This window comes from Nelumbo nucifera, chromosome 3, assembly GCF_055504915.1.
Source record: "Nelumbo nucifera cultivar China Antique chromosome 3, China Antique-T2T, whole genome shotgun sequence".
Taxonomy (NCBI): Eukaryota; Viridiplantae; Streptophyta; class Magnoliopsida; order Proteales; family Nelumbonaceae; genus Nelumbo; species Nelumbo nucifera.
The window spans coordinates 37,609,386-37,670,333 of NC_142651.1; the positions used below are offsets into that span (position 1 = coordinate 37,609,386).

Sequence of the window (60,948 nt, forward strand, 5' to 3'; positions counted from 1 at the left end):
CTGAGGGTCCAACAGAATTCACAAGTCACAAGTATATATATATATATATATATATATATGGATGAACTAACCAAGTTTATGCTGCGTGCACACATACAAGACTATATATGACAATGAAATTCAGCATACGATCACTGATATTTTCATTCTTGATTGGGTTACGTAAGCCATTGTACATGCTTTTTTTTCTAGCAGATCCCTGGCCTGAAACTTACAACCCCCCACCCCTCCCCCGCAATCAATCAAGGGGAAGATTTTACAACAATCCAACACAAATGGTTGGATTCCCCACCCACCCCACTCGCCTTGATTGGTTGAAGGCCTTTTGTATAGCAGTTAGTGATTCCTTTGTTGCGATCGGTCTGGTTCTTACAAATTTTTGGAATTTTATCAACTTCTTTAGACTATTTTCTTGTAGGAAGAATTTAGACAATTCTCAAATTTAGTCTATCACTGTGGCTTGGAGAGAGGGCGTCTAATACCTTCCTTCTCCCAATCCAATTAAATCTATGATCAATCTCTTAGTTGAATGGCTTTGTAAATCAAATTTTCAATACTAAAATGAAAATCCATTTTCTCTCTTAATTGGGTGGTGACTCCTTGTTTTTAAGCAGGTAATGGGCTTCCCAGAACTCACATTCATGGTGTGGATAAATCAGAAAAACTTTGGCTGTTGGTTGTTGGGGGCCAACAGCCTATGCTGTTGAGAACATTTTTGGGAATGCCACATTGCCAATAGAGTGGGGTAAAATAGTAATTACCCCTATTTCTTTTTAACCATAAAAAACGCAGACATGGGTGTGAATCGGTGAAAGTGTCCAACCTAAAAACGCTCACAACAGCCAAAATTAATTCAGATAAATCATTCCTTTGTCAAGAAAGGGATAAAATTACTTTTCAGCAAGAAAGTTTTTAGAAACAAAAGTCAAGACAACTATGCTTTAATAATGGAGATATAAAAAAAAAAAAAAGAAATCCGTGGTCTAGATCAAGGATACGGAAGGGGGATGAATTTTTTATCACAAGGACATTACTTCCATTTTTGTAAACTACTTTAAAAAATTATTCTCTAATTCTCAAATATTTGTATTTGATACTGCAGATATTTGTATGTGTACTTCTTCCAAACTGAGTTTAAGGAGAATATAGCCTTAATTAAGTTAAACAAGTTGTATTTAATATAGTCTAAAGGTTTCGAGTCCAGATGGCATGCCAACTTTGGTCTTTTAAGAATTTTAAGATTTGATGAGATCAAAAATCATTTAGTATGTTTAGTAGTTATTTATTTTTACATAGGCTAAATAAAATATTTATAGTTATTTATTTTTACATAGGCTAAATAAAACATTTATTTCCTTTATCCAAGGATAAAAGGTATGCCTGAACCACAATGTTGGACTATAGGCCCATTAGATCTCAATAGTATAATTTACAAGTCATATCCAAAGTACTTGCCTTCAGACTTCATGTGTATTTCTGGTAGTCAGGCTGCATTTATATTAAGGTGTCAAATGCTTGATAATGTCATTGTCATTTTTTGAAAGCGAAAAGAAGGTACATCAGGAGCAAATTTCTTCTGAAAACCATCCAAAAAATTAATTAAAAACAAAATTAAGAAGTATATTGAGGCCTTGAGGGTGATAAGCCTTGTTTTTCCTTGTTGACCCTTGAAATTGGACCATCTATTGGACATTCTTAAATGTATAGTTTTTTTTCTTTTTGTCAACTACCACCCACTTTATATTTGAGTCATGGTTTTCCTTTCGAATCCGTATCATTGTCATTATTGTTCTTCATATGAGTGTCTGCAACTCCCATATTTAATGTTTCACGAATAGCTAAAGAGATCTTATTTATACTCATTAGTTAATTCTAATCTTCATGGCATTCATGCTCCATTAATTTATTATGAGGACAAAAAATTTCTACCTTTTATCATCTTTAAATGATGTCTCCTCATCTTGGCAACTTCCATCATCTTAAACTTCACGTTCCTTCTTTGATTGCATATCGAAATTTCATCAAACACCACTCCTACCATGCTTCTGAGCCATATCTAGATAACATGTCCGGTTCAAAGTTGTTTCTTCTTCTGTAATATTGCAAACCCTTTCAGGCAAAGCATCGAATGCCTTTGCTCTAATATCATTTTTTATCCAAAAGTTCCTCTGAAGCTAACTACCAAGATTTCCCCTTCCACCACCATCTTCTCTATAAGCACCGCCACCACACCTGTTGCACGAACAACATCAAAGAATAATAATCAACAATAGCCAAAGTGGTATTAGGCTCCACAGCATCCTTCAACATGCTTACTTCCTCTTGAATTTCAATCTTTCCACCTATAGATCTATATATTCTCCAATCGAATAATTTGGGGAGCTTTCTTGATTAACACTTCAAAACCTTCCTAGAGAGTTGAGCAACTGAACGAAGGTAATTCTCATTATACAAATTAATTGACAATAGTGGAAAATTAATCCAGACAAGAAGAACTGAGGGCTCCCATCCTAATTCCATTGAAATCCATTTGAACAAACAAAATAGAAACTCCCTGGTCTTGAAAGATTCCCTCAACCAAACCTTGAGAAACTCGACTTCACTGGCAAACCTAATCAGAACATGCCGAGAGTCAATAGTCGTGAGTGACCACCATGCACACCCACTTCAACCTTGAAAGATCAAACAAGAAACTCTCTTATTTCCACCATAGGTGGTCTATCATGAACACATTTTTCAACTAATGCATACTAGAGAGGGGAAAAAGATATTTCGATCTCATCTTCAGTGAAAAGAATAGTCAGTTCTCCTCATTTCAAAGGAGATTCAAAAGTTAGATCAATTGTTGGAGGATCGAGAATCGAGGGAAAAAGAGAGGAAGAAGAAGATCCAAGCAAAACTAGGTTTAACTTCCCCTCAAGGATCCCCAGGGTCCTCCACGCCGACACTCATTTCATTCTAAGGCTAGCCTATGTTAAGCATATCGATAGTGATGTTATATGGTTTGATCATTCTCCTGAATGGTTACTTCATGTAGGTGGCCTCAACATTCTCCTTTACTCGGTGGAGAACTCTTAGCCCCTCTTATTTTTTTTTGTCTTTCTTCCTGAAGCCACCTCATCACTCCCTTCTAACTTCAGATACTTCAGCCTAATAGGAGTCTCCCTTTCTCCTCTTCTGACTTTTTCACTCTCATATCAACAACTAATTCAGCGTGATAGGAGTCTTGACAGACTAAGAGTCTTCCCACCTCTCATCGCTTCGGACTATGAAGTTCATCTTTTCCCAGTCCTTCTGGAGGAAGCAGTTGCCCAAAAAATAGCAACTTAATCTATCACGGTTCAAGTTCACATCTGCGCCCCACAAGGGGGCGCCCTACAGCACATCGCCCCCTTGTATCGGGAGATGTTCCCAATACAAGGTGGTGATGTGCTGTGGGGCACATTGTGGGGCGCCCCCTTGTGGGACACAAATGTGAACTCTCACGATTCACCATCGTGAAAGAATGATATGTTTGTCTTTACTCTCTCAAATTAGGAAGATATAACGTGTACAAGGAGATTACAATTCACGGTTGTGAAACGATAGGAAAGAAAGGCATCTGGGAAGGAACTTTTTTCCCATCATCCTTCACTTTCCATTGTCTCTCATTGTTTTGGATTTTAATCTCATTAGAGATTAAATCCAATGGGATTTAACTGATCAATTACATGGAAAACACACCAGCACACGTGTTTTGAAAAATATATTTTTCTCTTACTAAAACCAGTTTTTAATTTGTCCCACATTGGAAAATTACAAGACTTATTTTGGATTTTTAAATTACTAAACCCAATGAAGTGCTTTAGAGGCGCACTTTGCTCGCACCCGCGTGGCTCGCGAATGGTGGATTTGACTTTTGGTGTGAGGCTAACCGTTGATGTTTTTAACAGTCACAATTCGATCAGGTGTGATCAATAGGCACTATTCAAAATTAACAATCACTATTCAATGAGTCTTTTCTGAACCAACACCTTCCTCTACTCCATAACTCTTTAGAAATTATTTAAGGAGCATGAATCAAGCATTTGCACACACAAGTTTCAAAAATCACTTTTGTCTTTCTCAGTCCGATCTGCTATTGTCTCACAGAAGGTTTCTTTGGAGGTTCTTCAACTTTGCTGGTTGCAGATTCTCGCCCAAGACTTTGTTGTATCCTGGGAACAGATTTACCTGTAACCCAATAGCAAACTCAGTGTCTTCGAACGCGCCTCAGAGCTTTTCCTCCAACTTTCAGTGACCCTAATTCCCAACATGTTGATTACTTCTATCTCTCTTCCCTCACCGTTTCCTTTTCTTCCCATCTTCGCTCACCATTTTGGACGAAAAAACAGGACAGATTTATTCACCACGAAGCAGGGGCAGAGCTGGTTTACTCATTGTTTTGGAGGAAAAACAAACTTTTAGGTATGTTTTCGCACTCATTTACACTCTTTTTTTTATGCAAATATTGGCCAAAACATTATTTGGGTATATCTTACAACCAAGTTACTATGAAAAACGACCACCGTAGCTAAAAAAAGTTGTGCAGAAAACTTCATATTTCGTTTGTTTTTCATGAAAATATTGGCCAACACAGGCTTTGGGTATCTTTGAGTGCAAAAAAGTTGTGAAATTTGGGGTTTTTCATAAAAATACCAGTGTGTTTTGCTACTGTGATCGCCTTGTCAATCTATCACTATAGCTCAAAAAAGGGTGAGGAAGAAGATGTTGCATTGGGTTTGAACGATTCAAATCGCATTTGAATCCAAATCCATATTACATTACATATATTCAGTCTAACTAACCGGTCTGGGCCGTTTTTAGGCCCAAATAACTCAGGCCGGTCTAGGCCATTGAGTGTGAGATAATCTTAATTACCCATATAGTAATTAGTAATTAGTAATTAGTAATTATTGATCATTTCCGAAAGTTTTACCATTTCTAGAAACAGTAACAGATTGATAATATCTGAAAATATTAATAATTTATTATAATTACTATTAATAATAATTAATTAATATCATTCTAATCGTATCTGTTATTTCTTAATATTAATAAGTAATTATCATAAATTACAAGAAAAATACCAAAATAAACTGTAGTTTATGGTAATTAATAAATAATTATCATAAATTTATTAATAATAATAATAATTAATAATTTCATATTTTCTACAAACCATAAATTAATAGAAAAATAAATTAGCAGACATTACCTAAAATCTTCAAATTTATTAATAATTACCTAAAAAAAGTTAGTAATTATTAATTATTTCTGAAAACTTTACAAGTTCTGAAAATACTAATATTTTAATATGAAAATATTATTAATTTACTGTAACTATTGTGAAATAATAATTAATTAATATCATTTTAATAATATCTGATATTTCTTAATATTTATAAATAATTATCATAGCCAGTAATTTATGGAAATTAATAAATATTTATCATAAATTTATTAATAACCATAAATTAGTAGAAAATAATATAAACAAAATAAATTACCAATAATTATAAAAATATCATAAAATAGTATTAATTTCCATAAATTAGAACAAATTATCCTAAAATAGTAGAAATGTCTAAAAATATAAATTATACAATACATAATACCATAAGTTAGTAGATATTGTATCTTCATTCCAATAGTTAATACTTTTATTAAGTGCTCTTAGTAACTTAATTTATTTATGGATATTTTGGTGAGTTTTTGTAACATAAGTGCAATTATTCATTGCATTTTTCGTAAAATTTAAAGTATTTTTTGGAATTAGTGATTTAAATTTTTGGGAAATTAATAATTTAAAAATAAGTAGAAATTATTGTATAAAGAATGTAGCGGTATTTATTTAGGATTATTTTAAATTATTCTTGGTGATTTTTGTATTTAAAGTTTTTTATGTAGAATACCCAAAATTAGAAATAATATAACTGTTATTAATTGAATACCAATAATTGGTACTTTTATTAACAAAAATTAATTTAATATTGTTATTGTTGTAAATACTGTTTTCAATAAATACCACTAAGTAATAGTAAAAATTACAAAAAAAAAAACTTTAATAAATATTGGTAATTATTAATTTAATAATTAATATATAGAATTTATTTTTGGTAAATTGTAAATTATTTATGAATACTTTTAAATAAAATATCATAAAATTAGTATATATTAAGGACCTATGCGATGCGTGGGTTAGTGATGGTGTTTGTCTTCACAATGGGTTGGTAAATTGTAAATTATTTTCAATGCAGTGTATTATCCATTGTATTTATATTTTTAGTATTTTTTTTAGGGAAATTTCCCGATTACTTTAGGCGACACTTGGAGGGTATTTGTGCCTTTTTACATAACACTTAAATTGTGGCATTTTTAAAGTTTAAGTACTAGATTGTTACGTTTTAAAGTTTGGGTACTAAATTGGCACTCAACCTAAAGTACAGGGTACCTATGGGAACTTGGTTGCAGTTATATCAACTATCAACTATACATAACTTAGAAAGAAAAATGCGTGTGCATCACATGGATCCCCACCAGTAGATATTTATTTAGCAAAAAAAATATGGGCTTTTACCGTTCAATCCACCCCTAGCTGGAGGTAGGATTTCTAAGGCTGGACTGAAATCATGCCCATGGATTGATGTCAGATTCATGGGGGGCTACTAGTAGATTAGGAGGAGACTGCAAATCCAATTTATGAGGGGGACCAAAAATCCCAAAAAAAATATGCCCCCAAAAAATTAAAAAAATAAAAGAAAGACCGAATAAATCGATAGCAGTTGAAAATGGCATTGCATGTTTTAGCCCAAAGTTGCTCACGACACTGCCCACTTTTACTGTGTTTATATGCAAATATAGCTAAGAATTAGAGGCCTTCTATACATCTTTAGTCTCAGACTCTGTAAGTTGTTACCTTAGCTTCTATATATCTTTTACTGTGTTTACGCTTCTGTCTTTCTACATGCTCAATCACCTCCCTGTCTCAATCCTCATTTGCCCTTTTGTATATTCCGCCCTGCAGCCTGCAGGATTTGGTAACTAAACTACAAAAGCATAGCGCAGTATATCAACAAAGGATACTCGTAGATAATAACTAAGGATCGATACATAATGGGCCGATCGATCCAGCAATCTGGCCCACCTACTTAACTTGCCCATGTTTCAACTACCAAGGCACAACCATCTTATTTTTATTGCATCGAGTTGGAAATTCATCAACCAGTAACGAAGAAATAATTGTGTTGAATTTGGAAATGCCTAATATCTTTTCATTGGGCCCATTTCATTCTTCAAACAAGGGCTAAGTGACAACAACTTACTGGGGTCCATACTCAGTTTGCCATAACTGAAGACATAAGATTCTCCCTATTTCTGATACAGAGTGAATAGTTTCAAAGATCCCAACAAATGAGTAACACCAGCACCAACAAATTTGTTCACAATCGACCAATTATATGTATCTTTGAGTCCTAACCAGTGTTTAAATTAAAACAAAATCAGCTAGTCATTTTGATGAAGAGAGAAGATGCACGACGACAACTAGGTATGACTGTACACTGAATCAGAACCGGATGAGCTGAAGACAAAATCATATACATTAGGCTGGGCTTCCTATTTGTATTGAAAACTGATGTTTTCACTCGTGATAGATAAGCCCAAACCAGTGTGCATGATTTTGTCTTCAGCCAATCCAGTCTCCGCTGAATCTCTCCGGTAGTTCGGACCGGTAAGAAGAGGATCTTTCTACTGATAAAATGATATCATGCCAATTCATTCAGTTGTTAAAAGGTATAAGAAATTATTAATAATACTTAGTAAAGAAAGAAAGAAAGAAAGACATGATTCCATAAATGAAACCTATTCAGTCATTCACCTCACCTACCCCACCCTTAGAATTTTGATGAAATACCACTGAACTTGGGGGGCGTTCTATTTTTGGATTTTGAGGAGGAAAGTTGGTCAATGGTATTTGGTTCTCATTGATCAAGAATCCTATATTCTTTTCAGATTTATGTGAGGATTAGAGAAAGTTTATTTTACTGGATATCACTATCCATCTCCTAGGTGGGTAAATAACTTTCTCAGCTAGGAGAAAAGTTGTCAATACTTTAAAAGGACAAAAATGCCCTTTTTAATAATGAATTTTTATGATTAAAATGGTCATTGTCTTATTTACATGAAAAATAAAAGAACATGGATAAATGCACTTACCCAGATAAATACTTCCCAGAAAAAACTTACCCAATTAACTGCACTTACCCAAATAAATAACTTATCGAAAAGTAAACGTAGCCTTAATGAATTGCCATGATAATAGTGGGCCAGTGGAGGATCCTCTTGCTGGCCTGAACAGGATCCTGATCCGGACACCATTAAAAAAAAGTTGTTGAATCTACGGCGGAAAGTTTTTGTCCCTTTTAAAAATCTATTTGAAGAATTGTAATGCTTTGGGTTGGGTTCAGAAATGACGGATGAAGGATTGATGAGATGGATTTTATTTCGATGGTTCTTATGGGAGAGAAGACAAAGAGGAATCAGATCAGCATACCTTGCCGGTGATGAGACGACGACGGTCACCAATTATGTGAGATCAGATTAGCTCAACATGGGCTGTGAAATCAATGATAATGTACATGACGTACATTCACTTAATATCTCATCACTTAACATTTATGGCTGGCATTGTTTCACATCCATGGCCATCGGCTGATCTGAACTCCATTAATGCTTGTATAGTTTCAATCCTTGACAAACTAGCCCATCACCATGGTGAAGGCGCGATTTGATCCCAAAGGAAACACAAATAGTACAGTAATGGAACATCATGTGAACTGATTTTTTTAATTTTCATCACCGGCGTGCACTTGTTTCATTCGGCCTAGGGGTGTTAATTGGATTAGATTTGATTCAATCCGATTTAGTCTAATATGAATTCATTACAAACGGATCAGGTCCAATTCAATTCGATGAATACTCTAAACCATTTTGGATCAGTCCAATTTAATGTCTGAGCAGTTCAATCTGTTTAAATTGGTTTTAATTTAGATTGGTTCTAAGTATACCTGATCCCATTGGCACCTGTATTCTTATCTTTTATCAATGGACCAGTATTGGTTCAATCCAACCTAATCCAATATAAATTCATTACGGATGGGCCAGGTCAAATCAAATTTAATAAATATTTTAGACCATTAAGTCTGGACTGGTCTGATTTAATGTCTTATTGATCTATTCAATCCGTTCAAATTGATTTTGATAATGTTTTCAAAACCGGATCAGATCAGATGGTCGGACTGGAAAAACTGAGAACCGGGTCCATTTTAACCCATAACCACTTTTTGGCCAAAAACCGTTGATTTGGTCAGTAAACCGCTGACCTAAGAAGTCGAACCGTCAACCCAGATAACAGTTTTTGACCATTTTTTATTTTTTCTATTATTTTTTTTTTATCAGAATAGATCATCCATTCGATTCAAAAGGTCAGACTGTTCGACCCAAAACGATTCCCTATCCAATTCAGTTAAAAGAAAAAGAAAAAAAAACTTGAATTTTGATTTCAACGGGTTCCAACCCAAAACATTCGAGGCTTACAAGAAAGTGGTACAATTTGATTTTTTTGACCTCAAAATAAAGCAATCAGGCAATCGAATAGACTACTACATCTCCTGCAACCATGGTGGCAGGACTCCCTTGTGACCAATGAATAACGGATTTACCAGCCACAGCCACAACTATGGGGAAACAAGTCACAATGTTATGTTCTGAATTTAGTTCAATTGTTTGTGGGTTCATGCTTTTTAGAGGTCCCAAGGAAGTTCTGCCAATCGTAGACTCGCAGGAGACATGAGCTACACGCAACCAAGAAGAAGGGGGGGTCGACGGGACGTTTCATTTTCATTCATTTATTTATTTCTATCCAGAACGGAAATTAATAATTTATGTCTAAACTTCGGGGTAAATTAATGAAAGCAACTCCCACGGGTCGAACACGGCCAAAGGGCTGACTGTATGGCAGAATGGTTGACCTCAGAAATGCATTAGAGAGTTGGGATCTACTGTTTTTTTTCCCTTACATCCATTTATTCTCGTTGGAATTTGAAGTTGATGTATGCAAGTATATATGTAGAGCATAAACATGACTATATGAGGTTTAGAAATACAATATTTAAGATTTCGCGCTGTATACATATTTGTATTGCACTCTTACCAAACTAATCAGCCTTACGAGATGAACCCCAAGAGGTGTTTGATAAAATTGAAATCTAAAATTTATAAAGCTGTGTGAAGTTTTCAAAAGCAAAAATCTAATTTTTTTTTTCTTTTGCTTTCAAAGCCTCTATAATATATATTAAAATATAGGCATTTTAATTATTATGAACCATCTGAAAACTTTTAACATATCGGCACTTACAAAATCAAGCCTTTTTTCACTTCTTGAATATATGGTTTAAACATTAATACAAATAAAACTCAATCTCTGATAAGCAAGCTTTTCAAATTTCAGACCCTGATTCAGAGCAATCAACAAATGCTACCCAAGTAGTTCTTTTCAGCCACATAGCCATGAACTTAGCCATTTCAGACCTCTATTTTGGACAAGCGATTTCTCATATTTCGTTTACTCTGGATTTAGTTTAGGTGTTGAACCACAGCCAAGTGCTTAAGATTTTAGGTTAATAGAAGTGTCCAATTCTTGTGTGTAAATCACCACAACAGTGATCTTAGAGCTGATGCATGAACAAGAAAAGAAAAAAATAGAAGCCTGAGCCAAGGGAAGTAATTTTAACTTATAAGATCGTTCGTACTAGCTACAGACATGCTTAGAGTATTGGACATGGTAAAAGAGCCAAGGGATGGCAATTTTCACTGTCCCCCTTGGGTATCCAGCCTCCCATTGGAACCAATTGGGATACACAATCAGGGAAGAAGAGGATGGGGACAGGAATGGGAAGTGAAGTGTCCACCCCAACTGGACCCCAAATTAGGGATGTCAATAGACCGACCGGTTTTGAGTTGGACCCATCCAAACCAAAATCAATAGGGTGAATTGAACTGAGCAACAAGACATTTAGAATTAAACCAATTCAGAGTTAATAGTCCAAAGTATTTATTAGATTGGAGTAGACCTGGTCCGTCCGTAATGAATTTATATTGGATTGGGTTGGGTTGAACCAATATTTAGTCTATTGATATAAGATGAAAATTATAGGTGTCAATGGATCAGGTTTTGGTTGGAACCAATCTAAATTAAAACGAATTTTAAAAAATTAAAATGAATTTGAACAGATTGGACGGTCCAGACATTGAAATAGAGTAGTCTAAAATTACCCAAAATATTCATTGGATTGGATTAGACCTGGTCCATTTGTAATGCACTCACATTGAACTGGATCGGATTGGACCAAATCCAATTCAATTGACACCCCTACCTGGAATGCAATTATATACAATTTTTATAATAACATCACTATTTATATTAGACAAATTTCAATTTGTATGTTATCTTAGTGATTAATGATGATGATTAAGTAGTAAACCAATTTACTAAAAAAAGTGTTAAACCAATTTGGATTAGTGATTTTTTTTTATTTGAAGTAAATCTTTTTCTCCAAACAAGATTTAAGTAAAAAGAAAGCTCAGGATGCGAATCCCCAATGAAGAACCCATAACTGTCGGTAATTGGGGGTGGTGGAGGTTGATTTTTTCTTCATGGGAATCAGGGGTCAGGAATGGGAGTATGGTCCATGTCCCCCTGCCCCATGCAAAAAAAATTGCAATGGAATGCCATCAAATTTACTATTTTGCACTCAGCCCTGTTTTACCGAAAGCACATTATTGATCATTTAAGAGTTCAACCGATCTAACTGAACCAAAGGCTGTTCATTTATTGCCAACTCCCTCCAGTTTTTCTCTTTTCTGAGGACTGTTTGGGTCTGAAACTGAAAAGTCTCCGCCAGAGAACACAATAGCTGAGTCGTTTCCAAGAGGTGGAGGAAGAAACATGGGGAATTGCTTTACCACGAAACTTGGGGAGCATCCTTCCTACCTAGATCAGCTGAGCTATGCCTATGGTCACACGGATCCGTACCAGACACGCAGCACCTTACAGGTTAAGGTGCGGATGACAAGGAAGGAGTTCAAAGATTTAATGGCTGAGGCGAATTTGATGAGCAAGGGCAATGCAGAGATTGGTAGACTCATCATGGAAGAATGCTTCAAAGGCAAGACTGATGTTCGTCTTGTTAGTATCGGCGAAGGCAATCGTGAGAACTGCCCTAGGAACCAAATGAATCTGGAGGCCATCGCTGAAGAATGAATTTCAGAGAAGATGTTCATGCCCACTCCCTATTCTTCTATTAAATGTTTTGATTATTTTTGATGTTATAAGAGACGACTAGTTTGGAAAGAGTGTAAATATAAATATGTAGAGTACAAATAGAAGGTTTAGAACTTGGTCTTGCACTGTATTATATTTGTATTTGCACTCTTTTCAAATTGTGTCACAAGGAAAAATATAACTATGTATAGAGATGGATGTGAACTTAGGATATGCCTTATAAGATTTTATGTCTTTTACAAAACAAAGTTAATTAACTAAGCTGTAGTCAAATAATTCATCTTCATCATCCATGCCTTATCCCAACTATATATGGGGTCGACCACATGAATCTTATTTCATCAATTAATTTAAATCATTTTTTCTATTATTATTTATGTCTTTTTTGGTCTATCCCTAACACTTCTAGTCAGTTCAACTTGTTACAAATCACTTCCAATTAACTGCTTTTGTTGATGATAATCACACTAAAACTACACTTGCAAACAGCAATGAAAGCTTGGATATTTTAAGTTATTACTCTGTAGATTAAACAAAACTAATCCAAGAAATGATATGGACAAATGCATGTTATATATTTTTTTGAGGTACATGATATGTAGATTTGAACCTTGAAAATAATATGATATCCAACTAATAGGCTTTTTCCCGTTAAAAAATAAAACACCTCTTTTTATAACAAGTTTTGATGGCTTAGTTTGTAACAATAAATGTAATTTGTAGTGAGATATGGATGTTGATTTGAATTATTGAATTTAACAAATGATAGATAACAGATTAATCCAAATGGTGTCACACATGTCTGCCGTTCACGGACCTTCCACATTATCTGTTTGTGCAAATTTGAATTTAAATTCCATCTTAACAAAGATGATTAAATTCCACTCTTATCCATATGCTTGTGTTCTTCAAGTTTCAAATAGGTTATTTTCAATTCATTTTGCTCATTGATTTGAATTCCAAATAAAGTAACATGTTCGAAACTTGAACGTAAGTAAATGGATGAGAGTGGAATTTGATCACTTTTATTAATACAATGAATTAAAAATAACCTGTTTGAAACTTGAAAATCAAACTGGTTATTTTCAATTTATTTTGTTTATTTCATCGAAAATAAAAATCATTTTGTTCACAACAATACAATATCAAAGTCTTTTAGTTCATTTTATTATTAAAATATAATATTTTATTCATATTAAATTTAATTTATAATGCTATTCAATATCCGTTTCGCAATGATTTGAATCGGTTGCAAATTCAATGGATGAGTTCAATTTGAATCCAAGTATAAATGATTCAAATTCGGATCTACCTATATACAATATGATCTGATTGGTTAGAAGCACTATCTAAAAGAAGACCAGTTAAGTAGCTAGAGATGTAAATCGGGTCAGATTCAGATAGTGGTATATCATAATCCAATCCAATAATGTAATTCCTATATTGAAAACTCTCACCCTTAGAAAGGATGGTCATTTGCATGCTTTTTCAGACTATCTGATATCCCCAGAGAGCTTCCAAGACTACAATATATAGATGACCGACTGCCCCTGCTACAACTGGGTAAGCTATTTCTGTAGCGCCATGAAGCCCAAAAAAAATGGTATCCTTAGTTGGCATGCATCAGGTCTGATTTGCTTGTTGTATTGAGCTTTTCCTTTGTATTGGACTCAGTTGAGATGGCAAGTGTGTGTTGTTGTCCTTTGGGTTTTAGGTAGGTTATGTTCCTCCCTGTATTTATTCTCTCTTCCTTTGAGTTCACATCTACTGACTACAATTTACGCTGGACACATGCTAACCACCCCTCTAATGTATTGCAAGTTGTTGCTGATGATGTGCAGCTGTAGGGTCCTGTGACCAGCAGATCCGGATGATCCCATATGATATTGTGTTCATTTGATGGGCTAGGACTCTGCGTAAAAAGATTGTAGACTCCTAATCATACATTCATACATATTCAAGAGAATATTTAGCATGCTTCAGCGCATAACTACTTGTTAATTGGGCTGTTCACGGGCTTCTGATATCCCCAATCTCACATCCTATCCTATTATCTGGAACTCGGATGGGCTGAATATTTTATTGGATCGGATTCGAATGGTGCTACTAGAATCCCATAAAAATTCGGATTGAATTTGGTTGTTCCCCAATCCAATCCGATAAAAATCCAACACCAAATATATTTGCATATTATCAATGTTATATATAAAATATATTATTATATATTCCATTGCTATGATTTAAGAGTGCACTAAAAATCTAGAAATACCCAAATTCATGTTTTTCAAACTTTTTCTTTAAAATATTGTAATATTGTAAACTGTTGAAGGGTATTTGGGTAAACATAAAAAATACCTTTCCCCATAACCATTAATGGTCGAAGCAGACCAACTCCCAACACCTAACCATAATTGTAACTCGCAACTTGTGGACCCTCCGAGTCCGATTCATGAGAAACGTAAACCTGCAAATGAAAAAGGGAATGAACATGTCACCTTATTGACTTAACGGGGATTTAACGGAACTGCTTTGTTAACGTGGTCTAACACTCTAACTAGTTGAACCGGCCGAGAGATTATATTGTGAAAAGCGAGTTAAGCATCATGGCGATGTGAATTATGAGACGGAACGGCGGGAAGGGAAATGACAGCGAGAAGAAAAAGAAGAAGAGCAGCTTACCAGCAGTGGCCGGTTGATTCGTAATGTCGGACGTCTGTTGTTGTGATGACCAGTAGTTTGGCACAGGATGCTACAGTTTGGATGAGAAACCATGGCTCTTGAGAAGAGTTGGAATGAGAGAGGGAAGTCCAAATGTTTACTGCATGGATTGTTGTTTTTTGTCTTTTCATGGCTAGAAACCAAAGGGTCCGCAGGATGCAAGTTCCCCTAATCAATCCTCTCTTAGTGCTTGATGAAACTATACCTGCAGGATGCAGGTAGTTTTACATGCAGACTGGGGTTTTTGTGCCATCTGTATGGGAGTTGACTTTTGGAGGAGTCGAGAATGGTGGAACATCCACGGAGAAAGTCAACGAATACATCTCGCAAGTCGCTACCTGAACCTCAATCAGGTCGGCAAGTCTTCAAGGGAGGTTGCTCCTCACACCAAGGTCCTTTGGACTGGTACTAACGAAGTACCATAGGTCGGTAAGTCCTCGAGGGAAGTCGCTCCTCACACAAAGGTCCCTTACACCGGTACTGACGAGGTACCACAGGTCAACCCTGGATGAGGTGATGCTAACCGCCCTGCTGAGGTGGTCGAGCTATGTATGAGGTGCCCTGGACTGATTCCGCAGTGTGTCTCCTTGACTCAGCAAGATACATGTCTATCCACGTGGCGTTGAGGTGTCAAGCGGCAAAGACGGATGCCATGTGTCGCTAGGTCAGTGTAGGGCCAAATAATCTAGGAAAGTTATTAATTCTATCCACACTAATCTAGACCACTTGGTTGACTTCGATCAAACCTGGTTTTACATTAATTAACAACAAATGGTTTATTTTTAATTAAAATAATGTAATTTACCATAATTAAATTAATTTATTATAATTACATTTACTTTGATTAATAGTAAATAATTTAGGCTTAAAAGTAAATAGTTTACATTAATTTATCGTTATTGTAAATAATTAATTTACTATACATTACTACTAATCAATAGCAATTTCAATAACTTTTTTTTGGAAATTATCATAAAATAATATAATTTGTTGTTATTTAATTTAATTGTTAGTTAATTAGTTATAGAAAATTATTAGAATTGTAGGGATAGATATTTTCCGTGTAAAACTAGGCCTTACCTTGTCCCACCCCGAACGGTGGCAAGTTTTCTCAAATCTTAATTGGGGATGGGGTGGGGACAAGGAAAATACTTTTGCCCCAAATTAGGGATGGAATTTGCATATAATTTTCCAAACCTTATGGTAAATTAGTAAAATATCCATAGATTTAATATTGATTTTTAAAATTTCTCTAAGTTTTCCTCATATTAGAATCTCATAATTTCATTTATAAAATACCCCCAAATTGCCATAATCCAATTCCTAAATACCCCCAAATTCATATAATCCTATTTGTAAAATATCCATAAATTAGATTTTTTATGTAGTTGCTTCAGGGTGGGGAAAGTTTGGAGATTCCCTATCCCTGACGGGGAATGGATGCCTCGCCTTGAATCCGCCCCACAACTGAGATCAGGACAGAAATGGAATAAAGTGTCTTGATTTACAGGAGCAAAAGGACAAGGAAGGGCACCCCATCCCATGTATCACACCGCTCCGCTTATATAAAATAATGTTACTCACATCACCCACTCTCTCCTTATTCCATTTCTCCTTTCCTACATTCTCCTCATCGTCTCTCCTTCCTCTCTTTTCCCTTTCCAGCCCTCTTCTTAGGCCAAGTAAGCATATTTCCCCCTCTTCCTCTCCATTATTCTATCCAATAAAACCCCGCCAATTCACAAACCTGATGGATTGGGAAATATTCCAAAATCAAAAGATTCACAATCATGAAGGATTAAAAAACTTTCCAAGTGATAACATACATAACATCTGTTACATTATAATAATTGTAACAAGAAAACAATTTAATTATTATAATTAGATAACCTTACTTGATATTAATTAATTTAAACTAAGTTTTAAAAAATATTTTTATAAATTAATCATTTTTATAATTAATATTATTACTGACTTGAGAATGTCAAATTAACTAAAATAAGCTTATACAAGACCTATATGGCACGAATTCCCACTAATAAACCTATAAATAAGTTGGGCTGACCTTAGGACCACTACGTCTGTTCCTCAGAACACAATATCCAGGGATGCAGGGTGGAGCTGACCTAATTTATTGTCCTCAAATCAGTGAATTTTTTGAAAGCCTCAAACTAGTAAATTGAGTTGCGTATCGAAAAGAACAACAAATTGAGTTGCGTTTGCGTATCAAAAATAGAATACCCCTGTCATAGTTAAGGTTTGTTTAGTGATTTGACCCGGTGGAAAACCGGAAAACGGAATCCCTAACCCATGCGATTCTTATTTTATCGCCCTTCGACCGGTTCGTTGAACAATCATATGAGATAAAGAGCGATCTTTTTATAAAACCAGCACAATTTTATACGGTAATGGCAAGGGACTTCATGTCCCTAGTAAAGCTTTACCAATCCGGGCACAGGGGGATTGGATGCTCACTCGTGATAGATAGTCCAATCCGATGTATATAATTTTGTTTTTAAGTTTTTTTTGCGGAGATTTTAGTTTTATTTTAAACTTTTTTTATTTGCTCAAATAGACATTAAAACCAGTTTGGAAGAGTATAAATATAATTTTGTAGAGTGTAAAAATCCTCTATTTGTATTTATATTCCTTCCAAACTGAGCCTTATGCTGTGTTTGGTTACAGTGAAATCTTATTTGCATTAGCATAAATGTATGAGAGTGCAAATGAAAAGAATGCATATTTTGATTTAGTTTTATTATACATTTTACTTTATTCTCTATCGGGTCTTATTTTACTTCATTTATATTATAATGAAACAAAATAAGGCAAAATATGAAGCAAAAATAAATCAAATTTTACACCCGAATCATTTACACTATTATAATTTTGCATCAATACAAATTTATTTGCACTGTAACCAAACACAGCCTTAGGGTCAAAATTATAGCAAGCTATATTTGTTTTAAGGTGTTCTATAAAGGATTAAAATTTGCCATCTCTCTCACCATTTTTGCACTTAATCATCAAAGGAGATGCATTGGATATAGTTCATCTTCTATTGGAATCGACCACTACTCCACCCTAGCACATGCCTTCTCATGTTACAGACTGCATGAGACCTCTCCTTTCTTTCAGCTTGATTTTAGTAAGCCATGTGCATCACACTGGAAATCAGGTGGTTAATCACGTTACCAATTGCTTGAGCTCGTCTGGGCTACATATCTACATGTTACAACGCATACTGCACTTTCATTCGCGTAGATGGTTTAAGTGACATACAAAAAAAGTAAAGACGGGAGTGTTGACTTCTGTTATTTTTTTTTATATTTTTTCAACCTAAAAAATAAAAGAAAAATTTTAAGTTTATTCATGGTTTTTGAACTGCTATTGTACCAGATGGTCAGACCATTTGGCTCAATAATCGTCCAAACAATTGGTTCCGTTTTACCTCAAACCTGGTTCTTGGTCATAAACTTTTGAGTCAGTCAACGACTCATCGACCCATTCAACGATTTTTTGCCATTTTTTATTTTAATTATTTTTTAAATTTTTATGTCAAAACGGGTCATTCATTTGAATCGGACCATCGACTCAAAAACCGGTGGCTAAAACGGACCAAACCGAATGGTCATACCGGAAAAACCATCCACTTTACCCTAGAATCGTTATTTTGCCAAAAATTGTTGATTTGGTCAGCAAACCACTGACCCAGGCATTCGAACTGTCCAACGGTTTTGACCTTTTTTTAATTTTTATATTTTTTTTAATTTTTTGTCAAAATGGACCATTCTTTCGATTCAAACAGTTGGACCATTCGACCTAGGAATTGGACCCCTAATCTGGTCCGGTCCGTTCTGACCACCGGTTTTCAAGTCGATGATCCAATTCAAACGAATGGCCCGTTTTGACATAAAAATTTATAAAAAAAAATAATTAAAATAAAAAATGGCCAAAAATTGTTGAACGGGTCGATGGTAGGGGTGGATTCGAGCCGAGACGAGCTGAATAGTACAAGGCTCGAGCTCGGCACACCAAGGTAGTACAAGGCTTGAGCTCGAGCCTTGATATTATTTGATATTAAAAAAATTAAGAATTATAATATATATTTTTTTTTCTATATTATATTATATTATATTATATTATATTATATTATATTATATTATATTATATTATATTATATTATATTATATTATATTATATTATATTATATTATATTATATTATATTATATTATATTATAGTATATTATATTATATTATATTATATTATATTATATTATATTATATTATATTATATTATATTATATTATATTATATTATATTATATTATATTATATTATATTATATTATATTATATATATGTATATATATATATATATATATATTCGAGCTCGACTCACGAGCCTCACGAGTCGAGCTCTATTAGCCTCAAGCTTGGCTCGTTTATTAATCGAACCTATAAAATGGGATCGAACTCGACTCGAAGCTCGATTGAAACTGAGTCAAACCGAGCCCCAGTAGCTCATGAATAACTCGGCTTGTGGTCACCCTTAGTCGACGAGTCGTTGACCAATTCAAAGGTTTTTGGCCAGGAATCGGGTTTGAGGTAAAATAGAACCGGTTGTCTAGACGGTTCTCAAGACAAACGGTCTAACCGTCCGGCAATATCTCCGTACCTATGTACTTTATTTCATGGGAGATATCCCCATTGCAAGGCAATAAAGCTGTTCAAATAGGCCTTGCACTGACTAAAGTTGAGTTCCTAATAATAATGGCAAATGTAATAGTTTGGGTGGGGTTGGGTCCAGGTTATCTAATGGATAATCATCAACCTTTGAGGCCCCGTTAATTTTTCGGTAAGTTATTTATCGGAGTAAGTTTTTTTCAGGAAAGATTATCCGAGTAAGTGCATTTACACATGTTCTTTTATTTCCCATGTAAATAAGGCAAGGACCATTTTAGCTATAAAAATCCATTATTAAAAGGGGCATTTTTGTCCCATTCAAGACAACTCCCCCCCCCCATGTGAGAAAGTTATTTACCCACCTATGATCCATTATTAAAAGGGCATTTTTGTCCCATTCAAGTGTTGGCAACTTTCCCCCCATGTGGGAAAGTTATTTACCCACCTAGGATCCATTATTAAAAGGGGCACTTTTGTCCCATTCAAGTTATTTTCCTTGGTAAGTGATACCTAGGAAAATAAACTTTCCCTGATACCCACATAAATGAAACTGGATTCAGTCAGTGCAAAGTCCATTCGAATAGCCATCATAGCCTTGCATTGGGGAATATCTTCCCATGAAATAAAGCACAAAAGTACGAAGATATTCCCGAAGCAAGGCTGTAAAGGCTATTCAAACAGGCCTTGCACTGACTAAAGTCGATCTCCACATAAATCTTAAAAAAGAATATGGGTTTCTTGGTCAATGGGAATCAAAATCCCATTGACCAACTTCCCCCCTCTCAAAATCCAAAAAAAAAAAAAATGAACGCCCCTTAATATTTCAACTTCTCTTTCTTCCCTCAGTCTCAACTTCATCTTATCATTTGTTTTCCACTCACATGGTGACAATCATTGGGAGAGTCCTTCAACCTCCCAAATTGAAGCTCGGGAACAATGATCATAAAATAAATCTAAGGCCATGTTTGGGAGTGCTTAAAAATAAGTGATTATTCAAAATAAGTGCTTGTTTGGGCCATTAAGCACTTATTGGTATTTGGGAAATAAGCCCGAACTAAATGCTTTTTTTTAAATAAGGGCTTATTTTTTAAGCCCAAATTTCCACTTATTCAATTTTTTTCTTCCAAAATTATCCCTAGCTGAATTTTAAAATACCACAAAAAATTACCCCTAGTTGAATTTTATAAAAGTACTTTTATAAAGTGTTTTAGTAAAAGTGCTTTTATTAAAGTACTTTTACAAAAACTTTTATGAAAGCACTTTTATAAAAGTACTTTTATGAAGTGCTTTCATGAAAGTACTTTTAAAAAAGAACTTTTATGAAAACACTTTTATAAAAGCACTTTTATAAAAGTAATTTAATAAAAGTGCTTTCAAAGGGTATATTTTGAAAAATTAAAAGAAAATGAATGAAAAAATAGTCACAAATGCTTATTTGAGTGCTTATTAGAGAAAAAGACTACCAGACACGCAATATAAAATAAGTGCTTATTTTAAAATATAAACACTTAAAAAAGTTGGGTGCCAAGTACAAACAAGTGCTTATTCGAATAAGCACTTGTTTTTAAGCACTTATTTTTAACTTAAGCACTCCCAAATATGGCCTTATTCCATCCCACCATGACCAACCGTGGGCACTAATAAGTTTTTCTAATGCCCTCTAATTTACGTTTTTATATGCTTTTTTGTAATGTCTATTACTTTTTTTTTCATTTTCTCTATTTTATATAACTTTTAAAATATTTTGCAATTTCATTTTTTCTACAAATTCTGGTTTTCCTATATTTTTTGTAAATCTTTGTTATTTTTCTATATTTGTTCTTTGTTTCTTTCTTCTTTCTATATAAATAAAAATAATAGAATTACAAGAAAAAAACACAAAAAAATAACAAAATCATGATCACCTCGTGAGTTGAAAACAAAGCCATGTTCATTTATCATTAAATAAGAGGGGGAAAGTTGGTCAATGGGTATCTCTTTGCCATTGACCAACTTTATGGTGTTTTCTTTTTCTTTTCTTTTTTTTTGTTGGCAATAAGTACTAACCCTCACATAAAGTCATCTTCACTTACCTTGGTAAAACTTATCCATCTCATCTCCTATATGAATAAATAACTTTATCACCTAAGGCTCAGTTTGGAAGGAGTACAAGTGCAAACATGTAAAGTTCAAAACCTTATATTTTATATTAATTTATATGTATTTGCACTGTATATATTTGCATTTGTACTCTTACCAAACTGAGCATAAGGAAAAAGTTTATAAAACACAATTGGATAAGTTTGTCCATTTTAATGCTGGCTTTTTTTATGGGTAACAAAGCCATTATAATATTTACCTAGAAATTAAAATATATATATATGGATAAGTAAACTTACTTAAATAAGTATTTACCTAGGTAAGTGAATTTACCTGGTAAACATTTACCTAGGTAAGGGCAATTATCCAAGTAAATAACAAACTTGTAAACCAACGGGACCTCAAAAATGTTAAGACGAAGAGAAAGAAAAAGAAAGTGGTTAATGGTTACCCCATACCCAACCCACCTGATGCGACGCAATCTGGCTGCTCCTAACTGGAGACGACTTGGCTTCCAGAAGACGGCGGAACTGGCTAATCTGCACAGAGAGAATCAGAGAACTCGGGGGGTGCTTACCCAGCGAGGTTTCTCCAATGCTTAAGTCAGTAACGTGCGAGCTGAAGGTAATTTAGAAAGCAAGAGAGTTAGTAAGCAGTGATTGCACATACCTTTGCCCCCAAAGGGTTGGGGCCTTTATATACTGGAGTCCTCTCGGGTTTTTCGGAACGGTTCCGGGATTCTTGCCGTGATGAGGCCTGTTACCAAATTAACATGAGATAACGTTGCTAGCCGATAAGGCAAATTGCTGCCGTTCGAATCGGTCGGAGGATATAAGGCCAGCTGTTACGAGGCGTGATCCCATAAAACGAGGAATCTGGTGGCAAGACCTTCGGGGTTATCATGTGGAGGTCGGTCAATATTACCCGAACTAATGCCCCTTGGATCCGACCTGTTACAAACGCCGAGGTGCCTAGTAACCGAGGTGATCTTGATGCAATCGTGCCCCGAAGTGAACTTGTCTCGAAGTGGATTTGCTTCCGAGGTGGGCCTGCCCCGAGGTGGTTCGGTTATCCGAGCTCGGTCCGTCGTAGACTTGGGTACGTCGGGATGAGCTGTCGTCCTATCGTTTAAGTCGTGTCCACGTGTCATCCTATCACTAAGTCGGGCCAAATCACCCTACATCAATAGCCCCCCACTCCCCGGGCCAGGGGTCTTGACCTGGTGCGGGGAGTTCATGACGAGCCAAGTGGATTTGGTCCGAGGACTGGGCAGCTAGTCAGATGACTCACGGGTCGGACTTGTTCGGCCACCCGGCTCAACCAGGAAAGCACAGGTTGCGTCTGGCTTACGTGCGGACGTCACGCGAATTACAAACTCCACGGACGTCAAAAAACGCGCTAAACCGAATTTACCCTCGGGGGTCGCACAACCGGTTTTCTTAGGAGCAATTGGATTGCTTCGATCTCGACCGTTAATTCTCTGACATAGCGGCTATAAATAGGAGGGTCTGCGACTCATCTTTTCCGCCACAAATTTTGCAATTGAGCTCTCCCGAGGTCGCGTCGGAGTCTTCCAGCCCGGTTTTCTTTCTGTTTCCCACTTCGTTCTTTGTTTTCGGTGAGTCTCCCTTCCTTAGCTTTTTCCTGTTTTCCGATTATCTCAAGTTCTAGCGTAGATAGGCTTATAGATGGCGTTAGCAAGGTGGAGGACACCGTTGTTCCTGCTGGGGAAGTCAGCCTACAGCAGGGTACCTCCCCTCTTCAATCTTTAGAGGGAACCTCTGACCCCGAGGTTGAGCCATCTCGGCTTGGGGAGACCGAAGCCCAGGAAGAGGGTCCATCCTCCAGGTCGAGGGCCCCGACTTCTTCCCGAGGTCGGAACCCTGATGACTTCGGGCCTTCTAAACTATCTTCAGATAGGCTGATGTACTTGGTGTCCCGCTATCGTCTCCCTGATAGCTTAGTCTTTAGCCTACCACTAGGTCAGTACCCTTGGGCTCATGATCACAATGAGCATGCCGTTTCTGAGGAGCAGCTCGCGGCAAGGCTGCACTTTCCACTCCACCCTTTCCTGATAGAGGTAGTTAAGTTCTACAACATTACCATTGACCAACTTCATCCAAACTCTATTCAGAATATCCTTGGTACTATTTCTTTGTTCCACTCCTACGGCTGACCTCTAACCCTGGATGTCTTCTGCTCAATCTGCGCGATCAAGTGAAATTTGGCCTGCCTACGCAAGGACGTCAGATAGAACTATTATATCTCTCCCAGGCCCGGATTCAAAATCTTGCACGGCTGCCCGAACAAGGTTCCGGCCTGGAAAAGGCGATACTTCATCGCTCGTAACCCGGAAGGGTGGTCTTTCCCGACCCACTGGAGGGTGGCTACTCAAGACCCCGGGGTGTGCTTGAACGGAGAGACCGGGGCAGTGATCAATTCGTGGAGGGAACTCGGTCTTGAGATGAAAAACTTCTTGGCCGAGAACGCGCTGGTGTGAGCTGGTTTGAGCCCTCCTAGTAGGTTTCCTTTTGGATACTTGCTTAAAATACCCTTTAAGTTTTTTGACTGACTAACTATTTTCTGCAGTTACAATGCCAAAGGTCGACGCAGAGAGCCTCCTGGTGAGCTCTCGGAAGGGGAAGAAGCGGAAGGCTGCGAAGAGACTTCATCGGGAAGTTGAACCTTCGACGTCTGGAGCAACCGAGGCCCTGGCCTTGGAGCCAATCTCTACTGAGCCCCCTAGGGAGGAGGGCTGCGAGGAGGGAGCTCATCCTCAGGAACCAGAGGGCGCGTCAACTTCAAAGGGGCCTATTGCCGAGCCAGAGCACGCCCCTGCTAGCGAGGAAGAGTGCATTACGAACCACGTGCTCGCAGTGCGCAAGAGCCGGGACGCCGTCTATCCATACGAGGTTGCACGATGGGCTGACATGCCTCCAAACCGGCTCCTAGGACTAGCTTCCAGCCACTGCATGGTGGTAAGCACTCTGCCTTCGCCTTCGCTCTCTCTTTCTTTCTTTTCCTTTTGTACTTACCTCGATTTTCTTTTGATAGGTCAACTCCGCCCTTCATGCATTGGCTTGTCAGTCCGCAATCCACTCAAAGCAGGCTCGAGACGCCAAGGTGGAGGTATGAAAGCTCCACCGCAAGCTGGACTTAGCCCGGGGTGAGGTACTTCAGGGAAAAAATGGAGCTGAGTGCCAGAAACAGCTGATTCTGGACCAGGAGGGGAAGATCTCCTCATTGACCGAGGAGAATTCTAAGCACAAGGAGCGAATTTCTGCGATGGCCGCGAAGCAAGAGGAGCTGATCGCGACAATGACCGAGGAGAAGGCACGACTTCAATGAGAAGTCAAAAATCTCGAAGCAATGGTCCAAGAGCGTACTCAGATCTTCGAGACCGCCATCGAGGAGGCGCGGTCAGAAGAGAGGAATCAAGCCGTTGAACGCTTCAAGGAGTCCTCGGAGTTCCGCGCTCTTCAAGTCGAATACGGTTCAAGCTCCTACCGCTCTGGGTTCAAATTGTGCAGATATCTAGTCCGACAGAAGTTCCCTGATCTCGACCTCGGTACCATCACGATGGTGGGCTTAGCTCCAGGAGTGGCCAGAACGAGGAACCTGACTCGTCAAAGGAGGAGAGCGATGGTGAGGTCGAAGTAGTAGACCCCTCGGATGTGGCTGGCAGTCCTCCCGCTTGACAGTCTTTCCTTCTTTTTTGTTTCTTTTTGAATCATGGATGTACACCCCGAAGCCATTGAGCTCGGGTCGCAATGAGATCTTTTGTACTTACAATCACTTCATTAATGAAACATAGACTTTTTTTACTAATCCTTGCATAAAAATATTCTAAGTGTGAGTGTCCCCCGATCTGGGTAGCGAATGTATAGGTTACCCGAATTGCCGAGCTACCGAGCTACCGAGCTGGACAATAAGTAAGGATAACCAACTATAGAAATTTTCTAAGTGGAGATTACCCCAAAGTGTTTGCCCAGACAACTAGTAGGAGTAACTTCACGTAATGTACACCGAGGTGAGTGGCGTTACAAGGTATATACCCGACCTGTCCGCGCACAGGCTACACATTTAGATGTCGGTTGTCCCTAACGGGTCCAACCTATTGTTATATGCCAAAATGGGCTAGACATCGTAGGGCTTATACCCAAGCTATCTATGCCTTAGGCATTTAGAGGTATTTTGCCTATACCAAAGAGGCGACTAGGATTTATATGCCCATGCCGAAGAGGCGACTAGGTCTTGGGTGCCCATGCCGAGGAGGCGACTGGGACTTATAGAGTGACGAGTCTGTCAATTCGATACTTTAGCCCTTAGGCCTTGGGCACGACTTATTGTCCACCCTTCTTGATTCTGCCCATGCCGAAGGGGCGACAGGGGCTTATACAATGCCGAGGTCTTTTACCAGCTCGGCACTTTTAGTCCTTAGACTTCTAGGAGTGACTTATAGTCTTTTCTCCAGTTAGACGATCACAGATAGTACCGCCTTAGATTGCTGACGTTCTACGCCCGAGGCACCTATTTTCCTTCTAAGGTTTCGAGCTCGTATGTACCTTCCCCGAGCACCCGCTTTACAAGGTAGGGTCCTTCCCAATTCGGTCTGAGCTTACCAACACCGGGCTCAGGTACCATGACTACGAAGAACCAGGTCTCCAACACGAAAGTTCCGCCTCTTGACTCTGGCGTTATAGTACCGAGCCACTCTCTACTGGTAGGCCGCGGTCTGGATTATGCGAGGTCGCGTACCTCTTCAACTAGGTCGAGGTTGGTGCGTAGCTCGTCATCGTTTGCCTCTTTGTCGTATGCCTTCAAGCATAGCGTAGGCACCTCGATCTCGGCTGGGATCACTACCTTCGTGCCGTAGGTGAGGTTGAAGGGGGTTTCACCCGTGGTGGTCTTCATAGTGGTTCAATAAGCCCACAGTACACTGGGCAGCTCGTCTACCCATAGTCCTTTAGCTCGGGCTAGGCGTGCTTTCAGTCCACGGAGAATGGCCCTGTTCGTGACTTCCACTTGACCATTTGCTTGAGGGTGCGCCACCGAGGTGAAACTCTACTGTATTCCCATCTGGTTGCACCAGTTCTGAAACTTGATGTCCTCGAATTGTTTGTCGTTGTCAGAGATAAGCACTCGAGGTAGTCCGAAACGAGACACTATGCTCCTCCAAAAGAAGTTTTACACGCTACATGCTGTGATCTTCGCAAGAGGTTCGGCCTCCACCCACTTTTTGAAGTAGTCCACTACTACCACTAAGAATCTCCTCTGTCTTGTTGGGCGGCTTAGGTTGGGTTGAAATTGAACAATTGCCACCACTAGTTATGCACTTTTTCTTTTTTTTTAATTCATTAGAATAGAAGGAAAAAACTACAATGTATTTAGTCTATGGGCGTTTTTGAGAAATAAATAAATAATAATAAAACTGCACATGCGAAAGAAGGTAAAAAATGAAAATTACACATGCATATACGCAATAGGGTTGAATTTGATTGCAAGCGTTGACATCGAGGAGCCAACCAGCCCGCTGGTGCATATGAAACTATGAAATTGCGGAATTATGCTTAAGATAATATTTATTATTTATATATAATAAATATTAGTATAAATAAATTAATAGACTATACATACGTTGTAAAATGTGAAACATTGTTTGTTTCATATAATATATTTTTAACAGATAATAAATTAGATACGTATTATGGTGTGCCACATTTGTTTGAAAAAAAATATATTGTTGTGTTGGCAGCAGATCCCTCTTCCATTTTCGGTTGTCATCTACACTTTCCCTATATATGATTCAAAGCCACAGACAAAACATACAGAAAGATGATCTAAATTCCTCCCCCAAACAGAGGAAAGGACAAATAAGGATGATGATAATATTTTATGAATTCCATTTTTATTTTTAAAGTTTAAACTTTTTTTTCATGGAACTACACAACGAGAGACAATCCATCCCAACCCATAACCCTAAACCCTGGTGCAGGCAAAATTTGATTTCAAAACTCCATTACAACCACTTGGAAGCCTTACAACCAACGAGTTTGGCACTTTGCTTTAAAAGGTTCAAATTAAAAAGAGGAAGGGGGAAACAGGGGGAACAAATATTTTAGGAGTTGATATTTTGGCACCAATGAATACGGGATTCGAATTCCCCATTCCTAAGTACAAAGCCAGGTGCCCACATGTCGTCGATTGTCTCGGAGTCAGAGAGAGGAGCACCCTAAAGTCCTAATACGTATATAGAATATGGTTTAATAAATATAAAGCTTTCCCAAGAATGAGACAATTTATTTATTAAAAGCAAGTCAATCCCCAACTTGTCCAGTTGGTTCTTATGCTACTATAAATCTAAAAATCTAGAATACATACATACATACAGAGAGAAAAAGAGAGAGATGGATAGTTTGTTTACTGCGAATGGCAAGTTCAATCCAAATGAGACGAGAGGGAAGGTCATCAGTTGCAAGGGTAAGCCACTATTTCATACTTGGTCTTTCCTCTTCTTCTTCTTCTTCTTCTTCTTCTTCTTCTTCTTCTTCTTCGTATTCTTCAATTCTCCCTCTGTTCTCATATTGAAGGTGCTGTTGTATGGGGTCCGGGACAACCCTTCGTGATGGAAAAAGTGCAAGTGGATCCTCCACAGAAAATGGAGGTTCGAGTTAAGATCCTCTTCACATCAATCTGTCATACCGATCTGAGCGCTTGGAAAGGCGAGGTAGAATGTAGAAACTAATTAACCTCACATAACTACCATACTCACAATTTTAATTAATATAAATTCCTAACTCCACATTAATTTCTTCCTCTGTTCCTTTTAAAGAACGAAGCTCAACGAGCCTATCCTCGGATACTGGGTCACGAAGCGGCCGGGTAAATTCTCTATCTATCGCCGTTTCTGGCTTCTCGATCTTCAGCTTCGGATGGGTTGCCCTTGATTCACCACCACGTTTTACGTGTTGTAGGATCATCGAGAGCGTTGGCGAAGGAGTGGTGGACATGAAGGAAGGAGACCACGTTATTCCCATCTTTAACGGCGAGTGCGGCGACTGTGCCTACTGCAAGTCTGAGAAAACCAACCTCTGTCAGAGATTCCGTGTAAACCCAATGAAAGTCGCCATGGAAAATGACGGCAAGACAAGGTTTTGGACGCTCGACGGCCGGCCCATCTACCATTTCCTCAACACATCCACTTTCATCGAGTACACTGTTCTCGACTTGGCCTGTGTTGTGAAGATCGACCCACATGCTCATCTACGGAATATGAGCTTGCTAAGCTGTGGAGTTTCTACAGGTAACGCTGACTTTTCTTCGCCTTCGTCTCTGGTGCCGATCCCATTCACCAATCATGATTCATCTGTCTGTCAGAATTCAGAAACCTTTGCCTTTCCATTCAGTAGATGGAGCACCCGCTTTGGAAATTTCAAACTCATAGGAGAATCTTTGCCTTTTGATCAATTGTTTTGTGAAGGAGAGCTCTTGCACTACTTCCATTCTGTGAGTGACAGGTGCATTCATATTTATGTGAAAAGCCACGAGATTCCCTATAAGCAAAAACTCTGAAACCATGGAAATTGATCAGCCATACATAGGTGATTGGACATTTCCGATCCCAACATGCTTTTCAAAATCGGATCTGACCGGAAAAACCGGGAACTGGTCACATTACCCCAGAATCGTTAATTTGTCAAAAACGTTGATTTGGTCAATAAATTGCTGATTTAGATAATCAAACTGTTGAAATCATCCAATGGATCGTCCGTTCAGTTTAAATGATCGGACCATTCAACCCGAAAATCAGACCCCTGACCGATGCATTGTCCGGTTGGGTTTTAAAAACCTTGTTTCCCAAAGACACTGATCTGCTGTTGCACCCGTGTATAGCAAGCACGGATCTCCTGAGAACTAAAACAAACCAGTATCACACATTCATTGGGGGAGCATGGCATCCCGTGCTTGTATATTAATTGTAGTGGGAGATATTTTTTATATAGGGCTGATTTCTGTGCTTTTAGTGTTGATAGGATTTTTGTTTTCTGGAGAGCTGATGACCCAATGGTTGAGATGGTCACTTGTATCTCTTTGATCATAATTGCATAATTACAGAAAGATCCCCAAATGTGGAACCCACGACAATGCCCACACTAACAAGTGACCATAAATGCTAAGTGAGAAAGTAGCTAATTGTGGGCCTCTAGTGTGGAAGACATGTTCTGATGGGCTGAACAAAAAATTGTACAAATCAGGCTGGAGTATTTATCACAACTCAATACGTTAGTGTTCAGTATAGATGGGATCCCAGTCGGGATTTCCTACTCACTCTCTATCCACCGTGAATTGGAGGCACATATATCTATTATAAATTGAGAGATGTATGGCTACAATTCAAGGCAGGTAGAGAATGGATAGAAAAAGTGAGTAAGAAATCTGGACTCACGTGGCATGTTTATTCGTAATAGGTAGTTCATTCGGGTGTGTATGATTTTGTCTCCAGTTAATCCGCTCTCATTTGATAGGAGAAAGATTGCAGTGGCTGCTCATAAGACCTTATTTTTGGCTCACATCCCATAGTCAAGATAAGGCACATATATCTATTATAAATTGAGAGATGTATGGCTACAATTCAAGGCAGGTAGAGAATGGATAGAAAAAGTGAGTAAGAAATCTGGACTCACGTGGCATGTTTATTCGTAATAGGTAGTTCATTCGGGTGTGTATGATTTTGTCTCCAGTTAATCCGCTCTCATTTGATAGGAGAAAGATTGCGGTGGCTGCTCATAAGACCTTATTTTTGGCTCACATCCCATAGTCAAGATAAGGCAATTCTGACTAAGGAGGGTGCTCTACCGTTTACCATGATCTGAATAGTTTTCTTTGTTGCCCATTCATTTGGTTTGAAAATAGATTGTTTCTCTAAACATTAAAAAAAAAAAGGCATGGTTTTGGTTGTCTATATTTTTTGTTTTCAAAACTGAAATAAAAAACATGTTCTTAAATTCCTAGTTTCCAAAACATGTTTTTCATCTATTTTAATATCATGTTCTTTAAATCATATGATTTCTGCATTATAAAATTTATTTTTATTTTAAAAACCATTATTTTGATGGTTTCAAAAACATATATTTTTTGAAACAAAAACAATGTATTTCTCTTTTTGAAAACAAAATCAGAGTTCAATAACATGTTTTTTGTTCTTTTTCTTTTTTCGTTGATATGACTATTTGAAAAACAAGCAAAAACAATTTCTGGACACGTCATAAACAGTGTTTATTAAGTCATGAACCTAATAAGTGTTTAAGGCTGCATTTGAAATTCCTTATTTTAAGGACTTATCTCCTTTTTTGCAATTAAAATACTTCTATGAACACTGAATTTTTAATAGCAAAAACAAGATAAATTCTTAAAATAAGAAATGTCAAATGCATTCTGAAGTTTAAGATTTATATAAGAGAGAAATAGAAAAATTTGGATGTCATATCGTCATTGCCATTGGACCAGAAAATAAAAATAAAAATACTTGGATAGCCATGTAAAATAATTACTTATCAATAAAATTATTTCCAACATTATATCCATCCGCTTGCCTAATCCTTCAATAGAAGGGGAGAGATATTCCCATCCAAATGGTCACACAACGTCTCAGTAGTTAGTGTCATGGTTCAAAGGGCCTCCTTGAGGAGGAATTTCAGGCCCATCACACAACTACACTGACTAAAATTTAAAATTAATAATCTGAAGCAAGTCAGCAACGACAGTAAAATTGCTTAGGCTCAGTTTTGAAAAAATACAAATACAAATATATGTAAAGTGTAAAATCTTATATTTTATATTATTTAGTATATATTTACACTGTACATATTTACATTTGTACGAGGTTAAATTTGGAAAAGTATAAATGTAAATATATAAAACCTTATATTTTATATGTATTTACGCTGTACATATTTACATTTGTACTGTTTCTAAACTGAGCCTTAATTACATTTTTTTATTCTTGATTGGGTTTTAGGAGTTGGAGCTGCATGGAAGACGGCAAACGTGCAAACTGGGTCCAGCGTTGCCATCTTTGGGCTGGGTGCCGTGGGCCTTGCTGTAAGTCTGAGACTTCAACCATTACTTTGGTCTTTCTTTCTTTCTATTTTTTTCCTAATAGGTATCATTTCTAATAAAACAAAGTTACAGGTGGCTGAAGGAGCACGATTAAGAGGAGCCTCTCGAATCATCGGAATCGACATAAACCCGAGCAAATTCATCAAAGGTATTTTTCACTCTAAAGCAATTCCATGATTTTAATAGTCTTGTTTTCTTTCTTCTTCATCTCATCTCAGGTCTCTACTCAGACGAGTTAGAGATTCTACCAACTAAGTCACCATCAGTTGGATATGAAATCACCAAACTAAAATTTTGTCCGTTAGAAAATATAAATAAGGATGTTTTAGTCCATATAATATAAGAAAAGGTGAATAAATCAATAGATAAACACCATTTATGTCTTACTATTTAACCAAAGCCCCGGTATAACTTTACTCCTTATCATCTCCTTTTTGTGTGTAGGCAAATTGCTGGGAATCACCGATTTCATAAACCCGAAGGACCTGGAGAGACCAGTCCATGAGGTAATACTGGTAGCTTTATTATTAATTCATTCAACTATTGAAGTCATGATATTTCATTATCATTCAAACGAGATTACATCTACCTGCTGTATCCTGGGAACCGTGTCTTCCGCTGTGAACCCAATAGGATCAAAATATGGGCATATCATTTTCATAGATAAAGGTATAATTCACTTGGATACACTGAAATACACAGCTCTTAAGGGTTTCGAACTTTTCGGGTTTAGAACTTTATCCTTCTTAACTGTTTGAGAAATTATCAAGATGATAATATTGAGAGAGAGATAAAGAGAGAGAATCCGTCAATTGATAAACGCAGAATGTGTATATGCAGGTGAAAGCTTTAAATCTTCTTCTATGTGCAATGTGTCATTGTTTGTGCTGCAGATTATAGCCGAAATGACGGGAGGAGGAGTAGACTACAGCTTTGAGTGTACAGGCGATTCGGCAGTTCTCCGGGAGGCTTTTTTCTCCACCCATGATGTAAGCCACTTGTTGGGTTGGCCCGTCTTAACATTTTACACTATTTTGTGTTTGGACCTCTGGGTCAAGCCCATTCAATTTTTAATAAAAACTTAACCTGAGCCTGTCCAAATTGCACCCTACTCTTTACCATATAATGTGCATACTGATTTGTCTTCACATCCAAGTTTAAAAGATAATTCTTTTTATTTTTATATACACATGTGCATGGCAGTTACCCATCACTAAGATGGATCTTCCAATTTTTACTAATTCACTGAAAGAAAAACAAAGAATGCACACCACACCACAAAAAGAAGCAAGCACTCTGCACGCCCCTTATCAAAAAGAAAACAAAAGAAAAGAAAAAACTAAGGCAAACGAATTGCCTATATAGTATATACTACTCTCTTATTTCATACTAGCTTTTGTTGCATTCTTGGAATATATTACTTTGGACTTTCGAGATTGAAGAACCCTTTTGTTTTTTTTGTTGGAAAAAATATATAAAAACCTCCTCTGTAATTTCTAATCCAAATAAAAACCTTTTTATAGTTTTGAAAAGAGGTGCAAATACCTCCCTACCATTAGTTTTTAATAATGGAGGCAATAAATTTACCCTTTACTACTTTATTCTGTCTATCAACTTTCAGAAAGAGTAATTCTCACTACTCTTTACAAATGGAATAAGGTAAAAGCCTGAACTGAATTTAAAAAAAAAAAAAAACAAAAAACAAATATGTTCTTTTTGGAATACTTTAGTAAATGTACATCTGAATGAAATTGGTCAAGGATAAATCTGATATTTTAAATAATTTAATACATTACATCATATTTTTTCCATCTACAAAGTTAGTGAAAAAGGAGATCTTTATGCCTTTTTTTAACTATAAGGGAGGTTTTTATTAAGATCAAAACATAGGGGAGAATTATAAATTATCATAAAAAACAGGAGAGGTTTTTATAATTTTCCCCATTTTTAATACCAATTTCAGATGGACCGTATATATAGGGGATCAAAATATGGCAGAGATCGGGGTTTACCAAAGATCTACTGCTTAGCCTATTCCGAGTTATAGCTGAGCCTTCTCGTTCTTCTTTTCCATTTAATTTAAATCCTTTGCCTCCATTATGTTGGAACATGGGCTAATTTTAGCTTCCTTGGGCCCTTAATTTGTCCTTTCCCTGCTTGATTATTTTATTCCTTCTCTTTAGGCTTTCCCAACCCAACTGAAAGAGAAAGGGATGACAAACCCTAATCTGGATGTTACAGCCCAACCATCTCTCTCTCATCCTTTGCATAAATAAAGCGCAGCAATCCCACATGGATCGTTGGTGGAAAAAGTAAAAGTATGTTTGAGTTTGATCCAAGTTTTGAGAATACGGATAAAACGGCTGTACTATACTATCACATAGAGAGCACAGACTTACCGTATAAAAATGGAATCATTTTCCATTGCTAAGAAAGAAAATTATACCTCATTTGATTCGCAGGAATAGGGGTTTGGAATTGGAATCAGAATTGGAATAGTCCATTCCCATTTCTACTGGCATTTTCCCATTTGAGGGAACAGCCATTCCCTGCCTCTCTCTTGGGAATGAAATCCCATTTTTGTCTGAACCAAACAGGAATAGACCATTCCAATTCTAAAGGATTTTAATTTCGATTCTGACTACGAAGCAAACAAATCCTTATATCATTTCTGGATTTCATGCAATGAAATCATCCCTTTTATTTAGAAGCCATCCCTATTCCCTTCTGCATGCATTCATACGAGTTTTTGTAACAGGGATGGGGATTGACTGTAATTTTGGGAGTACATACATCGCCAAAGATGCTCCCTTTCCATCCAATGGAATTATTTGATGGGAGGAAACTCGTTGGATCAGTCTTTGGGGACTTCAAAGGGAAAACCCAGTTGCCTCATTTTGCAGAGCAATGCATGCGTGGGGTTAGTAGCTTAACAGTACTCTTTGCTTTTTACAATTCTGCATTTCTGCTTTTTTTTTTTTAATTTTTACTTTGTTATGATATTCTTTTGGCAATTCAACCTCATCGTCTTGTGTTATCGGGTGGTTTCAGAAGGTGAATTTGGATGAATTTATAACTCACGAGCTTCCCTTCACTAAGATTAGTGAAGCATTTCAGCTGCTCATGGATGGAAAATCGTTGAGATGCCTTCTACACCTTTCAGATTAGATGGATGTTTCATGATGACTAAAACTAGAATAATATGGGTGCAACCCAAATGTATCCATTCAATCCAACACTCTGTATTTGTAGTCTACCAATTACAGGATTTTAATTTTAATAGATAGTTATCTATGACGTCAATCCAACACTCTGAAATACATTCTTGTCTAGTTATTTCTTTGTTTTCGGTTATTGTTTCCCTCTATCATATTTTATGTTTTTTCTCTATTTTTCTTTGAAGATAATCGGTTCAGTCTCAAGATAGAAGTAAAAATCGATACTATACGCCCCTATCGGGCGTATCGTATTGTATCTTTTGGGTCCTGATACACCTGTTTACAGGTGTTGCAAGACCCCACTATTTTTTAATGATAAATATGGGTATTAAACTACCCAAAAACCAAATTTTGAAAAAAAATAATATATATATATATATTTCTGCATAATTCAAAGTACCGATACGCCTCTGCCGATGCACAGAGACATATCGATACTTTGAACCATGGATAGAAGACAATAAACAATGTCTTCTTTTGAAGGATAGTTTTGATATTTTCAACAGATAACTGACAGTCGGTTAATAACAGGGACCAACTTAACACTTTTTTAAAATTTTAGGTATTACAATGACACATTTGAAAATTGGGATACTAACTTAATACTAGCTCAAAAATTCAGGATGCTAAAGTGGAATTTTGCCTAAAATATATGCCCCAATTTTAACTTACGAGCCCCATTGATTTCAGCTATTTAATTAGCTGCTTCTGTGAACCGTCCATATCAAACTTGGGTCCACTTAAACCAATAGTAAGGCCCAGAACTCATGCAGATAATAGTGTTTAAGATCTGGGTATTTATGTGGACCCAGCCCAAACCGGACTCGTTGACATCTCTAGCTGCTTCCAGCCTTCCGGCCCTTGCGCTTGTGTGTCTTCGTATAACTAATTTTCTGGTAAACCAGATAATCAGTATGAAAGAGGAATTTGTTGTTGAAGGCTTGAAGCACATCAACATAGTCTTTTTTTTTTATTGTTCTTATCCAAAAAAATCATTTTTTATTATAAATTAATTGCGTCAATCAATAAAAAAAGTAATTACTCTTGAATCTATGGATCAGAAAAATGGGATGGGCCCATTTCTCATAGAGCAACGATTGGGTGCAAGCTTGCTTGTTGAGGTTCATTCTATTGGAGAAAGGCTTCCCCACTTTTTGGCGTTTCAAGAAATTCATTGCTGCTTGCAGAGATCTCATGAGTTCTTTTTCTATTGGTGCTCAGAATTATAGACCAATGTTTTAAGATTCAGCCCAGATTGGACAGTTGGACCGTGAAAACTGGGAAGTGGTGGATTTTCTGGGTCCCAGTTAAATGACAGTTTTGACGGGTTGGACAGATAAATCATCCGAGATTAACCGGTAAACTGGGACCTGAAAAGTAGAGGTGTCAATGAATCGGTTTTGGATTGGATCCTTCCAAACCAAAATTCGTTTGGATAAGATTGGACAGACCAATAAGGCATTGAATTGAACCAGTCCATATTTAATGGTCCAAAGTACTTATTGGATTAGATCTAGTCCATCCATAATAAATTTATATTGGATTAAGTCAATATATGATCTATTGATAAAAGATTAAATTGGACCAGTCTAAAATATTTCATTAGATTGAATGGGACTTGATACATTTGTAATGAATTCACATTGGATTGGATCATATTGGACCAAATCCAATCCAATTAACACTCCTAATTGGCATAGGGTGGTAACTGTGTTCACCATTGGATCCAGATATGTGAATAATGAGCAGCATTTTGAGGAGTCTGACTTGATAATTTCTCAGCAGAGAAAAAGTAACATTTGTTTAAAAAAGAATGAATGGACAGGATCAGGATACATACAGTAGTGCACTTGATTGGCCATATGTAATTGTGCTGCCCCATTCATTTTATAATTTATATATTACCTCGACTTTCCATCCATCCATATAACCATATTAAACTCCCTACAATTTGATGCTTTGCTTTGAAGTATCTTGGAATCTATGTATATATATAAAAAGATGTTGTTGGGATAAGAATAAAGAAATGGAGATAGCTATAGATGCCACATGTAAGATCTGGGGAGAGATCTACATTTTAATATACTTTTGTCAGCAGCCCCACCAGAAGACCCTGTCCAAGAGATCTTGCCTTTCTCTAAAAGTCATAAAGAGAAAGATGAAAAAGAAGAAGGTGGAGCCATTTCACTTAATTGCTGCTTTGCACAACCTGGCTGGCTTGAGTAATTATTTCAAGTAAAAAGGGATAGAGTAAACCCAAACCCTTTCACGCATAGGCATAGCTAGCTGGCCATGTTACCTCCTCCCTACCACCTTTCCCAGCCAAAAAAAAGAAAAAGAAAAGAAAAGAAATCCTTTCTCCACATGCGCGACATCCGACCATGAATAAGACAGACAGACAGAGAGACAGAAAGAAAGAGACGGGAGTAGTAAATTTAACAAGGACACAACCATGAATAACGGTAAAAACATTGCATTAATCTAGAAAAGACACTCCATTTTTCCATTTTGAGATAGATGGCGTGAGGGGGGCCGTGAGAGATGCATAACCCACAAATTAAGGGCCGATGGGTGCAGGTTCTGTCTTCTTTGTGCATTTCGTGAGTCCTCAGTGTTATTATATTGCTTGCCTGCCTGGGACCTTAAGCTTGTGGAGATGGAGAGAGACACAAGGAGAAGAAGAAGATTTTGGTTTTTGGCAATTTACAGTTGGGGTGGTAGCATAGCAATGTATGTAGCATCCTATGGCATGTGCTGCCTCTGACCAAGTTTTCTGCTTTACAGGCTTCATGTGGATAGTACCACGGAGTCCACATTAATTTCTGATATATGTTTGTTTTCTTGGACATCCCACTCTCAAGCTCGGCTTATTGAAGCTAGCTAGTCTTTAGATAAGCCTTATGTAGTAAGTAGTAATTGTCTTTTTTTTCTTTTTTTGATAAATAGTAATTGCTTTAATAATTGAAATGAAAGATAAAAGTTTACCACCTCAGATCTCTTCTGAGATTTATATTAATTTATACCACTGTTAATTTCTAAAGTTTGGTAACGAGACTTGTTAAAATTTTTGGCCATCCATTCATGAAATAGGGGGCCCATTTGATTGCTTATAAAGGTAGGGAGACCTGTATGATCTACCGCTCCCTCGTCAAATAATATGTGTATATGCATGAAATAGGTTCCCCAATCAAGTCAATTAAGGAAACTCTCTATGCGACCTGTCTTATCTCTGTCATGTGGGGGAATGATGTGGCAAATCTAAGCTGTCTATCATCATCAACTAGTAGATACTCTAAATAGACTAAGACAGGATTCAATAGGCACACCATTGTGAGCACATTTAAGTAAGCACTTAATAAATATTCTGATAATTGTCTTACAGTTTTATTTAAATCATATAGGGGTTCAATTTGGGTTGGCCCTAATTAACACTTTACACAACTTTGGGCCAGGCCCATTCAAACTTTGACAAAACTCAAACCCAAGCGCACCCAAGTTGTACCCTTGTTTCAATGGTAAGCGGAGGGTATTTTATGGGATAAATTTTACAAGGCTCAGTTTGGAAAGAGTACAAATGTAAATATGTACAGCGTAAATAATACAAAATATATGGTTTTGCATTCTACGTATTTGCATTTGTACTCTTTCCAAACTCAGCCTAAGTGTTTATTCTGCATTCTCGTCTTGTGTGCCTTCCATTCATTTATCCAAGGAATTTACAATATTCCTTAAGCAGCTAAACCAGCTATATTTATAACTATTTATATTATATGATGTATGAATCCATGACGTGGAATTTTTAATTGACCAAAATATTTCCATTTTAAATTTGTTTTCACTGTAATTGTGAGGGTAGAAATGCAATTTGAACTACTATTCACCTCACCCAATTACCTCTTGTTAAGTCTTATATTCAAGAGTTCAAAGTATTTATTCCCATTATCTTTCACTGAATTCTATTCTTCACTTAAATAATCTTATTTTTTGAATTTGCTCCCTCTCTAATTGTGAGGTAAGAAAATGTAATTTGAGCTACTAATTTTTACCTCATTCAATTCTCTATCATTAAATCTTGTATTTGAAGTATTAACTCACATTCTCTCTCATTGAATCTTATATTTATACTATTTTTTATCTCCAATAAATTCTATCAATTTGATCTATATCCAATACTTTTAACAATATAAACCCATGATCAATGATGCTAGAAAGACATGATACCATAGAGACTTTGATCAATCAAAACCCCATGTGAATTTTGACAAAAGCCCACCTAATTGGTTACTACTTTTATGATGCTAGTTGATTGGTTTATAAGTTTTTTTGGTATCATACCTTCCCAGCATCATAGTCCAACCCCCTTTTTTTAATTGACCTAAAAATGAACCCATTCTTCCATCCTATTGGCACATAAGCAATTCAACCATCTCGATCAAATAGGTTAGCTTGTGATGTCATAGTTAAATGGTAAAACTTTAAAATGGAATAAATACTAAAAATGAAAAAAAAAATGTAAATTAGTATAAAAATGTTCATATTTCTAATATTTTGTATTAATCATATTAAAGAAAAATAAGTATAATAAATAAGAATTGTTTTTTAATGATGATGGAAATGAAATATAAAATATAAAACCAACCCAAAACTGAATTTGTTTCCTATTTAGTGGTAGGTCAACAATTCAACCCTTTAGGTCGAATGTGTCTCATAATTAAATAAGAGAAGTTAAAAAAAAAAGACATGCAAAATTGCAAAAAGAAAATAAAAATACATACATTTTGTAGAGAACCTTTGAGCATCTCTAATATTTTATGTTAATTATATTAAAAAAAACAAGTGTGATAAGAAGAATCGTTTTTATTATGATGGAATAAATTGCAAAATTAAAAAAGTAATCAAAAATGAAACTATTTTCCCTTTTGGTGGCAGATCAACAATTCAACATTTTTGGGTCAAATGTGTTAATCCTTTATGTAACAATTAAATAATAAAAATTTTAAAAAGAGAAATAAATAAAAGTTATGAAAATACAAAAAAAAAATTATTGAAAACAATTGGGGGCATCTCTCATATCATATATTAATTCTATCAAAAAATAAGTATGATAAATAAGAATTATTTTATACAGAAAAAGTATAAAAAGATTGTAAAAAAAAATTGAAAAACATATTATATATATCATCAACATCTAAAATTGTCATGAACATTAGCTAGTTCTTTAGAAAAGGAGGAAAATCATAATACCAATTCATTCTAAAATGTAAAGCACCAACAGATTAGGGTTTATTCTGCTCAAAAGCAGAATATTTTAGTGGTTTAATATTAAACTTGCTAAAAGCAGGGTTTATTCTGGCCATTTGGCTATCTTTTGGGGGCTAAAATTTACCCCATTGACAGAGCATAGTAGTGATAGGAACCTATATGCTCAGTCTAGAAGTACAGATGCAAATATGTACAGTGCAAATACATACAAAATACAAGATTTTGTACTTTACAAATTTGTATTTGTACTCTTTCCAAACTGAGCCATAGGGAAATTTTGAACTTCCATGTGGGAGATTCCTTGCTCATCCAACATTTCTGCTAAACAACCCAAGTAGCAAAGGGAGTGAAAACAAGATGATCTGAAGGGAACCAGTGTGCTGTTTCTCTTTCCTACATAAAGGCACAGGAAAGAAGAGGATTTTGAAGAGCAGGATTAACAAGCATTAGGATTGAAAACATTTGCCACGGCCAAGGTCTCATGGCCACCATTCTCATTGTAAACGGAAAAAAAAAATGTGAGTTAAAGTAGGCCAATTCCAATTCAATCTCTTGAGGTCTGGCACTTATGCCATCTGGCATGTGTTATCGGCAATGGATATTCATGTTCTTTTTTTTATAATTTTTGGATGTCGCTCTTAATAGTTACCGTCATGCATCATTTGTACAACTATGGAATCTAGCCTTGTCCCAACCACATGGGATTAGCTACATAAATCCCCTTTGATCATTCCATTCTATTCATCATATATCATATTCTTTCGCCCAACTCCTTTTTCAGTCTGTCCCTAACTCTTTAGTCCCTTGAACTTGTAACAGACAGATTCCAATGTGTGCATATGATCACACCATCTCACTCTAATTTTTCAAACTTTATCACCTATTCTTGGTTTCTTTTGTATGGCATGTGCCACAGTTGGTTTCCTTATTCCAAACTTACAACAAAATAGATTGAGATGGTCATACAGCACTGCATTGTATGACATGTGCTGTAGATGGTCCTCTACTTTTGTTTTGATCTACAACAAAACAAAACAAGCCCTAATCACCTCATACAGCACATGATTTTTAATGCAACATGTTAACATTGGTTGCTTTTAGTTGACTGGGAGTTTGTTTTTGTTTTGCTCTCAATAATTCTACATAAAAATTTGAGGTTCTAAATATAATTACATTGCATTAATCAATAATTGTTTATGCGATATGTATTTTATTTTTTGTGATAATAATAATTTTAAGATAAACTCAAATTTGTGCAATACAAGCACTGGTGAAGGTTAAGATTCCATCACCAAGAAGGCGGACTTTAGCAAGACCCCTTTTTTCCCTGTGGATTGTGGAAGGGAGACAGCGCGGCGAAGTAGCCGCCACGAGAGCCGACAAAGGGAGGTGAGAATTGAGAAAACGAGAGAGAGAGGGAGAGAGGTTTGACCGATCTCTCGACAGTCCAAAGCCGTTGTGCGGTAGCGACAGTCATGATTCAGTTGCAGGTTTTTTTAACAACATTACTGGATCTGCTTCTCACAGAAGGCGCCTAACACGCGCCTCACAATACATTCTACTGGAAACATCTTCCGTTTTAAGTTATTATCCACGAGATGTTCTCAATGCACGATGAATGTGCATGAAGCGTCCGAGTGCGAGGAGCAGATCCCGTCACTTTTCCATTTCAGTTTATTATTAATATTAGAAAACAATTTTTTTTAATTTCCTTTCTTCTTTTGCTAATTGTTTACGTTTTGAGTTTCAGATTTGTTTCCTTTTCCATTTATAATTTCTAATTTTGATTCATTAACTTAAATTATGATTATTTCTTCTGTTATGTCGAGAGAGGAGAGGAGATTTTGGAGGTCGAGCCGAGCAGAGGAAAAGAAGTCTCAGCGTTTTGCTTTTGTTTCTTTCCCTGCTCCCATTCAACATACAACCTCCTGCTCCCGCCTGCACTTTCGGTTACGAGAATTGCAGCAGCTGCAGCCTGCAGGGCGAACGAAGCAGAGAGATAGACAGAGAGAGAGAGGACGAGGGTGGGGTGGCATTGCATTGAACAAGGAATAGAGACGAGACGCGAGAGAGAGAGAGAGAAGAAAGAAGGACGGGTCAAGGTATCAGTTCTGTTCTCAACTCATACTATTATAATAATATTATATTAAACCAAACAAAAGATGGATAGAGCGAAAAGAAAGGTTGAATACAGCGAAGCAGAAATTATTCAGACGGAGGAGCCTATAAAGAAAAGTTGAGCTTTGATATGTAGAATACATATAGATAAAAGAAAGCAGAGAAATCGATCTAAATTTTCTCATTGGACATACTATGCCACTGTTTTCGTGGGTGCCCACTGCAGCTTTTTGTATCTACTATTTCTCTCTCTCTCTGTATCTCTCTCTTGATTATAAATAATTATTCCGCTTCTCCTCCACAGTTTTCCTTTCGATGCTTTGATTTCTTTTCTTTTGCATCTCCTCCTTTCCACCCTCACCAGTAATGATTTTCTCGTTACGGGTATCGCTGTTGAGGAATCTGAGGGGGTCTGATTTTGGAAAAGTAGTAGCAGGAGGAGCAGCAGAAGAAGAGAAAGAAGGAGAACGAGAGTTGATCATAGATCTTCTTGGGGTCGATTGACTGATATATATATATATATATATATATTTTTTTTTTTTTTTCTGATCAAAAAGCAAATTTGGGGTTGTGGGTTTTTGGTCTTGTTGTACTGTATTCTTCTAGTTTTCTGGCTTTTTCTTTTTTCGGTTGTTGCTGGGTGGATTGCATTGTTTATTGGTTGGAGCTCTATTATCATCCCTCTTCTTTTTTTTACTTCCTTCCTCCTCATGTCTCAACAACAAAGACAATTCCAGATGGTTGGCGGCAAAAATGCTGGGCAGTTCGGAGATACAACGTACACAAAGATCTTCGTTGGTGGGTTGGCTTGGGAGACTCAGCGAGAAACGATGAGACGTTATTTTGAGCAGTTTGGGGAGATCCAAGAAGCTGTGGTTATCACCGATAAGAACACAGGAAGATCCAAGGGATACGGTTTTGTAAGTGTGAAGAAAAGTCTCTCGCTAATGGCAATATGGCATTCAATTCTGTTTTTCACACCTTTTATGATTTTAACCAATTACAGATATATTAGAGTACTGTGGGCTCTTGATTTCTAATTAGGTGACGTTCAAGGATCCGGATGCCGCAACGAGGGCTTGTCAGAATCCATCCCCAGTGATCGATGGAAGGAGAACTAACTGCAATCTCGCGTCTCTTGGTGCACATCGGAATCACCCATCCACCCCTCAACAACATGGTCTGTGCCGTATCTATTTCCTTTGAATCAATTTTCGTTTATTTTTTATATCTGTTTTGCAGATTAATCATCAATCAACTGCTAGTCTTAGTTTCTCTCTCCTTGCTTTGAGCAGATGCATTGAATTCAAATTCCCAAATGCACTAGTTATATCTCAATCTTCATCAACGTTTTCGATCTAGATATTCATCTGAAACTAATGGATCACAAAATGAATTGTAAAGGGCATTAACATGCACTTTCTTTTTCTCCTTTCTTTTATAAAACAAAAATTGTAGGTATGGGGAGATTCAGACCAGTTCCGGGATCGATTGCTCCGCCCGCTTATCATGGCTCGTCTTCCACGTATTTCCATCAACCCACCGCTCAGTACGCATTTCCTTATCCTACTTACGGGTAAACAGAAGAAGAGTTTTGCCTTCTATTTCTCTCTTAGTCTCTTTATTCTGCATTTCATCCTCTTGTTAATAATTTCCCTTCTTCATCCTTCATCAGGTATTCAGGTCATTCACAAGAAGGCATGTACCCCATGGTTGGTATTTCCCTACTGTAAAGTGTAAACATTATCCTAGATTAATTAAATGAGGTTGTTGAATGCACGTGCATGCATATGTTATGTATGTATGTATGTCAACAATATCACAGTGCACGCATGATGCATGTAGGCATACAATACATTACATGTACATTCATATCACTGCAATGCTGAGTTGAAATTTCTGGCATTGATGCGCAGCAGAACTATTACAGTGTATATGGGGAGCAGCAGTTTTCGCCATACTACGTTGCTACTGCTGTGGCGTCGGGGGCTCCTGCTATCTTCCATAATTTCTATCCATTGTACACCCAACAACATGGTAGCAGCAGTCAAGCTCAAGGACAGAGTTTTGGGATTCATTATCCCCAGATGATACCTCATTACCCATATTTGCCTCAGCATTATGGTGGTGGTGGCGCCGCCTCAGCAGCTGCTTCTGCAATCACAACCACAACCACCGGTCCAACTTCTAAACCCAGCTTTGTGTCTGATTCAATTCAACTTCTAATTAATTCTCGTTTTATCCATCCAAACTCAATTTCCAGTGGTGTCGATAATAACAAATGAGACCACAATGCAACAGGTTCGGCGACAATTACGGTAGGAGCGGCGCCGGCAATGACAGGTTCCAGTGCTTCACAAGCCGCTGAGGCAACGACCCCCTAGCAGAATACTTCATCAGCTTAGTCCTTTTTTTTAGTTAACGAAGAGGATACTGCAATTTTGTTCCGTCACTCTTGACAGGATTCATTTAACATGGGAAAAAAGAAGGGACCAAGTTTTGTCGATTACCCGGTGGAGAGAAGAGAAGCAGCATCAGGAATTCTTTTTATTCAGACGAATTCCTGGATGGTACTATTGGTATTGCCATTTATTTGCCAGATAAGAAGAAAAATAGCGGCAGTCTTGTCAATTAGAGAGGAGAGAGAGAGAGAGCTCTGCCAGTGCCAGCCATGGTATCAATAGCGTAGTCATTAGGATTTGGTAAGGTGGTATAGAGAGAGAGTCTTGGTCGTTTAGGATAAAAGGCCACATTTATTTCTGTATTAGTCAAGAAAGAAAAACGAGGTCGAAACGAAATATTGGCTTCGGATTCGACCTAGTGTTTTTTTTTTTTTTTTTTAAATGATTCGACCTAGTGTTGATACTGATTTTTTAGACTGATTCGTATTGTCTCGGAATGCACGGGGCTTCCGATGATGATAACAAACCACTTTTCTTTTATGCTTTAGTTAGCAGCAATTGGCCCGAAAGATTGGTTTTTTTTATGTCTTCGATCGGACCACCACTGTCTACCGACATTGATTTGTCAAGAAGAAAGACCAACTCATGATAGATTGGCTTTTTTCAACTTGTAATTTTGCTTCTCTTTTATTTGTTTGCCCATCCATCATTCAGAATATTTGTTTTTTTTTGTTGGGTAGAAAATGAAAATCATCATTCAGATTTCAGAGTTGAGGTAATAAGTTCCATTAATGAGAGGCATTGCATAAATAGTGCCTCTGTCTCTCTTTTTTCAGCTATCCTCTCTCTCTCTATCTTCTTTTTTCCTTTCATCTATAATTTACTTGAGACTTTTACTGTCCTTCATCTGTGTTGTCACCTTTTTTTATGAGCTTGTTAGAGACATGTATGGAATCCAAGGCAGGAGGGGGGGTAGAGGGTGATACCTTTTTTCCTGCTGTGTCAAAGTCAAAAGTCAAGCATGCGGGTCTGCATCAGTCGCTGTTTCAAAATCTTGGAATTTGATGCGAGGTTGTGGAGAAGTTTCTTGTAAAAAGAAACTGGTGGAACAACGAATCCGAGGGGGAGATTGGCTTTCGTCCAAGACCAAGACAAACTTTTTTTCGTTGTTTCGTGTGAGAGCTGAAGATAGAGATATAAACAATTAGAGATGGTATGGATAAACAGAGAAGCTGACAAGGTTACAGAAAGGCCATTCAAAGGCACACGCCACAAAGTATATAATTAAGTAGCAAAACGACTGGCAATTTGTCTTTTAAGGAATTATGGTTGGGAGAAGATCTAAGAACCATGACACATCATCGTCATCATCATCACAAAACGGCATAGAAATCCCAAAATTTTTGCTCCTTCAATTAAGCCTATTATCTGCTACTGCAACTGCAACTAATCCTTTTTTTATTATTTTTGCTTCACGAGTCTACTATAAACCCCTACCCCCAAACCTAGGTGAAGGCGAGATTCTTTCCCAAGTCTCTTCTTGAACCAGTCAAAGAACTTACTGAGCCAGCTGGCACCTTCATCTGCAACCAATCTCAAACTATTTTTATTATTTTATATTTTACTAAGAAAGTGGAATCATTGCTAAGCAGAGCTAAAGGAGAAACCATAAACCTTCTTTTTAGTATAGCTTATAGCTAACCTATCACTCCCACGGTAATTCTTATTTCATTTTTGTATAAAGAAAAGATAAACCTACCTCCCTTACAATTTTATTTGCATAGCTTATTATGCCATGTGCTATACATCTCAAAACCCGGCCCCAATCTGGCAAAGTCCACAACTCACCCAGGAAAGAAAGAAGCACAAGCTTTAACCTTTGCAGAGTGCAGGCAGGGCATTGATAAAGGACCAACCTGGTGATAAATTGGTATACAGAACGAACGAGTGAAGAAACACATATACTCATTTCATGAAAGTGGAGCGTTTGTACGAAATAAGCGGGTCATCATAACCTTACAATCCCAGGGTCACACACAGAATGAATTGCCGAGTCACGATATATGAAAAGGAAAGAAAAATGAGACAAGATCCACATATTGAGGCAAATGCGTGCCTCAACCTCAAGTCATCTTCAATAGCAATCTGTCCGTTCACACCCTCTCTGCCTGGGAACAACCGAACAAGAATGCGCACAAGGACACTCACATTACTCCTTTTTCTGATTCTGAATCCACACAACTGAAAAAAAAAACAAAAAAAAAAAAAAACACTGCCACTACAGCATCAAACCTCTAAAACCTTGAGTCCCAAACATAGCTGGAAATTGAGCCACCAAGGTTGGGAGAAATATCTAGTTTTAAGTGGTAGATGAGACATGGCATTTGTAAGACTCCATCAGCGAAGAATGAATACAATTGTCCCCAGACTAATGAAACTAGAACCTTTTGTTAGTACTAGCGCTGAAATCACTAAATTGCTTATAAGTTGCATCTAAAATGTACCAAAGAGACCTTCATTAAACCCATCTTCCTAAGTACTTCAAAAGGGGTAAAAGTAAGAAACATTCTGAGAGTACTCATTTTTGGGATATGCCCTACAGGCTACAGTTGTTCATCTTAATGTGCACTGATGAATAAACTCTTTGGAAGCCTCGAAGTTCCATCCAACTCTACATGAACAATCCTTTACCCCCTATGGATAATAAAGAACCCAGACTAGATGCCAAGAACAAAACTATAAATTAAACATCCAGACCATAATAACTACCTGTATATATGTGTACGTATACTTAGATATCAACGTAGGAGTAACAATCATTCTGGACACGCTCAAAATAATTCAGTGCATGGATGGGCGAGGAGCACGAGGCCGAACTGGTGTCTTTGATGGACTTACCCTGAATGCACATTACACAAGCGACATTAAGGCAACTTTTACAAACAACCCATGTCACAATTAGTTGACAACTTGAGTTATAAACAGTAGCCTAAGAACCACCACGAGGAAGAACAGGAAACAGACCTTATTGGCAAAGATCCCAACACTGCACCACTACAGTTGAGGGCAGCAATTGCACTTTCAGCCTGCAATTAAGGTAATGAAGAATCAGAAGTTATCAATCATGATGAGCATTGAATTCAGAACTTCTAAAACCAGACAGTACATAAACAGTATGCTTACAGAAAAGACAGCTTTTTTGTAATGTAATTAGTTTTATGGGGATCTGCAATTACAAGGAGAGTGACTAATTATGGTAAACTTCATATTTTGGCTTAGATATGAGACAATGATATGGGTGAGAGAGTGGTCGTATGATAAAGTCACCCTCCTGCCTTAGATCTCTATTTTATTGTTTTTTCTTGCCTATAGATTGACAAGTATAACAAGAGTTGTTTATAGGGAGCCTTCTTTTCTTCCATCAAGAAACTACTTGTGTAATATGGTAAACCACTTCTGAGAAAAAATCTTCAGTTATACCATACCCATATTAACTGTCCTGTAGTAGGTGGATCCTACACCTTGTTTAAGTCCATCTTTATATGGATTTCATACTACCAAAAAAAAAAGATTTATCCAAATTTTATAAATTATCAAAAATTTCAACGGAAGGAAACTAAAGCAAACAGAACCACAAAGGCATAGATTCTGCAGTATGAAATTACTGCAGAATAAAAATGTAAAAAAAAAAGAAAAAATCAAATATAAAATATAAAAGGACAAAAATCAAAAAGAAATTACTAGAAAAAAAATTCACCCCCAGGTCTCAACCCCCCCCCCCCAATTACTCCCTTCCTTACTCCAGCCCTGACAAGATTATCAGCAAAAGGATTAAGATAATCTTAGGACCCAAATGAACAAGTAGACCCAACCTGCTGCCCAGAAAGGCAGAAATCTGTGCTACCTCAATTTGATGGCGCTCCCTATCAGATGGCCCAGGTTGCCCAAGGAGCAGCCATCAAAACGAAAACAACTAAACTTAGAAGGACCTAGTCCTACCTCTTCTCCTGGCTTTATAAAGTGATTGGTTTAGTCAACAAAATGCCTTTGAACTCGTAAATATTCATTATCTAATAAGACACCCTAATGTTTAACTATTGACCAAATCAACAAGCTCTCCATAGGTCCCAAGATATGTTGTTAAATATTCTGGAATTCTTTTTCATCCCAGAAGCCCCAAACATTAGCATCAAGTATACCTCACATGACCCTGCATCTTGTTGGGAACTGCAGTCCTGCAAGAGAATAAAAATTTCCAAGAATCTTCAGAGATTATCCTACATGGTGACCAGATAAAAATATGATCCAAGATCTGATAAACAAATTGGCAACAGAAGAAGATTAAGTCACTAATTCTCCCCTCTTCTGGGCCATGATACAAAAATTCAGCAAGAATTCCATGAAAAAGCTCCCAAATAGGGGTTTCCAAATCACCTTGTAGGGAATGTTCAAAGGACCATTCGATTCAACAAGAGGATTAGTAGAGCTAGACTAAATGCCCTTGGGGTCCATATCTTGATCAAGGGAATCACATCTTTCATTGATGACACACTTGCTATCTGTAAGGCCCCTAGAAAATCTAAAACCCCCCAGGTCACCTCCATTCTCTTGTAAACAGTCTCATCAAATAAAACATTTTAACATCCATGAGTTCCCTCATGAATTGTCCTTTTCCTTTTCTCAAATCAGTAGGGGCAATAACATATCATAATCAACAGTTTGTCATAACTCATAACAGAAGGTAACAATCAAAAATTAATAATAATAACAGTAACAGAAGGTAGCTTTGGTGTAGTAATCCCCAGTTTATGAAGAATGAAATCATCATGTAACCCCACTAACATAGACATTAAGACCTGAACCATAAGAACCTAGAATTCTCATATCTTATGTGTCATCTTACCAAAATCTAGGACCACACGTTAAGATTGACACAGAAAATGCATGCTTAGACACAGCTTGAAATAAACTATCAGAACCATCAAACATCATCCAAGCCCCAACAAGTAAATGAAATCTGTAGTTCCCCAAAGACAGACTCAACAAGCCCCTTTAGTTAGGATGTTAGAGGACCCAAATGTTATTAGAGGCACTGATGGAGTGCAGAGTCTTTCCAATGGAAATGCAATTCTATTGCAGTAAACCTTGAGGTTGTCTCCTGAAGTCTTGCAGAAGAGTATATCAGCACAGCCTCAGATGAAGCTCAGAGATACCAATGTATACAATTTGCCTATTTACAGCTTTACCTACAAGATAGCAGTCTTATATGTGCACCAGCACAAAAATCTAAATAATCAATCTTCTTAAATAAAAATGGCCTAATATATTTTCTAGTGTTCATGGTGATCCTCTAAAGGTGGATCAAGAAATGTCATTTGACAGCTTGTTCCAACAAGTTCTTTCTAGCTAATAAGTGTCATCGACAACCTCCACATGTATCCCAGTTGATGATTCATTCAATTTGCAAGATGTTCTCATCAGATGTTCCAGGAAGTTATTTATGAAATGGAAGAAATGTTTGTCATTTTTGCTCAATCCAAGCACTCTATCGCAAAATATTCGATGGAGAAAATAAACCATGCCAAATCAATTCCAAAAATAAACGATACGGGTTCAAGACTTCAAGTAGATGCTTGCATCTGATTTTCCATCCTTTTCTTTATAAGATGAGTCAAATGTTTTGGATGTATTACTCAACCCCAAGAATTCTAAAGAACTGCATGAGAAAAATTTACACTTTTCACTTTTCAGAGTCTCTGAAAAAATAAGAGCATTTGTGTAGGGGTATTCTTCCAAGGTTTGATAACTGTCAATTTTACTATTTTGCCCTTGAAAATAGACCCAACTCATTAAGCTCCCACTCCCCATTCCTCTTCTTTCCCCCCTCAATACCTTCTCTTCTAATCCCATCTTCTCCACTTTCCTCTCCCCCGACTTCGACTCCACCCCAATTCTCCTCCCAAGCACTCAACTTTGGCTCAGCAGCCACCCATGCCGAGAAGCTTGAAGAAGACATCCATCCCCTTGAGAAGCAACTCCACTCCGATGTCCTTTCCCACCAGATGACCTCCTCTCCCAACTTTCCTCCTTCAAGGACCCTATGCTCTCTCTGTTGTTTGATACCTTCAGTCCTCTGTTTGTCACGTCCACCAGGAGATCGCCAATCCACACCGTCAATTTTGCCTCAAGATCACCCAGCTCTCCAACATTCACCACACTGTCAAGCTCTTGCAGCCCACCATCAGGGTTCTTCAATTGTCAAAGAAATTGAAGGACTTGAAGGAAGTTTTCACCTCCGAACCCAAGAAATTGGACCTATCCAAGGCCACTCATTTGCACCAGGAGATCCAGACCTTATGTGAGGAGAAAGTCCATTATATGGATTCTTCGTTTGTTGGCTCTGACAAAGCCCCAATTGTTGATGTCTAAGAAAGCCCTAGTCATCCTTTTCCAATCTATAGGATGTTATGATTGAAATAGAATCAGAAGTGGTGAACAAAAAACCCAAAATCTCACCTGAGATGTTGTCCTCCAATCACCTATGTCATCTCTGTTTCGTCTGCAAACTAGGGATGCAAAGTCTCTATCGCCCTTTGGCTCGAAATGGAGATTACAACAAGGGCAACCAATGTCAATATTAAATTTGTCAATGGGTATTAGGGTCATTTTGACATGTCTGAAATGCCTCTGATTGCATTCCATGATGGGACAATGTCTAACTACTTCGCGCTTCTTTGGTTATTCAAATGCATAGTAAGAGGCAGAACACAAATGATCATTGCATCTGAAAAGCAACTTTTTCAGACATAAGAGGCCGAGATACAGTTTATCAAACGTGACCTTAGTACCTCCTTCATGCTATCTCCAACAAAGGCATTTGCCATTCTAATGTTTGCTACTATAAAGATCACAAGATAAATCCCATCAAGTACAAAGATCTCTGCAATTTAGAATGGATATGGCCATCAAGGGTTTGTTGAGTTGAATTGTACAGAGATCACTCCAATGATTTTGAATTAAAAATAAAAACAGTGAAAACTTCCATCTAACTGCAAATTTGATCCATAAACGTCAAACTTACAGGAACAAAGCAATAATAGGTACAAGACACCTGATGACTATAGGGGGAAATCATCCCTAATAAAGAAGCTTAAGCCCAATAAATTTGAGGAACCACAGTTGAGTCTTGATAAACATTCAAGAAAACTTATGTTTCCATGATCTCTTAGACATAATACCTTAAGTAGTCCTAGCATTCAGCAAGAAGAATTTCCACAGTGCAACTAGACCACAAGGAATAAGTACTCCCCACTAAGTGGAAGTTGATAGGACAAACTTAAGTTAACCTTTTTTTATATTTAACTGACAACTTTATTGATTATAAAAAAAAAAAAAAAAAAGAATGAGAAACATTCATAATTGCCTTGCAGTCCCTCAAACCTCTACTCCCAATCCACACTTTCCATGTTACATTATATTCATATGTAGTTTTCTTTAGTCATCCCCCAATACACTTGTTTACCCCCTTGTTTTGCAAGTGAGTCAGTCAATGCTTTTTGCGATCTACATACCCTGTGAATTTAGATGACCATCTTCCTTAATGCATGGATAGTTTCTCTCAAGGTGTATCAGTACTGCCATGTTTATTGATTATCTTTCCGTGCCAGCTCAATGTGTTCTTGGAATCTCCTTCCACCACCAAGTTTCTCTCATATTCAACCTCTTCCCTAATCTGAGTCCATGTAAAACTGCTATCATCTATTCATCTCAGCTCTTGTGGAATCCCAAAAGCCAATAGGTCCTGAAAATAATAACAATACAATCCGACTATCTCTAAAGACTCCTCCAATTCCTAACAACCTTGGGTTGCCCATGCTGCACCCATCAAAATTGAGCTTTATTTGATCAGTATCCAGTGGGTTCCATTCATTATGCGAGGTAGGTTATGAAGAGGAATACTGTGCTGTAACTTGCCACCCTCCAATGATGTCATCCATTGAGTAGGGTCTGAAGTTAACAAAATATTAATTTCAGCAATCATCTGAGAAAGCTTGTCACAATCTTGGGTGTAGCACCCAAATCAAGAAACATGCTCGTGAAATCTGGGCCATATTTTGCAACCAATGGCCTTTTACACAAACTAACTCTGGAAGGAAGAAAATGGGAGGGGGGATTTGGTGATTCAATGTTGTAGTGACAACGTTTGATTGTATGCCTCACAACAATGAAACATATAAAGAAGCCAAATGTCAAAGATTTTTGCCTGATATGTAATCAAAAAAATTGTATTTATATTTAAGAGAGAGAATAACAATATACGAAAAAATTAAAGCCAAGACTTTTACAGTATATGCCCCTCTACATCCAAGACAAAACGTCATTTAATATATCTGCTAATCAACCCTTTAAACACTTTAAGGACATGGACCCAATCCATCAAAAAACAATAGGCTGACATGCGAAAGGCTGTGGCACAAGGTAATAGTAAGCATTCATGGGTAAGGCTGGGATGCAAAAGTTGCTCCCCACACTTCCTCAGCTACTCTGTGGAAAGCAATTCATGTTGCTTACCCAATCTTTCTTAATTCCGTCAGGTTCAATATGGGAAGGGTGACAAAATTCATTTCTAGGAGATTCATCCAAAAAAAAATATTTGCTTCTGGGAGGATTTACGGTCAGGGTAATTTCTTCTTAAGGACCTTTTTCCTCATCCTTTGGATATTTCTCAGTTTAAAGGGGAACACATATCCAAAATAGGAATACCTTCTCCAAATGGTTTAAATTGGAACCTCAGGTTCAGAAGAGGCTTGAAGGATTCTGAGTGTTCTTCTTTGATACACTTACTTGATACCTTAAGGCAGGTCTCGCTGGATTCCTCCCTTGAGGATTCCAGAATTTGGACGATTTCTCCAGATGGCCTCTTTGCTTGTTCCTCCTTCAAGTCCCTTGCCCCATCTAACCATCAAGGGGTGAACTTCCCAATGAAAGAAATTTGGAGTAAGCCTATTCCACTCAAATTTCAAGCTTTCTGCTGGGAATTTTTTCTTGGTAAGGTAAATACTTGTGATAGTTGCAGAAAAGAAGGCCTTCTATGTGCCTTTTATGTAGGGATAGTGGTGAGACCCTATCCCATTTACTAATCCCCTGTCCCTTTGTGTTTAAAACCTGGGAGTTTTTCAACTCTCTCTTCAGGTGCAGATGGGCCCCCCAGCCCCCCTCAAGACGTGGTTGGCCTATTCAATCCTAACTTCTTAAGGCAACCAAAGAAACAGGGGAAAGTGCTTTGAAGGGCCACTAAGGCAGCAATTTGCTGGGTGGTGTGGGAAGAGAGGAATAGTCTTCTTGGAGAAGAGCATAACATTGGAAGAAGTGATAGACAGCATAAAAATAAAGGTAGCCTTTACTTTCTCAGTAACTGACTTCTCAAGGGCCTGGGCAGAAATAGCGCAATCATGAAGAATAAAAGACAGAGTGTGTATGGAGTGGAAACTCCCAACAGATAATAAAGTAAAATTTTTATCTCATGGGAATGGGGAGGGGGGGATTGTTGCAATGTTTTCAGGGCCAATTGGTTTAGGAAACTCTTTGAAGATTGAACTGTTGGATCTGTTGCAAGATCATAGACTAGCTGAACAGATGAGATTTAGAGTGACTGAGATGGAAGGAGACTCACAAGTGGTCATCTCATGGGAAAAATCAAACAGGTGTATCCCTTGGACCCTTCAGCACATACTAAGAGAAGTGGAAAAGATAGTAAGAAAATTAGAGGTTGAACTCAAATGGATTAGGAGTGCAAATGGCTTGGATAATTCCTTAGCAAAACAAGGGGTTATGAAGCAGCAATTGTTTTGAGCATCTTTGCAGCTTGGATTATGAAGGGATTGACACTCTGATCAATCAAGTTGTATTAATCACCCCTATTTTCCAATTTCATTTAATAAAATAAATCTACTTCTGCTGATTAAAAAAAATAGGCATCAAGATGCAGCCAAACTAATGGCTTATAAGATTCTTCAAAAATTCTGCTATTTCACCCCTCTCAAACTTCACAACATATAGAAAAAGGGACCATAGACCGCAATTAAAAGGAATAAATTAATCACAAATTCCCCAAATGATTTGTTTCTTGTACAAACCAAAAGAAAAAAAAGAAAAAAATAAAACCTCTAAATGATCCGCCCATAGGACAACAATTTCCAAATATACCCTACGTTTTACATAATCTATGGTGAACATTTTACCAAGAAAAACCAGCCACACAAAAGCATCCTGATGTAGGACCGGTAGAGAAATGACTGAAAAAACTTCACTAGAAAGTAAAAATGAGATTTATATGAACATCTAAGGAGAAAAAAGCACTGTTTTATCAGTAACAAAGAAAAAAAAAACACTGTTGGTAAGGTTTAAGATGGATTATATGGCTGGCAGATCAGTTTAAAGGAGCAAAACTAATGATAAAAGAATTGAGTTGGGAAGAATCAATGTTAAGCTGGAAACTGACCACAAGGGCCTCAGCTTACTTGGCAGTTGGCACCTACCCTACAAAAGCCAAGCTGCCCAGATGTTTAGGCCTATAGACCAACTTCAATTGAACCAAGTGACTTTTTTATCAGTTTAGCCAAGTAGAATTTTCCTTTTTCACCCCATCTATTCCATAGGAAATATTGTTGAATCTTCAACCCCATCCTTAGGCAAATAGCCCCCTTATCAGTTAACCTTGGTGATGGGAAAAAGAAGAAATTGTCAGAAGGAAAGATTAGACAGGTACTTTACTCACTACAATTTTATTACCAAACAGGGATATTTCTATAATACAATACTTTTATTTGATAATGATATAGGATGCCCTAGTTGAGTGGGTGAGAACTCTCTTCTCTCCTCTCTTCTCCACTTCCTATTCTAAACTCACTTCATTTGGTATTACTCATAGTCCCATTACCGCTCACACATTGCACAATAAAACAAGTCACAGATTGTCAGCAACAACGGCTCAACCATTCCTGTACTCAAATATTCATGCCCATGCAAACGATGGATAAGGATCAAATCATCAAATATTACAAGATGAGCAGACACTCTAACCTGGAAAATGACAATTAAGAATTCTAAGCAAGGTCCAAAGTATCGATACGATACGAGTTTAGGTTGTATCGTATCGGTACTTAGAAACGGCCGAAACTCTTTTTTCTTTTAGTTTTTTTTTTCAAATTTTGGTTTTTTGGGAAGCTTTTAGCATGCTTTTTATTATTAAAAAAAATTGGGGGTCCAAAACACCTGGAAACAGGCGTTTCGGACCGTATCTTTTTCAAAAGATACGATACGATACTTTGAACCATGATTCTAAGTGGACAGTATTGCATTCATTAATGGGGCACCTTCCTGGCAACTAGATTCCTTGCCGTTCTTGTAATAGAAGATCATCAAATCATTGTCAAGTGGATAAGAAAGGAAGCTTCTTGAGCTCTCTACAACGGAGATTGCATTTGGACCTTTTGCCTAGAGTCCTAGACAATAAGTTGGGTTCAGTGTTTCTCCAGCTGAAAAACTGAGATAAATTCCACCAGTTCAGAAACCCTAACCCTAGAAGAGCTGCAAGAAGGGCCTGCTTCTCTCTTCCTCAGAGACATGGTGAAGTCGAAGAACCACACAGCTCAAACTCAGTCCTACAAGGCCCATATGAATGGGATCAAGAAGCCCAGGAGACGCACACTTCCACCAAGGGGATGGATCCAAAGTTTTTGAGGAACCAAAGGTACGAGAGGAAGCACAACAAGAAGAACGGGGGATCAGGGAGCGAGGGTGAATGGTAAACACAGAGCCATGGAGGCGCGAGGTTACTTTAATTAGAGTTGCTTTAAAAATCTAGGTTTCTATTTCTTATAAACATCCCCCCCAGAAAGATGGTTTCATGGTGATAGAAGATAGAATCTCCTTTTGCTATTGGTTACATTTGACTTGCAAGTAGTATTGATAACCTTAATGTTGATTTTTATTGAAGTGATAAAAAAAGACTGAGCTAAATTCCCTAACAAAAAAAACATGAAGGGGAAGAGAACTTACAAGAGTAAGAAGCCATTTGGTAATGATTGAAGTCAATGAACTGAATACCTTATTGCTTTGTATTTTAGTGAATAAGTCATAAGTAGGTTGTGAGCTCCTTAATAGATTGACAACATGTCGGGTTAATTATTTTGCCCCTAAATGCATCATTATATGACTATTTTCTTCACTAAAAGACAAAGCAATAATCAATCCAGTCCAGCAACTTTGTGTTATCAAACAGACCCTAGCTTTGCACCTTAAAATGAATAATGACTTAACAAGAAATCACAGAATTTATGGATGCCAATATTTAATTTCTTGAAATGGATTATTTCCATCTAGAACTAAGATTTTGCACTGATCAGTGACCAATGAGACATCCAAGTTAGGTCTTAGCATAATATTTATTCTACGATATAGTTTCAAATTCCAAACCCTTTATATTGTCTTTAATTCTCCCTACTTCTGTATAATATTCTTATCAGAGTGTTGTCTCTTAAAACCTTAACAATCTAATTAATTTTATCTTGTCTCACTGGTTGGAGTTGTTGCATTAACTCTTCAAACTGGTTGAACCATTGAAGTGGCTACAACAAACTCACATCAGATGCCAGAACTTGACAGAAGTTGCTTCAATTTTGAAGTCTAAACATGGAAATTTATAAAGAAGGGATAGAGCAGCCCACAGCCTTTTCAAGGACAGAGACCAAAAGGATATACCTTACATTTGTATCATTTTTTATAGGTGTGGCACCAGTTTTTCTTTCTTTTTGCTTATCCATCAGATTTTTTTTTTATCAATTATCCATCAGAAATATTGGAGTTATCCCCACAAAGAATCATTCCTCTAGCATCCAGAGAGGAAAAATCATGTGCACAAATGCTGTCATTTTGTGGAGTGTTTGAAATGAAAGGAACTCCAAAATTTTCAACTACAAAAAGCTTTTAAGGCCCTGTGAATATAAAAGTATATAAAAAAAATAGCAGAGATGTCTTATGTCAGACACCATGGCCAAGTTTCACTGAAGCCAGCACAATATGTTTAAAGAATTTAGGATAGAGAAAGAAAGAACATGAAGAAATTACCATTACAAACTCAACAAAAGCAATACGGGTAGAATGGTGATAGTCTCCTAGCAGTCTCAAACGATAAACCTGCGTGTAAAAGATGCAACCCATAAACTCTCTTTTTCCAAACATGGATCCAATAATTCAAAATGAAATAGAAGCTTTGTGTTTGATGGAATAGCAGCTACAGACCTCTCCACAAATTGATTCAAAGAAGAGTTTGACATCTGCTTGAGAAACCTATACCAAATTAACAACGGACTTAGGAAAGAGCCTACCAGTTCATGCATTATATCACATTTTAAAATGAAATAGAAATTCCAAATTACCTTCTTATCAATATTTGTACAATAAATAGTTCTTGCACACATTTCACGTTCATCTTCAGACTGTAGGCCAGAAAAGCATGGTCACCAAGAAATTAGAAAAAACGGAACCCAGAAAGAGTAAGGCATGACTTGGGACTGCTGAAATAGGTACTGGAAGCAGAATGCAAAACATTTCAAACTTAGAAATGGCTTAAATTCAGCAGTGTTTTTGATATATCATCAAATTTATGTGTAAAATAATCACTCTTAGGCCTGTGTATTCTCAGTAATTAAGTAGGACTCTAGTTGCTAAAATACTCAATAGCAAATATTTTAATTTAGAATCTTTTCAGCATTCTACTTTCAACTCTTATTTCAGAAGTTATTAAACGCCACCTTAGCTCTTAAATTCAGAAATATGAAAATTTTAATGAAGCATTATCATTGTAAAGAAACATATAAGTAACCACAGTTGCAGACTTCCTCACCCTTGGCAGGAATGTCGGGTTAACAGGTGCAATTGCAGTCTTTGAGGGCAGCACCCTAACTGGGTAGTATCCAAGCATCGTCCCTGCCAGACTCAATGCAGCCCTTGCACCCTCTGAGTTGTCACATGACCAAGAAGCAAACAACCGTTGATTCAGAATAGGAAACAAAATAAGAAGTTGATCAAGAAGGTAAACCAAATAGCCTACTGAGTTCATGAAGTTTACCCTCGTCAGTAAACTCAATGAAAGCAAAACGAAGAACGGAATTAGGATCACCACATACACGGCAGTCAACGATCTTCAGCCCACGAAAGAGGAAGCCATTAAGAGATAAGTCACCATCGCCAGAGCAAAGCGCAGTTTAGAGTAACAAAAAACGAACTTGAGTTACCTGTCCACAGTTTATAAAAAGGGCGGCGAGCTGCTCTTCAGTCACCTAGACACCAAATACAAAATATTTTAAGTAAAGTATTAAGCGACAGGCATTATATATAATAAAAAAATAAAAAGAAAAGGGAAAAAAAGAGCAACTGAGGGGGCAGGAGGAATTCTACCTAAAAAACGAAGGGGGCGGGAAAGGAAAGAAAAATGGAAACCTCACGAAGCTAATGTAATTGCTTACCTGCTGATCAATGTCAGATACATATACAGTCCTCCTAATTACTTCTTCTCGTTGTGCCATACTTGTTCTGCTGTTCACTTTCCGTTTCCCTTGATTATAGTTATTCTTTTTCTAAACCGAGAGAAACCAATTAAAGAAAAATGAGATTTAATAAAAGTAGAATGGGACAAAAGAGACATGCACAGAAGGGAGAGATAAAAAAAAAAAAAAGGACGCAAAGAAATCGAGAGAAAGCAGTTTTGATCCTACCCTTCTAGTGGTATTTCCGTTGCCATTTCCAGTGTTATTATGCACCAAAAAGTTGTTAGCATGAAGGCCACCTCCTGATCCATGGTTAACGAGGGAAGGAGGAACAAATTCTTCAGCCATGGGGTTTAACTTGGAAAGGAGCTCCTCCAAGTCCCTGATATCCCGCTTGTAACTCTCACCAACCTCTCCGTTCCTCTGCAAATCGGCGCCATTCGATCGCTGATGAGCCTGCACGAACCCAGATTTTCCTGGCGCACCATGCTGCGCCGTCATCGCTCCCCCTACTTGCATGTTCTGCACAGCTTTCTTAGGCACCTGGTCAAGGTTGTGCTGAACCTGTGACAGCTGTGCCTTGTGGTTGCTAACATGCGCCGATGGAGTTGTTCCCCTGTGCTGAGTCTGCTGTTGTTGCTGATGTTGCTGTTGAAACTGATGAATCTTCATATGGTACGGCTGATCGTGTGGCCTTAAAATTGGATTATTGTTGTTACTACTGTTTTGATGTAAATTAGGATCGACCATTCTCGTGCCTAAATGATTCTGCTTTGGTTGATCTAGATCGTTCGGTACATGCGAATCCGGCCCGACAGCTTCAAAATTCCGGGTGGAAGAACCAACATTAATCCCCAAATCAACACCAGCATTCTCTGCAACCGCCATGACCGGGACTTTGCTGCGACTTTTTGCAACCTATTTGCTTATTGATCGATCGATAGATGAAGAAGTCTGCTATAAAAAGCAGAAAATGTCCTCCAAATTACATCTGTAAATGAGGGTTTATCTGCTTCTCTAAATCGTCTCTATTGATCGAAAAGGAGACTTCCTCGAGATCGGTTTGCAGAAAACGAAAGGCGAGAAAGAAGAAAATATAGAAAAAACACAGAAGGAAATGGAAAATAAAAAAGAAGATAGAAAAACTTTTCTCTCTTTATTATTATTTTTTTCCGGGAAAAATAAGGAAGGGAGAAGTTGTTCGGATCGTCCGTTTTCTCTTTTCCGGACCTTGTTTCGGTAGACTTTACGACCTAAATTTTTCCCGAAAACCTATAATTGTAAAGCGGGCCGGCACGGCACAGCCCGCCAGCGGTGAACGGGCCGTGCTTCCCTCCCCTGCGATAAGTTGGGGATCGGCCCGGTACGGCCCACGGCCCGAGCCCATGCAGGCCAATGGTGTGTTGGGCCGGTCCGTGGGCCAGGGCCAAGAAGCAA

The 60,948-nt window shown here is 37.4% G+C and overlaps 3 protein-coding genes across 13 annotated transcripts; 2 read left to right on the forward strand and 1 right to left on the reverse strand.

The window, feature by feature from the left end:
* Nucleotides 1–28,147: 28,147 nt before the first annotated feature.
* On the forward strand, nt 28,148–35,302 carry LOC104593731 (alcohol dehydrogenase-like 4). Its single transcript, XM_010253691.3, has 10 exons — nt 28,148–28,323; nt 28,434–28,570; nt 28,676–28,725; nt 28,818–29,146; nt 31,862–31,944; nt 32,035–32,110; nt 32,407–32,468; nt 32,856–32,951; nt 34,721–34,882; nt 35,014–35,302. Exons 1-10 carry the CDS (start codon nt 28,251–28,253, stop codon nt 35,128–35,130), a joined length of 1,185 nt encoding a protein of 394 aa, XP_010251993.1. The 5' UTR covers nt 28,148–28,250; the 3' UTR covers nt 35,131–35,302.
* A 6,773-nt stretch (nt 35,303–42,075) lies between these two features.
* On the forward strand, nt 42,076–45,794 carry LOC104593742 (uncharacterized). 5 transcript variants are annotated; one of them, XM_088900283.1, is made up of 6 exons: nt 42,076–42,544; nt 43,298–43,480; nt 43,605–43,740; nt 44,019–44,136; nt 44,236–44,272; nt 44,477–45,794. In XM_088900283.1, exons 2-6 carry the CDS (start codon nt 43,298–43,300, stop codon nt 44,843–44,845), a joined length of 843 nt encoding a protein of 280 aa, XP_088756409.1. In that variant the 5' UTR covers nt 42,076–42,544; the 3' UTR covers nt 44,846–45,794. The 5 variants fall into 5 exon arrangements, with proteins under 5 accessions (XP_088756409.1, XP_088756408.1, XP_088756407.1 ...); XM_010253729.3 differs by lacking the exon at nt 42,076–42,544 and having other exon boundaries at nt 42,604–43,480; nt 44,480–44,738; nt 44,862–45,794; XM_010253720.3 differs by lacking the exon at nt 42,076–42,544 and having other exon boundaries at nt 42,608–43,480; nt 44,477–44,738; nt 44,862–45,794.
* Nucleotides 44,803–60,662, reverse strand: LOC104593733 (polyadenylate-binding protein-interacting protein 12-like). 7 transcript variants are annotated; one of them, XR_016083811.1, is made up of 13 exons: nt 59,740–60,661; nt 59,491–59,601; nt 59,260–59,304; nt 59,094–59,166; nt 58,869–58,981; nt 58,402–58,461; nt 58,265–58,312; nt 58,091–58,159; nt 49,162–49,197; nt 47,987–48,048; nt 47,732–47,861; nt 45,949–46,144; nt 44,803–44,940 (listed from the first exon to the last, which is right to left on the reverse strand). XR_016083811.1 is itself a non-coding variant. In XM_088900280.1 (11 exons), the coding sequence occupies exons 1-11, from the start codon at nt 60,397–60,399 to the stop codon at nt 47,804–47,806; spliced, it is 1,335 nt and encodes a 444-aa protein (XP_088756406.1). In that variant the 5' UTR covers nt 60,400–60,661; the 3' UTR covers nt 47,477–47,803. The 7 variants fall into 7 exon arrangements, 2 of the variants coding, with proteins under 2 accessions (XP_088756406.1, XP_010252001.1); XR_734618.3 differs by lacking the exon at nt 49,162–49,197 and having other exon boundaries at nt 59,740–60,662; XR_016083812.1 differs by lacking the exons at nt 44,803–44,940; nt 45,949–46,144 and adding an exon at nt 46,911–47,130.
* Between the last annotated feature and the right edge of the window lie 286 nt (nt 60,663–60,948).

Coding starts and splice junctions, on each gene's coding strand:
- LOC104593731 (XM_010253691.3), top strand. CDS start 28,251: ATGGATAGTTTGTTTACTGCGAATGGCAAGTTCAATCCAAATGAGACG. Junction 28,726..28,817: donor CTGGGTCACGAAGCGGCCGG/GTAAATTCTCTA, acceptor TACGTGTTGTAG/GATCATCGAGAGCGTTGGCG. Junction 34,883..35,013: donor CAGAGCAATGCATGCGTGGG/GTTAGTAGCTTA, acceptor GGGTGGTTTCAG/AAGGTGAATTTGGATGAATT.
- LOC104593742 (XM_088900281.1), top strand. CDS start 43,271: ATGTCTCAACAACAAAGACAATTCCAGATGGTTGGCGGCAAAAATGCT. Junction 44,137..44,235: donor TTTCCTTATCCTACTTACGG/GTAAACAGAAGA, acceptor ATCCTTCATCAG/GTATTCAGGTCATTCACAAG. Junction 44,273..44,476: donor AAGAAGGCATGTACCCCATG/GTTGGTATTTCC, acceptor ATTGATGCGCAG/CAGAACTATTACAGTGTATA.
- LOC104593733 (XM_088900280.1), bottom strand. CDS start 60,399: ATGGCGGTTGCAGAGAATGCTGGTGTTGATTTGGGGATTAATGTTGGT. Junction 59,602..59,739: donor ACGGAAATACCACTAGAAGG/GTAGGATCAAAA, acceptor CTCTCGGTTTAG/AAAAAGAATAACTATAATCA. Junction 48,049..49,161: donor AAGATGCAGGGTCATGTGAG/GTATACTTGATG, acceptor CCTTAATTGCAG/GCTGAAAGTGCAATTGCTGC.